Source organism: Cervus elaphus, chromosome 20, assembly GCF_910594005.1.
Source record: "Cervus elaphus chromosome 20, mCerEla1.1, whole genome shotgun sequence".
Lineage (NCBI taxonomy): Eukaryota > Metazoa > Chordata > Mammalia > Artiodactyla > Cervidae > Cervus > Cervus elaphus.
In genome coordinates, this window is record NC_057834.1 from 35,008,679 (window position 1) to 35,065,121 (window position 56,443).

General features: G+C 40.0%; 3 protein-coding genes and 1 pseudogene across 4 annotated transcripts in view; all 4 read right to left on the bottom strand.

The window, feature by feature from the left end:
- LOC122676621 (T-cell surface glycoprotein CD1b-3) overlaps positions 1 to 1,503 on the bottom strand; it is a 3,696-nt gene extending 2,193 nt beyond the window's left edge. The window contains exons 1-3 of the mRNA XM_043876072.1: positions 1,430 to 1,503; positions 934 to 1,200; positions 1 to 273 (exon numbers count right to left, since the gene is read on the bottom strand). The exon at positions 1 to 273 is cut by the window's left edge and continues 6 nt beyond it. Coding sequence (XP_043732007.1) covers positions 1 to 273; positions 934 to 1,200; positions 1,430 to 1,490 — 601 coding nt within the window. The 5' untranslated portion in view covers positions 1,491 to 1,503. The remainder of the gene's footprint in view (positions 274 to 933; positions 1,201 to 1,429) is intronic.
- A 17,783-nt stretch (positions 1,504 to 19,286) lies between these two features.
- LOC122676625 lies at positions 19,287 to 32,193 on the bottom strand (annotated as a pseudogene).
- Positions 24,386 to 27,834, bottom strand: LOC122676623 (T-cell surface glycoprotein CD1b-1). The gene is made up of 6 exons (XM_043876074.1): positions 27,693 to 27,834; positions 27,173 to 27,439; positions 26,330 to 26,608; positions 25,830 to 26,108; positions 25,299 to 25,389; positions 24,386 to 24,669 (listed from the first exon to the last, which is right to left on the bottom strand). The coding sequence occupies exons 1-6, from the start codon at positions 27,751 to 27,753 to the stop codon at positions 24,648 to 24,650; spliced, it is 999 nt and encodes a 332-aa protein (XP_043732009.1). The 5' UTR covers positions 27,754 to 27,834; the 3' UTR covers positions 24,386 to 24,647.
- A 21,644-nt stretch (positions 32,194 to 53,837) lies between the features above and the next one.
- On the bottom strand, positions 53,838 to 54,767 carry LOC122676626 (probable RNA-binding protein 18). Of its 2 annotated transcripts, none has more exons than XM_043876077.1 (2): positions 54,468 to 54,767; positions 53,838 to 54,286 (listed from the first exon to the last, which is right to left on the bottom strand). In XM_043876077.1, exons 1-2 carry the CDS (start codon positions 54,705 to 54,707, stop codon positions 54,041 to 54,043), a joined length of 486 nt encoding a protein of 161 aa, XP_043732012.1. In that variant the 5' UTR covers positions 54,708 to 54,767; the 3' UTR covers positions 53,838 to 54,040. The 2 variants fall into 2 exon arrangements, with proteins under 2 accessions (XP_043732012.1, XP_043732013.1); XM_043876078.1 differs by having other exon boundaries at positions 54,372 to 54,767.
- Positions 54,768 to 56,443: the final 1,676 nt, after the last annotated feature.

Here is a 56,443-nt window from a genome sequence, read left to right on the forward strand (position 1 = left end):
TCTGCAGTTCCGCCTTCCCTGCATCGAGGACACCCAGGAGATATCGGGGGCAGGTTTCTGAGAGGAGCGTGTCTATGATACCCCAGATGCCTTGGTACTGAGTAATGAGTACGCAAAACCACTGCGCCTTGCTGCCTCCCTCTGGCTCAGGCACGCATGAATGATTCTTGATGCTCATGAAATCCAGTCCTTCAAAACCTGCTCTCAAGAAGCTTTGTATGGCCTTCCCAGAATGCAGCTCACAACCTGCTGTACCTTGAATCACAAAGGGGTCTATAAAAAAAGAAAACAGAGACCTATTTATTTTAAAACACACAGGAAAGAAAGAGATGGTTAAAGGACATGGGACTTTGGATTTGGATGGAGAGAAAGGTCAAAGATATGAAATGATGACCCAAAAATCAATTGCTGTACTCAGAGACTTTTCAGAAAGACGAGCATTCCGGAGAGGTATGCATATTGTAAGTGGTGGAGATGGGCTCTTGTAAGGAAGTTGGGTGGGCAAGAGGGGAGAAGAGGAGCAATGTGTGATGGAGTCAGGAGTGCAGCACTCCAGGGAAAAGGGGAGAGTTACACTGAGAGAAGAGATCAGGCAACAGTTGCTTGAGCAATGGATTGGAGAAGTCACACTTTAGTTCACTCAGGCACAAGGTAGGAAAAGGAACCTTTTCCTTGGGATCTGAGAGAAGCCAGCTATGCAGAAACAAACCAGGAGATGGCTACAAAAGAGGGATTTCATCCGTCACAGAAGAGTGCAAGAAACAAGAAGAATCGGGGATACCTGGTGGAGGTATGGAGTCAGGATTGGAGACTACTCTGGAGGGGTATAGGCATGCACTTGGGTAAAAAGGGAAGGAGAAGACATGATCAGAGGGAGAACCAAGAAAGAGAAACGTCATCGTGAATCTCCCCAGTTCAGAGGACTGTACTCACATTCAAACTGGAGTTCACTTGCAATATCCTGCACTTCCCGAGTGAACTCAATGAAGTAGACTCGGAATAGTTCCTCCAGCTCAGCCACCTCCTCATCACTGAAGTTGCCCTTCGACCAGGGCTTCAGGAAGATGGCAGTGCCAGAGTCACTGTCCCAGCCATGAATCTGCAAATCGTCCAACCAGCCTGAGCCTTGATTTTGAGTCCAGGTGCTGTTGGCAAAGGTTGAAATCTGGTTGAGACGGAAGGAGGTTGGCCCCTGTAATGCTGTGGTGATGGAAGGATAAGAAGAGTGAGGACAAAAAGAGAATTAGGATGGAAAAGAACCCAGAGTCTGAATAACAACATAGAGGCTTAAACATTTCTGGCTCCAACCCCAACCTCCAGAATGGGGGAGAGGGCGGGAGACAGGAGAGCCCAGACCCTTATTGCTGGTGCAACATGTTTTTATCCAGAGCCCCTGACCTGGGCTGGGAACAGTGAGAGTTACTCTTACCATGCTCATTGTCACCACCTGGGACAGTAGCTGCTAGAAATAGAAGTGGCAGAAGCAGCATTTCAATGGGAAGTAGAACTTCTGACTCTCAGAATTGGCATTTGATCTCTAATTCAGCAAACTTTCTTCTCGCTACCCTTATAATAACTTCCTCTCTCTTCCAACTGACAAATCTCTGACCTACATTGCACATCACAGAAAAACTTTCCTCCCACGCATTTGGGCTCCCACCCTGCCTCTCATTTCCACTCTAGTCCTTCACTTGGAGATTTTATTTTAATGTCTCTGACTTTCAGCTATTCTCCTTGATCTCAGTTTCCTTCATATTTATTACCTTGGGAAAACTACCACGTGATGTTGAAAGGTTATTTCACCTCCCCAATCCTTTATTTCCACATCTGTGAAATAAGAGGGTAATATTAGACAATTGCTCAGCTTCCACTCTGTTTTAATCTAGAAGAGTTACTTTGGTTTATCCATCCAATTCAACCGCCCTCCCTACAGCCCATCTCCTCTGGCACCTTGTCATTACCTCTTGCAAGTATCTAAATGATCCCTCTTTCTTATCACATCTCTCTTGCCTCATCTAACCTTACACTCTCCTTTGTGTGTTAGTGTGTGTGTTTCTGTGTGTCTGTGTGAATATGTATATGTTTGTGTGTCAACAATCATTTACATGCAGGAAACTCATCTAAAACACTTCTTTTTGCCAGGATTCAAATTCCAGGATTAAATTTGATATATACTGCAGTTGATAATCTAAGCAAAATTGTCTTATACCATAGTAATTTTTGAGATCAAAATTATATTTACTATTAAAACCTAGCAGGACACTGTGATATCCAGTTGAGCACAAAAGCTTTTCTGTCTCTTGTTCCTTGATTATAGGAAATAGGCTTCATGTGGCCTCCTTTCTGTTCCCTGAGTTTCAACAGGTAGATTCAAATAGTTACTAATAAGGGAAAGTAAAAGATGCTTTCTCCTTGAAAGAAAAGGTATGAGAAACCTAGACAGTGTATTAAAAACCAAAGACATCGCTTTGCCGACAAAGGTCCCTATAGTCAAAGCTATGATCTTTCTAGTAGTCATGTACAGATATGAGATTTGGACCATAAAGAAGGCTGAGTGCTGAAGAATTTCTGGTTTTGAATTGTGGTGCTGGAGAAGACTCTTGAGAGTCTCTCGGACTGCAAGGAGATCAAACCAGGTGATTGTAAAGGAAATCAACCTTGAATATACATTGAAAGGACTGATGCTGAAACTAAAGCTTTGGCCACCTGATATGAAGATCCAACACGTTGGGAAAGACCCTGATGCTGAGAAATTTTGAAAGCAAAAGGAGAAGGGGGTAACAGAGAATGAGATGGTTAGATAGCATCACTGACTCAGTGGACATGAATCTGAACAAGCTCTAGGAGATAGTGGAGGATAGAGGAGTCTGGCATGCTGAAGTCCATGGGGTCACAAAGAGTTAGACAAGACTTAGAAACTGAACAACAACATCAATCAGGGAAGGGATGGAATGCAGAAAGAAGAAGCAATCAAGAAACATTAGAGCAGCCTTTGGAAGAGATCCTCTTCAAAGAGGCTACAAAGCAATCTTGGAGTTCATCTTCAGGAAATAAGGCCATCACCACAGATGGAAGATGGTTACTGCAGTCTGAACACAAGATTCTGGAAACACTATCCTGTTACCTCACCCCCAGACAGAGGAAAGTCACACACCCTGACATCCTCCCCCAAAATTTTGCCTATAAAATCTTTTTCCCCAAACCATCATAGAGTTTGACATTTTTGAGTACTAGCCACTGATTCTCTTTGCCTGGCCTTGTTTAAACCTTGCTCTGCTTCAAACTCTTACATTTGTCCTATTTTGCTTCAGACACATGAACTTGTGTTTGGTAACAATCTTGGTGAGCCATCCCGGACTCTGTGCCCATGTATCTCAACGGTCCCTCTTTCTTGTCTCATCCCTCTTGCCTCATCTCTCTAAGCTCACATTTTCCATTCTTTGTGTGAGTGTGTGTGTATTAGTGTGTGTGTGTGTGTGTGTGTGTGTGTGTGTGTGTGTGTTGATAATCATGTGCATGCCGATATTTAAATCACTGCCCTATCTGGCCCAAATCTCAGAATTAAATGTGATAAATATCACAGTTTGTAATATGAGTAAGATTGTCAGAAACCATGTTGAAAATGACATTTACTACTGAAACTGAGCAGGATGTTGATACCCTCCTGGGCACAAAAGCCTTCCTGTCCCCTGTCCCTTCTTTGTAGGAAATACACTTCATTCAGCCTCTTTTACCTTCCTGAGTTCTAAAAGGCAGATTCAAACAGTTGCTAATCAGGGAAGGGAGGGAATGCAGAAAAAAAAAGAAAAAAGCAATCAAGAAACAATAGGGCAGCCTTGGGGGAGGGTCCAGGTTCTTCTTCAAAGAATGGACATAACAAAATCTTTGAGTTCTTCCACAGGAAATTAGGCTACCAACTCAAGTGGAGGATGGCAACTTCAGACTGAGCCTAAGATTCTGGAACATCACCTTGTTACCTCATCACCAAGCAGAAGAAAGTCACACATCCTCCAACCCTGCCCCCAAATTTTGCTTATAAAAACTTTTCCCCAAAACTACCATGGAGTTTGGGATTTCTGAGCATAAGCCACCTGCTCTCCTTGCTCGGCCTTGCAAAAACCTTCCTCTGCTCCAGAGTCTGGTTCAGTTTGTTTGGCCTCACTGTGCCTCAGGCACCTGGACTTATGTGCAGCAACATTTTTGGTGAGGCAGCCAGGAGTCTGTGCCCATGGCAGGTCAACCAGAAGTAGCCCCTTCCCTGAATCCCTAGCAGATGTTGGGGCTCACTTTGCTCAGAAAACTGGAAGAGACTCTCTATGATAGGTACCAGTCACCTCACAACAAAGGCTGTTTGGATTCAAGAAACATCTGAAACTACAGTCCATGTTCAGTGTCACATGAGGTTAAGTTGCTCCAGCTAGCACTGGGAAATCCCTCCACTTCATCTGAGCTACATCCCTTACAGGAGCTGAGCCACTTAGGTCTCCCTGAGAGCCACTCTGGGTATATTCTTTTTCAATAACTGGGCCAATCTATTTGAGCTCTCCATCTGGGCATGGAAGTAGACTTCTGAGACTACATGTCCTCTGATTTTCTGTATGTATGACAGTAGCTTATTTGTTACCATGTTTGCTGTGTGTGTGTGTGTGTGTGTGTGTGTGAGTATTTGCACTGGCCAGCTGAGATGAGTTTGTTTAGTAACGGAGTTCTTTGTTGCATTGGGCTTCACCTGTGTCAGAGCATTGGTTGGGATTTTCCCTTTTGGACTAGCGTTGGTCATACATTCATTCAGCTTTGTCTCTGATGGGGCATTCATTGGGAATATCCCTTTCAGGGACTAGAGAACTGAAACTCTCAGAGACCTTTCTGCATTGCTTTGATTTGTTATTTGGCTGTGAATAATTTAGTGTGGGTGATTAGAGCTCTGTTTCATCTTGTAGGATATTCTTGCAAAAATCAAAGAGATCTTCAGCTATGCTCCCAGGAAAAGGAGTTGGTATTTCTCTCCCTTTGTACCTTGATGTAAATGTTGTACCAGAGCTCTCAGGAACATTTATGCAGACCATCTCTAATTCCTAAGACTCAAGGGAAAAAATGAAAGAGTGCAGGGAGGGTTTTTATAACTCAGGCAGAAAAGCTATGAGATCTCTGGCTTCATGTGAAAATTAACTCATAACCGAGCTCTAGTTAATGAACTTAAAAGTGAGCACTTGCAAATTCAATGCCTCTAAATATTTAGAAAATTGACGAGGATGAATTCAGATCCATGGGCTCTGGGAAGTATTCTGTACTAAATCAGTTCTTGTACAGAAACCTGCTTAAACTTGTTGGTTTGATTAATATAGTCATATCTTTAAAGTCATTGATGTTAAGTATCAGATTAGCCAAAAAGTTCCTTCATTTTTTAAGTAAAACTAAGAGACACATTAGATCTTTATTGAACAACATATTCATTTTGTTCCACTACCATCTGCCATTTTCCAGGCAACTTCATAGTTCCACTTCCTAAAACTTTTATCTTTTTAAATAAAGAACTGTTCTAGGTGCCTTTTACAGTCTTTCACGGAATTGAATTTTTCCATTAGAAGAATTTTGTAAAGATCAAAATAAATGGAAATCTGAAGGTACAGTGTCTGTTGAATAGAGAGGATAAATCAGCACTTCCCAGGCAAGCTGTAACAGGTTTTGCCTGGTCATTAAAGAAACAAGCTGTCTTGTGTTATCCTGATGGGCGATTATGTGTTTCCTGTTAACTAATTCCGGGTGCTTTTTGTAGAGTGTTGCTTTCAATTGATATAACTGGGATTATTACTTGTTGTAATTAATTGTTTGGTTTTCTAGAAGCAGTTCATAGTAGAGGACTCCCTGCCAATCCCACCAGATACACAGCATCACTTACTTTGGATGAAGAACAGCTTTGTTGATGCTGGTGGATCAATACCCTGGTCCCATACACTTTTGTGTTCCACATTATTGTACAGTATTCATTTTTCATCACCCATCACAGTTTGTTTTAAAAACAAAATATTTTCATTGCTGCAACATAGAGAATCACATGCAGAAACACAGTCAAGAATTTTCTTTCACTTAACTGATGTGGAATACAAATGTCAAAGCAATTAACATAGCCAAGCTGACCCAAATGATTTTCAGAGCTTCACTTGGATATTTTGAGTATGCTGGCTATCTCCCAAGTTGAATAGCATTTATTGTCCTAAATTAATGTCTCCATTTGATCACTATCTACTTCAAATGGTCTACCAAACTGTGGAGCATTATCCAATGAAAAATCTCCAACACGAAACTTTGTAAACCACTTTTGACACATTCAGTCAGTCACAGAAACTTATCCATATACTGCACAAATCTTTCTCTTTTTTTCAGTTATATCTTTACCTTTCTTGAAGTAATAAAGCATAATATGACCAAAAAAACATTGCTTTTTTCCCCCATCTTTAATATTCAATGACTACACAAAAATTTACCAATTTTAATAAGATTTTTTAATGTACACTGATATGACTGATTGTGATATACTGTCACATTACAATCTAGCAAAATTGTTTCAAATGAAGTTAAAGATAACTAAGTGCTATCTGAGCCATCTTATTGACAAAAACAAATGACTATTTGGCCAACCCAGTATAATTCTGCTGTTGTACCTAGATTTTTTAGACCTTATATCTGTTGCAAACATATCAGAAAGAAAGATAACCTGTTATGGTGATACTGGCTTCCCTGGTGGCTCAGATGGTAAAGCGTCTGCCTACAATGTGGGAGACCCAGGTTTGATTCCTGGGTCAGGAAGATCCTCTGGGGAAGGAAATGGCAATCCACTCCAGTACTCTTGCCTGCAGAATCCCATGGACAGAGGAGCTTGGTAGGCTATAGTGCATGGAGTTGCAAAGAGTCGGACACGACTGAGCTACTTCACTTTTTTTCTTTCTTTCTATGATGATATCGTGAGTGCATGCTAAGCTGCTTCAGTCATGTCTGACTCGTTATGACCCCATGGACTGGAACCCACCAGGCTCCTCTGTCCACAGGATTCTCCAGGCAAGAATACTGGAGTGGGTTGCCGTGCCCTCCTCCAGGGGATCTTCCCGACCTAGGGAGCAAATCTGCATCTCTTACATCTAGTACCACTAGCACCACCTGAGAAGCTCTATGATGATACTAAATCAATGAAAATGATGCAAGAGCTTCTAGATAAACTCTATAAGAATAATTATGTTTTGGAATGTCTATCTAAAATAACCTCTCCACATATTTTGTAACTTGAAATTTTGGAGTTGTGTGGTAAGGTAAGTATTTTAAGAACTGAGTCTTAGTCATACATGAGCCATGTACCCATGTACCTATGTCATGTTGCATGGGATGCCATGTATCATGGGGATCAGGAAGGACACTCCATCAAAGTTTACCCATTTTTAGCAGGCCAGTCAAAAGAAAATGTTTCAGAGCCCTGGTCAAGAACTTAGATTTGGACAAGAGAGATGATGGTAAATAGGCATGACTTGCTGTATAAAGATGGTTTGGAGCTCAAAGAAGAAAGGCTCTTATTGTTGTTGTAAAAGACAGGTAAGTGGTATGAGGACAGCAAGGAATTTTACTGTCCAGGAGTTTATTAACTAGCTAGATCACTCTCAAATAAAATAAGATACTGAAACATTAATTATCAAAAATTGATTTCTCCTTGAAGAGAAAATAAGGGACTATTGATGTATATGTTTGGTGTCATCCTGAGATATTCTCTATAAGAAAGCACATGTTTCAGAAACTACTGTTGGTATTTATGCTTAGTAATCTACAGACTGTTAATGTGAGAGATCATAATTGCTTACTTCTTAGTACTACTCACTGCAAAGTTGAGGAATCTAATTTAAACATTTATTTTTTTTTTTAATTTAAACATTTAAATAAAGGTATTAAATAAGGGAAACACTTCAGTATGTGAGGAAAGTTTAATTCATGTATTCAATAAAAGAAGGTATGAGGAATGGAATTACATTACATTTGGTTAAAGGGGAAAAGGACAGTTTTGTTATACTGTATGAGGTTATACTGTATAAGTAAATACTATTAACACAGATATTCTAAAAACTACATGAAACTCCTAAAAAATCTGCAGTGTCCTGATAATATGTTACCAGTCATGATTCTGCTTGTTATAGTCAAGTATCTTTATGGATTGCATTGCAATCATGTATTTAATTGTGGCTTTTAAATCTCTCTATCATTTAATGACAATTGCTATACTCTGATGCTTGTTGTCAAAGTGCTTCATCTTCAAGAAGGAAGGAAATTCTACAAGTACATGTTTTGAATAAATTTTAAATTATATTACAAAACTAGGCAAGAAACTAAAGAATCCTGATGGAAAACCTGGTAGCTTTATAAAATGCTAAAGAAAGGATTAGTCTTCCCAGGTGGCACTAGTAGTAAAGGACCTGCCTGCCAATGCAGGAGTAATAAGAGACATGGTTTCAATCCCTGAGACAGGAAGATCCCCTGGAGAAGGGCGTGGCAACCCACTCCAGTATTCATGCCTGGAGAATACCATGGATAGAGGTGTCTGGTGGACTGCAGTCCACAGGGTCACAAAGAGTTTGACACAACTGAAGAGACTTAGCAATGAAAGTATTAGTTATTGAGTGAACTGGTAAATATGGCTACAAGGTTCATGACTTTTTGTCTGAAGTATTAATCATGTTGATCTAAGTGTTCAAGATATAGGGAAGCCCTTCCTCTCAAGCTATTATGACTTACAGCAATTGGGTAAATTACCACTTCTATGGGTAGAATTGAAATGTTATTCTTTTCTCTCCATCTGGTCCCTCCAGAAACTGGACAATTGTGTTCTGAGAAACCTTTTCAAATGAATGGGAAGGACTACTGTGGGCATGTGCAGGAATCCTGCTATTTGGGGAAACTCTAGTAGAGAGAAATCCATCAAGGAATAATCTGATGGCAGGACTTTGGTATGGATTTTCTGACCATGAGAGGTCTTTTGGGGAATTCAGTCTGAGACTCCTGAGGAGTTCCACCACAGCCAGTGTGCAAGAGCTTGTGTGGCTGATAGAAATAGACCAGACTTATTTGAGAAACAAATTAGTGTTGATTTAGTTGTGTTTGATGGAGATGAAGATAATTGGAAGAAAAATATTACGTTTCAATATATATTAAATCCCAGTTCTGTTAAAGTTCTTGTGGTAACCACACTTTTGCCCTAATACTCAGAAGAAAAAGAAAACTACCTAGTAGCTTTATCACAGAGTATTGAAACAGAGCAGGATCCTATGGTCCTCCCCCCACCCCCGCCCCCGCCACCACCACCCATGTCCTCCACATGCCTTTGGTCTGTAGAATGAGTTTAAACAGAGAAGTGATAAAATGCAGAAGCAAAGGGAAACAGTTCAAGGAGACTAAAGAGTGATACACTGGTCATTAAGCATAGTCAGGGACATTTAGTTCTTCTTCATGGGTTATAGATAATATTCTGAGCCATATCCTTTGAGCTGTCTTATGGATACTGAAGTCCTCACTTGGTGGAAGAAGTTAACTACATGATGACCAGACTGTAACTATGACAAAAGTTGCCACAATTTTGAGAATTGACCTCAAGGAAATAGGACAAACCAACACTGGAACTGAAGATTAACTGTAGTTAAAACAATCCAAGTGATGCTGGTCAGACCATCACATGACAAATTTCAAGATGACTTTGAAATCAGAGCTAATCATGCTGTTTCTACATATGGCTCTCACCTTCTGCCTATAAAGCTCTTTCCCACTGAGTTTTCAGTGAGAAGACTGGCTTTTGGACAGAACTCTGCCATGCCCCCAGTTGCTGGCATCTGAAATACAGCAAATTCTTTTTTCCATCAATTGTGCCACTTTCTTGACTTTTGAATGGTGAGCAAGATGGACTCGACTTTCAGTAACAGCATAAATAACTATGTATGACATTGTGGGTTTTTTTTTTTTTTTTAATTCTATTGCTAAAAACACATGTACAATCCTTGTGTAACAAATGCATATAATAGATAAAATTTATAGTTTCAAAAATGTTTACCTATGAACATATCTCTGAGTTTCTTCACAATATCTTATCAGTTTCCTCCTAATGTGAATAACTAGGTAAATATAAAGGAGGCTTAGCACCAAGGAACATGGACTACACCTAAGAAAAAAGGCTGACTCACTCTGGCATTGAAGGATGGATATTTTGATCATCAATGTTTTCAATTGAAAGTCATGCAATTAAAAAAGGACAAGATGGGAAAATCTGTGTATATTAAAGTATGGGGAAATCATTTTGGGTTATTCATGGCTTAATTTAACCTTTATTGACCAAAGCGGCCTGTTTTGTGAACTTTCAGACAGGTATTGTACATCTGCTTTGGTCGCTAAGGAGAGAAATGCATTTGAGGTCAAAATAGAGAAACTGTGGTTCAGACATACAATGTAATATTAGGTGGTCATTTTGGATGTGATTTCAGACATGGTCCTGTATTGCTGAGTTTTCTGAGCTGTGTTGGACTAGGGGTTACCACTAGCCATCCTCAAAGCAGTGTCTGCTGGCAGCTGATAGCTGCTACGCGATGTGCTGAAGATTTCTTCTTGTAACAATTATGCTTTTAAATAATAAGTCTGTAGATCAAATGTAAACAGGAAAAAAAGAAAACATGTGTGGTGGCCAATAATTTCTACTGTGTATATGCTAATACCACATTAAAAGTTAAAATCTACTTAGATAAAAGACTGGTTATGTCTCCCTAAGGTGCTGGATACAGACAAGACTTTGTCTTCTTAAGGTGCTGGCTACGACTAGGTTTTAAATTTATTCTCCTGAATTCCTCTGGGAATGAGATCTGTTTTACTTATTAAAGTTACTTCGAATGGGTCTGTTACACCAAAATGCTGGACAAAGGGATAGATGCTTAGTCATACCAGACTCAGATTCAGGACCTGAAACGTGGGAATATTTCTAACTCAGTGTCCATTCCCCAAATTGAGGCAAGACTATGCCCCATTTTAGCAGGAAGTACCCAGAGTGGCTCTATTCCCAGTTCCCCAAAAGATTTGAGGAAATTTGAAAGACAAGAGAGAACAGAAACCAAGTCTTCCTACACCTGAGTTTTCTGTTGCTTTTATTAGTAACCCCTATACCAATATGACCTGCCTCTTGAGAAACCTGTGTGCAGGTCAGGAAGCAACAGTTAGAACTGGACATGGAACCAACAGACTGGTTCCAAATAGGAAAAGGAGCACGTCAAGGCTGAATATTGTCACCCTGCTTATTTAACTTATATGCAGAGTACATCATGAGAAACACTGGTCTGGAAGAAGCACAGGCTGTAATCAGGATTGCCGGGAGAAATATCAATAACCTCAGATATGCAGATGACACCACCCTTATGGAAGAAAGTGAAGAGGAACTAAAAGCCTCTTGATGAAACTGAAGGAGGACAGTGAAAAGGTTGGCTTAAAGCTTAACATTCAGAAAACTAAGATCATGGCATTTGGTCCCATCACCTCATGGAAAATAGATGGGGAGGCAGTGGAAACAGTGTCAGACTTTATTTTTGGGGGCTCCAAAATCACTGCAGATGGTGACTGCAGCCATGAAATTAAAAGACGCTTACTCCTTGGAAGGGAAGTTATGACCAACTTATATAGCATATTAAAAAGCAGAGACATTACTTTCCCAACAAAGGTCCATCTGGTCATGACTATGGTTTTTCCAGTGGTCATGTATGGATGTGAGAGTTGGACTGTGAAGAAAGCTGAGCACCGAAGAATTGATGCTTTTGAACTGTGGTGTTGGAGAAGACTCTTGAGACCCTTGGACTGCAAGGAGATCCAACCAGTCCTTCCTGAAGGAGATAAGTCCTGGGTGTTCATTGGAAGGACTGATGCTGAGGCTGAAACTCCAATACTTTGGCCACCTCATGAGAAGAGTTGACTCATTGGAAAACACCCTGATGCTGGGAGGGATTGGAGGCAGGAGGAGAAGGGGACGACAGAGGATGAGATGGCTGGATGGCATCACCGACTCGATGGGCATGAGTTTGAGTAAACTCCGGGGGTTGGTGATGGACAGGGAGGCCTGGCGTGCTGCAATTCATGGGGTCACAAAGAGTCGGACACGACTGAGCGACTGAACTGACTGACTGACTGATACCAATATGGTATTTCCTTTCTTGCCCAACACATGGTCTCCTCAACATTGAGAAGGAGGAAAGAAAAGGGGGTATTGAAACTAAGCAGAATTTATGAGGTCATCCTGGGTGTGAAAATCTATCTGTCCCAAAGTCTATCTATCTTTCTTGTCATACTAATTACATTTTTTCAGCTCCTTGACCCTCTCTCAGTTCCAAAAAGTAGATTCAAACAGTTGCTAATTAGGGAAAAGAAAGAATGCAGAAACAGAGGTGCAATTAAGAAACAATAGTACAGACTTAGGGAGGAGTCCTGATTCCTCCTCAAGGAATATACATAACAATATCTTTGAATTCTTCTGAAGGAAATAAGGCCCCACCTAGGTCGTTGTCATCATCGTTCAGTCCCTAAGGTGTGTCCCAATTCTTTTTGATCTCATGAACTGCAGCACGCCAGGCTTCCGTGTTCTTCATTATCTCCTGGAGTTTGCTCAAATTCATGTCCATTGAGTCAGTGATGCCATCCAACCATCTCATCCTCTTCTACTCTCTTCTCCCTTTGCTTTCTGTCTTTCCTAGAATCAGAGTCTTTCCCAATGAGTCAGTGGCCAAGGTACTCGAGTTTCAGCTTTAGCATCAATCCTTCCAATGAGTCTTCAGGGTTGATTCCCTTTAAGTTCACAGGCTTGATATCCTTGCAGTTTCAGTGACTCTCAAGAGTCTTCTCCAGCACCATAATTCGAAAGCATCAATTCTTCAGCGTTCAACCTTCTTTATAGTCCAACTCTCACATCTGTACATGACTACTGAAAAAAACTGTGTCTTTGGCTATACAGACCTTTGTCGGCAAAGGTCTCTGCTTTTAAATATACTGTCTAAGACTGTCATAGTTTTTCTTCCAAGGAGCAAGTGTCTTTAATTTCATGGCTGCAGCCACCATCTACAGTGATTCTGGAGCCCAAAAAAATAAAATCTGCCACTGGAATTTCTTGGTTCACATACTGCTGAAGTCTTGCTTGAAGGATTTTTAACATTACCTTGCTAGCATGTGAAATGAGCTCAATTGTTTGGCATTTTGAGAATTGTTTGGCATTGTCTTTCTTCTCCACCTAGATGGAGAATGTAACTTCAGGTTGAGCACAAAATTCCTAGAAAACTGCCCTTGTTGAAATTGTTTACCTCAGATTGGGACTTGAACCCATATTCTGAGACTGAAACCCAGCCAAAACCCATGGTACCTGATTTCATGACCTAATGAAGCTCAGATTCATCACAGAAAGAATTCAGTGAAAGACAAAGTGATAGGTAAGAAGTGGATTTATTCAGGTTCTGAGAGGAGCACACTGCACAGACAAGTGTGGAGAATCACAGAGGGCAAGTATAGCCGCAAAATGTGCCATGGTTAGTTTTTACAGGCTGGCTAATTTCATTTGCTAATGAATGGGAGGGTTATTCCATCTATTGTGGGGAAGGAGTGGAGATTTCCAGGAATTGGGCAATGGCCGACTCCTTGGTCTTTTGACAGTGCCTTGGAACTGTCATGGCCCCTCTGAGTGTCATTTAGCTTGCTGATTGAGGATCAAGGTGTAGTCTTGTCTGTCACTTTGGTCCCATTTGATTCTAATTGGTTTATGTTGTGTCCTTGGGCGATGTCTTTCTTTCAAAAGTTGTGCCCTGCCACTTTCTCTCCTAGTATAGTACCACCACCACCAACCAATCTGAAGAGAGTCACAGACCCCTCTCCCAATTTTTGCCAATAAAAAATTTCCCCCAAAACTGTGAGCTAGTTTGGGGGTCTTAAGCATGAACCACCTGTTCCTATTGCTTGGCCATGCATAAATCTTTCTCTCCTCCATACTCTGACATTTCTGTTTCTTTGGCCTCCTTGTGCATCAGGCATGGATTTGTGCTCTGTAACACTGCTGGTATATGACTTCTTTTCAGTAGCTCTTGATCTTTCAATCTACAGATCTTGGCACAGAGTTCCTAAAGCCTTGGAATTTCCTAAGTGTTGAAAACAATCAAGATACCTTTTTCTAGTTATTGAAATGACTTTAGAAAGCCCTATATAACCTAAGAACGGGCACTGATTGTTAGTGGACACAATTACATGACGGAAGGGTTGGAACTTTCAGTCTTTCCCTTGACATCCAGGGAGAGAATAGAGACTAAAGTTATATTGAACTTATAGTCAATGATTTTATCAATTTGCCTCTATAATGAAATCTCCATAGAAACCCAAAAGGGTGGTTTAGAGAGCTTTCAGTTTGGTGAACACAGCGAGATATAGGAGAGTAGCATACTTGGAGTGGCATAGAAGGACCAACACATTACCACATGTCTTACCCGATCCATCTGGCTGTTACTATCTTTTATAATAGGTGATCTAATAAGCACGTGTTTCTCTCAGTTTTGTGAGCTACTCTAGAAATTCAGTCAAATCTAAGAGAAGGTCAAAGCTTTGGTTTTTCTAGTAGTCATGTATGGATGTTAGATTTGGACTATAAAGAAAGTTGAGCGTCGAAGAATTGATGTTTTTGAACTGTGGTGTTGGAGAAGACTCTTGAGAGTCCCTTGGACTGCAAGGGGATCCAACCAGTCCATCCTAAAGGAGATCAGTCCTGGGTGTTCATTGGAAGGACTGATGCTGAAGCTGAAACTCCAATACTTTGGCCATCTCATGCAAAGAACTGACTCATTTGAAAAGACCCTGATGCTGGGAAAGATTGAAGGCAAGAGGAAATGGGGACAACAGAGGATGAGATGGTTGGATGGCGTCATCGACATAATGAACATGAGTTTGAATAAGCTCCAGGAGTTGGTGATGGACAGGGAGGCCTGGCATACTGCAGTCCATGGGGTCGCAGAGTCGGACACAACTGAAAGACTGAACTGAACTGAACTGAAGAAGAAGGTCATGGGAACATCCAATCTATTGTGACTGATAAGTTTGATTGCCCCCCACCACAAAACCTGTAGGTCTTGAAATCGAGTGGGATTCTGTAGGAATCATGGGTATGGAGGCCTTTCTGCTCCCCCATTTCCTGAAGGCAAGATTCCAGCCATTATGACTTTCCCTGAGATCCAAAGGGTGGATTTGAACAGTTGCTGGTCAGGGGAGGGGCAGTCAAGAAATCACTGGATACAAGATTAAAGAGACCAGAGAAGCTCATCAAGATCCCTGTTGTTCAGTCATGCACTCCTTTCCTACTCTTTGCAACCCATGTGTTGCAGCCTGGCAGAACACAGACCAGAACCTGCCCCATGACTCAAGGGTGCAGCAAACTTCGCCTTCGTGATTGTCCTAGTAGGCATGCCAAAGGGACATACTTACTGCAGGGCGTGCTCTCTGCTCTGCTTCACTGCCTACCCCTGCATCCATACCCATGGAAACAAAGCAAGATATTCCTGACCAAGAGCAGAGCCTTGGCTAATCAAATTCCCCAGTATCAGTTCAGTTCAGTTCAGTCGCTCAGTTGTGTCCGACTCTTTGCAACCCCATGAATCGCAGCACGCCAGGCCTCCCTGTCCATCACAAACTCCCGGTGTTTACTCAAACTCATGTCCATCCAGACGGTGATGCCATCCAGCCATCTCATCCTCTGTCGTCCCCTTCTCCTCCTGCCTCCAATCCCTCCCAGCATCAGGGTGTTTTCCAATGAGTCAACTCTTTGCATGAGGTGGCCAAAGTATTGGAGTTTCAGCCTCAGCATCAGTCCTTCCAATGAACACCCAGGACTTATCTCCTTCAGGAAGGACTGGTTGGATCTCCTTGCAGTCCAAGGGACTCTCAAGAGTCTTCTCCAACACCACAGTTCAAAAGCATCAATTTTTCGGTACTCAGCTTTCCTCATAGTCCAACTCTCACATCCATACATGACCACTGGAAAAACCATAGCCTTGACTAGACAGACCTTTGTTGGCAAAGTAATGTCTCTGCTTTTTAATATGCTGTCTAGGTTGGTCATAACTTTCCTTCCAAGGAGTAAGCATATTTTCATTTCATGGCTGCAGTCACAATCTGCAGTGATTTTGGAGGCCAAAAACATAAAGTCTGACACTGCTTCCACTGTTTCTCCATCTATTTCCCATGAAGTGATGGGACCAGATGCCATGATCTTAGTTTTCTAAACTCCCCAGTATAGCTATTCCCTAATGATCTCATGTGACTTCTGCCAATAGGAGTCATTTTGTCTTCCTGCCATGGATAGCAGGAAGGCCCCCTGACTCCCTGCTTGCCAAATTATATGTGTCTGCCTTTTCATTACATGCTCACCCCCATTTCAGGTCTTTCTCACCCGCTGTGGTGGGTGTGGCACCCATGGACTACAGGATGTCAGGTTTCCCTGAACTTCAACGTCTCCCTGAGTTTGCTCAAACTCATGTCCATTGAGCCAGTGATGTCATTCAACCATCTCATGCTCTGTCTTTCCCTTCTCCTCAAGTCTTAAACCTTTCCTAGCATCAGGGTTTTTTCTATTGAATCAGTTCTTCACATTAGATGGCCAGAGTATTGGAGCTTCAGCGTCAGCATCCTTTGAATATTAAGGGTTGATTTCCTTTAGGATTAATTGGCTTGATCTCCTTGCAGTCCAAGGGACTCTCAAGAGTCTTCACCAACACCGCAGTTTGAAAGCATCAGTTCTTCAGCACTCAGCTTTCTTTATGGTCCAGCTCTCATATCCATACATGACTACTGGAAAAACCATACCTTTGACTATACAGACCCTTGTCAGCGAAGTAACGTCTCTGCTTTTTAATATGCTGTTTAGGTTTGTCATAGCTTTTCTTCCAAGGAGCAAGCATCTTTTAATTTCATGGCTGCAACAATCATACACAGTGATTTTGGAGACCAAGAAAATAAAGTCTGTCACTGTTTCCATTGTTTCACCATCTATTTGCTATGAAGTGATGGAATTGGACGCCATGATCTTTGTTTTTTGAATGTAGAGTTTTAAGCCAGCTTTCTCACTCTCCTCTTTCACTTTCATCAAGAGGCTCTTTAGATCCTCTTTGCTTTCTGCCATTAATGTGGTGTCATCTGCCTATCTGAGGTTATTGATATTTTTTCTGGCAATCTTGATTACAGCTTGAACTTCATTCAGCCCAGCATTTCACATGATGTACTCTACATACAAGTTAAATAAGCAGGGTGACAATATGCAACCTTGATGCAATCCGTTCCCAATTTGGAACCAGTCTATTTTCTCATGTCCAGTTCTAACTGTTGTTTCTTGACTTGCATACAGGTTTCTCAGGAGGCAGATAAGGTGATCTGGTACCACCATCTCTTGAAAAAATTTTCAGTTTGTTGTGATCCACACAAAGGCTTTAGCATAGTCAGTGAAGCAGAAGTTAGACAGTTTTCTGGAATTCCCTTGCTTTTTCTATGATTCAATGTGTTGACAATTTGATCTATGATTCCTCTACCTTTTCTAAATCTAGTTTGTACACCTGGAAATTCTCAGTTCATGTACTTTTGGAGCCTAGCTTGAAGATTTTTACTATTACCTTGCTAGTATGTGAAATGAGTGCAATTGTGCAGTAGTTTGAACATTCTTTGGCATTGCCTTTCATTGGTATTGGAAAGAAAAATGACCTTTCCCAGTCTTGTGGCCACTGCTGAGTTTTCCAAATTTGCTGGCATATTGAATGCAGCCCTTTCGCAGCATCATGTTTTAGGATTTGAAGTAGCTCAGCTGGAATTCCATCACCTCTACTAGCTTTGTTCATAGTGATGCTTCCTAAGGCCCAGTTAACTTCACACTCCAGGATGTCTGGCTCTAGGTGAGTGATCACACCATCATGATTGTCCAGGTCATTAAGATATTTTTTGTATAGTTCTTCTGTGTATTCTTGCCACCTCTTCTGAATATCTTCTGCTTCTCCTAGTCCCTTACTGCTTCTGTCCTTTATTTTGCCCATCTTTGCATGAAATTGTCCCTTGAAATCTCTAATTTTCTTGAAGAGATCTCTAGTCTTTCCTATTCTATTGCTTTCCTTTATTTCTCTGCATTGTTCACTTAGGAAAGCTTTCTCATCTCTCTTTGCCATCTTTGGAACTCTGTCTTCAGATGGGTATGTCTTTAGGAGGCTGAAAACATGAAACATGAGAAGAGATTAAGGGAGTTTAAGCCATGCTCACACCTTAATCTTCCCAAAGACTCTATGTTTGACACACTGTTATAAAACCCTCTTCAAGGTCTCTGAGTTGAGACACACAGATTCTGAAGACAGAAGCCCAATATGTCTCCCTTTGCCTGGAAAAGCTGTCCTTTTCTATTCACCCAAAGCTCTGTCTTCGAGATTCCTTCACCAGTATATTGAGAAGCTGAGCTTTCAATAACAGTCTGAACACTGAACCTGGGGAATCTGATGTTATCTCCAGATATATGGTGTCAGAATTGGGCTGAGTTATAAGCTGGCCAGAAGTGTTGTTTGTTAGATGTATGGAAAACCCCCTACTTCACACACTGGATCCAGGTGCTCAGAATCCTTGTATCACAATAGAATAAATAGAAAGAGAATAGAAGGAAGGACATGATAAAGAAAATGATATGATCACAGAAAAAAGAAAGTAAAAACTTAGTTTTTGAAAAATTTATAAAATTGATAATCTCCTGTAAATTTCAGAAAGAGAACAGACAGAGAACACCAATTTCTAAGATCCAGTTTTTTAAAAAGCAGGGACATATGTAGTTATGAACCCCATAGACATTAATATGATTTTTAAAAAAGAAGGTATTACGCACAACTCAATAGTAAATTAGAAATCTGAAAAATTGGACAAATTTTGTTAAGTCAAAATTTAGCAAACTTGACACAAAGAGAAACAGACAATTTGAAAAGAGCTATTTTTATTTCTAAAAACTGTTAAATTTAAAACTCCCTCCTCAAAAATAAGAAAATAAAAATTTCCAACATAAACCATCACTGCTTAATTTTACCAAGTACTTATTTTTTTTACTTTATTAAAAAATTTATATTTATACAAATTTATATAAATGTGTATATATATTATATATTTACATATATAATAAATATATATAAATTTATAATATATATAAAGTTATATATTATATATATATTTATATAAATTTAAATTTATATATATTTATTTCACATGTATATTTTTGTCTCCCCGCCATTTCCACCTGTCTGACCACCACTACTACTATTCCTATCATAACATTCCATACATACTTAAAACCAAGCAAAGGGTGGAGTTCCATCTTTAAAAACTAAACAGGCATTTTGGACAACACATTCTTGGCAATGAAACATGGACAACATTTATCAGACACGGTAGGGAAAGTTCTCATTCTGCATTATAAAAAGGACAGCCAAATATCAACTGTGACAGAAATGAAATAAGATGGAAAATTTTTAACAAACTGTTTAAACTATTTTCTTAAAGAGACTTCCTCCACTGCCAGAGATCTTGAATAGCCTCCTGGTCAGTCATCCAGAACCAATTCTTCACATAATTGATAAACTTGGCTTCCACTTTGGGAGGGGACCACCTTTTTCTATACTTGCTTGCATTTTTGCTTTAACGTCTTCTACAGAGCTAGGTCCTCTCAGTGTTTTAGGTGTTTTTTCCTGTTTTTTGAAGGATTCTTGACCTGTTTTTTGAAGGATCTTGGTGTTGATGGTTTTGAGTCTTTTCCATTTTGGTTCGATTTTTGTGCGTTTTTGGCTGGAGTTCTCATACACATTTCTTTACTGGAGCTTTTTCTTCAACTTCCTCATCAAAATCATCATCATCATCGTCTTCATCATCATCATCGTGATCTTCAACATCATCGTCATCTTCATCAGCAGCAAGCTTTACTTTTTTCTGGGGAACCTTGCTACCACTTCCAGGGGCAGAATGCTTTCCAGATATAGAAGGAGTTTCACATCCTCCTCCTCTTCATCTTCTGACTCTGCCTCTTCCTCCACAGCTACTAAGTGCTGTCCACTGATACGCACAGGCCCTGAACCACACTTCAACCGTAAGACCACAGGTGGTGTAATTTCAAAGCCCCCAAGAGGAACCATTGGCTGCATAGACATTTTCAAAGTTGCCAGTGTTACTTTAATTGGACTGCCTTCATAATTCATCGCCTCTGCTTCAACAATGTGTAACTCATCCTTTGCTCCAGCCCCTAAACTGACCGTTCTTAAAGATAACTGGTGCTCATTTTCATTATTATCCACCTTGAAGTGATAATCTCTGTCAGCCTTTAGTTCACAACTGAAAAGATAGTTCTGGGGCCTCAAGGGGCTCATGTCCATGTCCATTGAATCCTCCATGGGTTGGAGGCATGCACTTATGTGGGAGAGAAGCCGGACAGAATTAAACGACTACTGTTCGAACGAGCAGCCGCACAGGATGGAATCACACCAGGGACCAAGTATTTATTTTAAAAATAGATATATCACAGAAACTTTCTCTGAGAATAAAAAGATAGGAAAGATTTCTTGACTATTTTATGAGGCAAAAAACTCTCAATACCAATACTTGACAAAGAAATTTTAAGACTAGAAAAACATTATAAATAAAACATTAGAAAATTGGATCCACATAATACATTATAAGCGAGTTACATAAACAAAATTTTGTTTTACCATTTGACAATTTAAGTGTAACTCAAAACATTAAAAACAGAAAAGATATAAAACATTTTGTCATCTCAAGAAATTCAGAATAAGCTCTTAATGAAATTCAATAGTCATCCATAATAAAAATGATAATTAAAAAGTTAATAACTTTGAAAGAAAGTGTTCTTAATCTGAAAAAAAAATTATCCATGATACACTTAGAGCAATTACCATACCTAATATTGTTGTTTTTCAGTCACTCGGTCGTGTCTGACTCTTTTCGACTGCATGGACTGCAGCACTCCAGGCTTCCCTGTCCTTGACTATTTCCAGGAGTTTGCTCAAACTCATGTCCATTGAATTAGTGATGACATCCAACCATCTCATCCTCTGTCATCCCCTTCTCCTCTTGCCCTCAATCTTTCCAGCATCAGGGTCTTTTCCAAAGAGTTGGCTCTTTACATCAGGTGGCCAAAGTATTGAACTTCAGCTTCAGCATCAGTCCTTTCAATTAATTTCAGGGTTGATACCCAATATTAATTGTTGGAATATTCTTACCCAGTAAAAGTAAAAAGATAGGAATGCCATCTGTCAATTCTATGCACTGGTTCAGAGTCAATGCCATTGGACAAGAAAATGCAATAAAAGGTAGCAAGAAGGCTGAAAAAAATTGAGAATTTTCATATTTAAAGCTATTATGCGAGTATGAATAGAAAATCCAAAAGGATTTACAGATAAAATATTATATTTAATAAGTTAGTTTAACATGCACACTGGAACCTAGGACAAAATATTTTAACATATTTCTATATATTAGCAAAAATCAAGCTAACACATACACATGCACAAAAACTCTCATATAAAAAAGAGTTGAAGAGCTCTTGTATTGTGAGACTTAAGATTTATTTTTGAAAGTGTTTCATCTACAGGTCATAGTTAAAGTCATGAGTAAATTAACATTTTCCAAAGTAAGGAAACTTAGGGGAGAAAACACAAGTCAAAAAAACTATCTTTAAGAGATGATGACTTGATGGAAGGAGGAGAAATAAGAGGAGTGAAGAAAACAGAGAAAAGCCATAAAAAGAATATGAAAAAGCTATTACAAGACATCAGAAAGCAAAATCATACCTGAATTTTTAAGCAAGTAAAAATTCTAGCTCAGCTTTAAAAGGAAAAATGAAATTGTTGTGCTCATATAACTAAAATATCCAGAGGTAGGTCAGTCTCCAGATTTGCTCTTTGGCTCTGTCTATCCTGTTCTATTTTTGAACTTCATTCCTAGTCCAGCTTTAACTACACAACAAAATTCTACAGCAACTTTGAGCTTAGAATGAATTATACCATCCAGATGAAGAGTCCTTCTTTTTTCAACCACTGAATATAAACTATAGACTTCAGTCAGGTTAGAGTACCAATTATTACAACTAAATGATGAAAGGTGAAGTGAAATGCTGTATATTACCTTAGACCTGAGCTCTTATCTGGGGTCCGTTTACTATCCAGGGACATTCGGAAATGTTTGAAGATCTATTTGGTTATTATAACTCAGGGAGAAACTACTGACATCTAGTGACAGAGGCCAGTTCATTTCAGTTCAGTCAATCAGTTGTGTCCAACTCTTTGTTACCCCGTGGACTGCAGCATGCCAGGATTCCCTGTCCATCATCAACTCCTGGAGTTTGCTCAAACTCATGTCCATCAAGTTGGTGATGCCATCCAACCATCTCATCCTCTGTCGTCCCCTTCTCCTCCTGCCTTCAATCTTTCCCAGTATTGGGTCTTTTCCAATGAGTCAGTTCTTCACATCAGGTGGCCAAATTACTGGGGCTTCAGCTTCAGCATCAGTCCTTCCAATGCTGCTAAAATTCCTACAAGTGCATTGAACAACTCTCCACAACAAAGAATTATTCAGCCCCAAGTATTAGTAGTCTAGGGCTTGAAAAATCTTTAGACAGGATGTTCTTAAAATTAAATGTGCATTCAAATAACCTAAAAGGCTTATGAAAACACAGCATTATAGTTCCTATTACAGGATTTTTTTTTTCAATAGGTTTAGTGTTGAGCTTGAAAATTTCTTCTTCTAACAAGCTCACAGGTACTACTGCTACTGCTGGTTCATAATCCACTCCCCCAAGAAACACAGACTAATCAGGGTCCTGGCCTTAGCTGAGGGTGCAGTGAAGCATAAAACAGCTTGCCTACCCTGTAAGATGCTGCTGCTAAGTCACTTCAGTCGTGTCCGACTCTGTGCGATCCCTTAGACGGCAACCCACCAGGCTCCGCCGTCCCTGGGATTCTCCAGGCAAGAATACAGGAATGGGCTGCCATTTCGTTCTCCAATGCATGAAAGTGAAAAGTGAAAGTGAAAGTGAAGTCACTCAGTTGTGTCCGACTCTTTGAGACCCCATGGACTGCAGCCCACCAGGCTCCTCTGCCCATGGGATTTTCCAGGCAAGAGTGCTGGAGTGGGTTGCCATTGCCTTCTCCGACTCTGTAAGATGAGGTAGTGTTTAATGCATGCTGGAGAAATAACCAGATGTACTGATGGATCAGAGAAAAAAAAAAAATATGTCATTTGAAAAGTCATTTCCTACCCTGCCCAAATCATGACATCTGTATTGTCCTAGCATGATGAGGTTGCAGAACTGCTTCCAGTAACCCTGGCTTCTCCAAAACTTCCAGTTGCTCTAACCTCCCTTCCTAAATCTTACAAAAAATGTACTCAGAATCTCTTCTCCCCTTTCCTGTTGTATTTATTAAATAAGCTTAGATTTTTAAAGTGAAGTTTCTAGGAAATTGTAAAATAAGCAAAAGGATGAACAAACATAAGTAAAAGTCAAAAATATGACTCGATATCAAAGATATCACAGATATCAAAAATAGCACAGATATCAAAGTCCCTGAGAGCAATAAAAACCTCTTGACTCTTTGCTTAAATAGTTAACAACCATCTGCACCAATACCCCTCACCCATTCCAACTCACATTGAGAAATATGAACCTTTTCTGACAAATAAATCTTTACGTGTAAACTACACTTATTGTATGGGCACAAGTGATTTTCTCCAGAGGAGTTCAGAGCAGAAACAAGGAAAGCGTGTTATTCTTGGCTATGTGGAAATATTTTAGTAAGAGGAAAATATAGAATATCAACTAAAGAGGGGGAAAAAAAAAGAAGGAAAGGTGACTTGAGGGAAAAGACCCTTATTGAAGCAATTATATCAACTCAGATTATGTTACTAAACAAATACATAAGCAAGTTAAAGATCTTGCCTAGAACCCACCTAGAATAAGCCCCTCTCTAAAGGAACTTATAAGTAGAAGGAAAAGAAAAACAAAAAGAACTGCAGTGTTGTGGATACAGAATACTGTGGACCTGAGCATGATATCAGTCAAGGGAGGGTTATTTCCACTGTATCATTAAAGAAGGCTTCCTGGAGAAAGAAACTTCTTTGCTGACCCTCATGGTTAGAAAATCATGACAGAGACGAAGAAATTATGTTAAAAATGCTCAGCATCTCTGAAAATATAATTATCTTGGCATAATAATAGTTAGCTCACTTTGACAAATGGTATTACAGCAGAAACAGAAAAAAATTTTTCAAGTAAGAAGCGAAAGAGATGTCACCATAAAAGTTGTGTACATCATTTCATTTATTACAAGGTATATCCTTTTCCACATTTCACATCCAAGAAATCTGAGCAGATCCTAATATTAATATTGTCTTATAATATATAAACAACTTTAATTCTGTTTCTGATCTTACAATCTGTAGGAACTCTGATTTGATCAGATGATTATTTGATGAAATATGATGAAATTGACTACTAGGCTGACCACTTGAGTTTCTGGGTTCCTGGGTACTTGTTCCAAATGGAAAAGGAGACGGTGAGGGGCTCACAAGATAGTCTGATATGACCTGTTAAGAGCACAAGCAAAAAATCACTCTGCATAAGAGATATTTCACACCATGTTCATAGCCAGCACTATTCACAAGAGCCAAAAGGTGGAATCAAACCATCTGTCCATAGGAAAATTAATTTATAATCTAAAACGCATTACACAGTCTTAAGAAGGAAAGAAATTCTAATATGTGCCACCACATGAATGAATTATGAAGACATAATGCTAAGTGAAATAAGCCAGTCACAAAAAAACAACACCGATGATTCCACTTTTAAGAGGTTCAAGATTCATACAGAGATTAATATAGAGAGAAACTAGAACAGTGGTAGCCAGAGCATGAGGAGTGTAGTTTAACTGGCATAGGACTTTAAGTTTTTCAAGATTAAAAGAGTTCTATGTTTTGGTTGCACGAAGTGTCAAGGTACTTAATACTACTAAACTGTACATTTAGAAATGACTAATGTGGTAAATTTTATGTCATATATATTTTACCACATTTTTTAAAAAATAGATTTACACAAAGATGGGAGTTGGAAAGAAATGGGAAATGATCTGGTGGAAATATTGAGGCTAAAGTGATAGATAAAATGGAGGGAAAGAGTGAGAGGATGGACAGAAAAGTAAAACTGAATAAAAACTCACCAGCGCCTCCAAAACCACAATGCAAGACATATCAAAAGGATGATTACCACCATTATTACCGCAAGTATCAAGCCAATGGAGGTGGAGTGTCCTGGCAATTGAGAGAGGACACAGGGATATCACTTCAAACCCATTCTCTATTTCTCTTGGCCTTCTTGCCCACTTGAGTGTTAGCACCTCCATTACCCGCTTCTGACACATGGGCATCTCTGATTCCCTCTCTTATATTCCTAGAAGGCTTATACTCACAGGCACATTTTATGTCTCTCTCTTGTCCCATCCCATCTCTAGTCTGCATTCTTCTTTCTTACCTTTTCTATACCTTAGATTAGCTAATTTCATTCCTCTGATACCATTGTCCCAGAAATAAACCTCAACCTGACTCTCTGTCTCTGTCTTAATCTCTCTATTTTCTCTCCCACTCTCTCCCTCCCTCTCTCATTCATTAAATCCCTTACCTTCTGCAGGCCCCCGCTCTGTGCTTGAGGACCACCTCCTCCCATCCCCAGCTGGGCTCCACTTCCTCCTCACCCCAGTACAGGATGATGTCCTGGTCTCCCAGGCTGCTGTGCCTCACTCGGCAGCTCAGGCCAGCCGCCTCCCCAGCCGCCACATCCAGGGTTACCCGGAGATACCACGTCCAGTCTGCGTTGGGCATGACGTCTCCTTGCTGAGTGCCAGGCTCCTCCTGCTCGCCCCTCACCCACGTCACCCGCACGGGTTTTGGGTAGAATCCTGAGACGTGGCAGACCAGCCGCAGGCGGCCAGGCCGGGGAGGGGGGCCACTGGACAGCCAGGCCTCAGGCTTCACTGGGGTAGGAAGGGGTAGTAAGAACGTCAGATTACGACTCTAATCCAGAGCATAGAGACTTGGAAACTCACAAGTTTGGATAGTGACCTCTTCCATTTCTTTGGAAACCAAATAATTTGATAATGAAAACACTCTCCTTTTAGGTACCTCCCACTTTTTGAATTTAAAGAAGGTGATGAAAGGTGAAACAGAAAAGCCTTGGGGAGAGAACAGGACTAACCTTGCCTCTGCAGTTCTGCTTTCCCTGCATCAAGGACACTCAGGAGATACCGAGGGCAGGTTTCTAAGAGGAGCTTGGCTACAGTATCACAGATGGCTTGGTACTGAATGATGAGTGCACAGAAACGCTGGGCCTTGCTGCCGCCCTCTGGGGCAGGCGCACATGAATCATTCTTGATGCTCACGAAATCCAGGCCTCCTAAAGCTCCTTGCAAGAAGCTTCTTGTGGCCTTACCAGTATGCAGCTCACAGCCTGCTATGCCCTGGATCACAAAGGGGTCTGGACAGAAAGAAAACAGAGACAAAGTTATTTTAAAAGCACACAAGAAAGAAAGAAATGGAAAAAGGACATGGGACTTTAGATTTTGATGGAAAGCTCTGAGATGTGAAATGACTCAAAAAAAAAAAAATGCCATATTCAGAGACTTTTCAGAAAAAAGCATTTGGGAGAGTTACACATGTTGTAAATGGTGGAAATGTGCTCTTATAAGGAATAGGTGGTCAAGAGGGGGGTCAGAAGTATAGCTTTCCAGCCTGAAGGGGAGAGTTACACTGAGAGAAAGGATCAGGCACAAGATGCTTGAGGAGACAGATTGGAAGGATTCATTCACTCAGCAACAGGGTAGGTAAAGTGAGGACTTGTTACTTGGGATGTGAGAAAAGCAAGTTATGCACAAACAAACCAGGAAATGTTCACAAAGGAGGAATTTCATCTATGGCAGAAGAGTTCAAAGAATAGGAAAAATCTGGGATACCAGGTAGAGGTTTGGAGTCAGGGTTGGAGACTACTCTAGAGAGGTATATACATGCAGAAAGCGTCCCCAGTTCAGAGGATTGTACTCACATTCCAACTGGAATTCACTGACATGGTCCTGCACTTCTCGAATAAATCCAATGAGGTAGACTCGGAATAGTTCCTCCAGCTCAGCCACCTCCTCATCACTGAAGTTGCCCTTCGACCAGGGCTTCAGGAAAATGGCAGTGCCTGAGTCACTGTCCCAGCCATGAATCTGCAAATCGTCCAACCAGCCTGAGCCGAGATTTTGAGCCCAAGTGCTGTTGGCAAATGTCGAAATCTGGATGACATGGAAGGAGGTTGGCCCCTGGAATGCTGTGGTGGTGGAAGGATAGGAAAAGTGAGGCAAAAGAGAATTAGGATAAAATGAAAAAGAACACAGAGTCTGAACAACATAGAGCCTGAAACAGTTCCCTGCCCCAAGTCTTCTTGCTCCATCCCCAGCCTCCAGAATGGAGCAGAGAGCCAGAGACAGGAAAGCCCAGACACTTAGTGGTAAGTGCAGCATGTTTTTATCCAGAAGCCCTATGTTTCCACCTATGCTAGAAACAGCCAGAGTTACTCTTACCATCCTCATTGTCACCACCTGGGACAATAACTGCTAGCAACAGAAGTGGCAGAAGCAGCATTTCAATGGGAAGTAGAGCTTCTGACGCTCAGAATTGGTATTTGATCTCTAATTTCAGCAAACCTTTTTCTCAGTACTTTATAGTGACTTCCTCTCTCCCTCAACTGACAAATCTCTTCTGCACACACATTGCTCATCACTGAAAAACTGCTTCCCACGGCTCTGGGCTTTCACTCTGTCTCTCATTTCCTCTCCAGCTCATGACTTGTAGATTTCGTTTTCACCTCTGGGGTCCAAATGATCTCCTTGATCTCAGTTTCCTTCATATTTATTACCTTGGAAAAGTCACCATGCAATGTTGAAAGGTTATTTCACCTCCCTGATTCTTTATTTTCACATCTGTTAAAAAGAAACAATAATATTAAACAACTGATCAGCCTCCATTCTGTTTTTTAAATATTTTTTATTTATGGCTGTGCCGAGTTTTCTTTGCTACATGCGGACTTTCTCCACTTGTGGTGAGTGGAGGCTACCCTCTAGTTGCAGTACACAGGCTTCTCACTGCTGTATCTTCTCTTGTTGCTGAGCACAGGCTCTTTGGCTTGTGGGCTTCAGCAGTTGTGCATCAGAGGCTCTAGACCGTGAGCACAGTAGTTGTGATATATATGCTTAGTTGCTCCAGGACGTGTGGGATCTTCCCAGAGCAGGGATGGAACCTGTATCCCCTGCATTGGCAGGCAGATTCTTAACCACTGGACCACCCAGGCAAGTCCCCAGTCTTTTTTAATCTAGAATTCCTTTAGTTTATCCACCCAACCTGAACTCTGTGTCCATGGCCACTCTCCTCTAGCACTTTACCATTACCTCTTCCCAGTGTTCTCAATGGATCCTCTTTTTCATCCCATCCCTATTGCCTCATCTCTCTAATCTCACATTCTCCTTACTATATGTGTGTGTATGTGTTTGTGTATGTGTGTGTGTGCTGACAATCATTTACATGTACGAAAATCATTTAAAACTCTTCTTTATCATGTTTGATTCTGGAACCCATGTCTCAGAATTAAATATGATAAACACAGCAGTCTCAGTCCCTGGTTTGGTAAGATTCCCTAGAGAGGGAAATGGCAACTCACTCCAGTATTCTTGCTTGGAGAATCCCATGGACAGAGGAGGCTGGTGGGCTACAGTAGATAGGATTGCAAAGAGTCAAGCAGAAGTGAAGCCACTGAGCACAAGTACATCAGAAATATACCTAAAAATGGGACAATTGTCAAAAAGCATCTGCTGAACACTACCAGACACTTAAAACAAAAGTCCCCCACAACCAGGTATGATTAAAGAAAGAAAAAAAGAAAAGAGGAACCAAAAAAGGGACCAGCAAGCCTGATGCAATGCTGAATATGAAATCAAGGGAGGTCCCTACACTCAGGGGGAAAAAAAAAAAAAAAAAAAAAGCCCTCAAGGTGGAAAAATCAACTGGGACAGAAAAGGACCCTCCAGGATCAAAGAACACAGCGGATGATCTGTGGAAAGCAGGACAAAATAAGTTAAACCTCACACATGATCTACACCACACTGCTGGACATTCCAGCCTGAATCATGAGTTGTCTGTTGCAAAGACGGACCGGTTGCTAGAAAGTGAGGTTGGGAGTATAGACCCAGGGAGGGGACAGATACTAGCTAAAAAAAGACAGCCTGAAGGGACAGGAGTAAGGAGCTCCACAACTGGGAAAGTCTGTGGACAAAGCCCCAGACACCACAGAAGCACAATATCATTGTTGAGTGGTACACTAGGGATATAACTGCCATTACAACCCCTTCCACCACCTGCCAATCTCTTTGGCATCCATGGGTGCTGAGAGGGGCCTCCTTCTGAGTGGCCCCTGCCCACCCCTCGGGCCAGGGTCTCTAATTGCTGAGAGGGATCCAGAGGTCTGAGAAACCCCATTCCAAAGCCTTCTTGGGAGTCAATCATGGACACTGCCTGAGAAAAGAATCCACTGATACTGTCAGGGACTGAGTGCTAAAGCATGGGGTTGAGAAAACTGATCAAGGGAGAACACTGTTGGCTGTGTGGATACAGCAGAGGTGACAGGAGGATGGGGATGCATGGCTAAGAATCCCCTAGAGGAAGTGAGATCTGCCTGGAAAGAGATGCACCACTGTAGAGGGGCACACACGGAGGACAGTGCTGGCACCATCCCCACATGCCAGCTCCTACCTCCATGGGCACTGGGAGGGACTTCCACCAGAGCAAGCCACCACAAGTGGTTACAATCCTGTCTGAGTGAGTAATTGTGCCCCAAGCAGCTGTTGCTTTCCCTCCCTCTCACCTGGACAGGGAACAAGTGTCTGAGGGCAGCAGACATGCAGAAATGGAGTCAAAACCCATGCTTAGCCACATGGGCAGTGTGACTTAGGAAGAGCAATGGAAATCTTTTGGTACAGTTTCACAAAATCTCTGAGATAAGCTCGGTAAATCCTGTATATGAGGAATACCTGAATAGATGTGAGTATTCTCACAATCGAAACCAGTCTAGCCTTCATAGCAGTGGACTTAGGGAGCAAATACATGCAGGAATTGGGCCAGATCAGAGTCTAAACTGGCCCCACAGTGCCCACAGCCGGTCCAGAGAACTACCTAGAGTCATTGAAAGGATTCCTGGGGAGGCAGGGATTGATTTTGGACCACTGTGGGAGCAAGATCCCTGATAGCTTGAATTCCCAGGAAAACACTCTTATTAGTACTATTCTTTTTTGCATTTGTTTCATTTTGTTCTCTTGTTGCTGTTGTTGCTTTTATTGTTTTTTATCTTTTATTCTAACTTTTTATTTTATTTTACTATGTATATTTTATTATTTTTATTTAACTTTTTTTTATTTTTTACTTTGTTGGTTTTTTCCCTGCTTTTCCTGCCAATATCACAGATGAAAATACAGACAAAAATTCTCAATAAAATACTAGCAAACTCAATTCAGTAACACATTAAAAGTATCAGAAACCATGATCAAGTAAAATTTATGTCAGGGATGCATGGATTTTTCAATACACAAAATCAACCAATGTGATAAACTGTATTAACAAATTGAAGAATAAAAGCCATATGATCCTCTAAACAGATGCATAAAAAAAGTTTCAACAAAATTCAATACCCATTTATGATTTAAAAACAAAAAACTCTCTAGAAAATGAGGGTAAAGGGAAACTACATCAATAATAAAGTCTATATATGACAAATCCACACCAAATATTATTCTCAATGGTGAAAAACCAAAAGCATTTCCTCTAAGATCAGGAATAAGACAAGGGTGTTCACTCTCACCATTATTATTCAACATAGTCATGGAAGTCCTAGCCATGGCAATCAGAGAGGAAAAAGAAATAAAACGAATCTAAATTGGAAAAGATGAAGTAAAAGAGTCATCATTTGTAGATAACAAAATACTGTACATGGAAAAACCTAAATATTCCACCAGAAAACCACTAGGACTAATCAATGAACTTAGTAATGTTGGAGGATACAAAATAAACATACAGAAATTTCTTGCATTCCTATATGCTAATAACAAAGGATCAGGAAAAAAAAAAATCAAGGAAACAATTTCATTCACCACTGCAAAAAAAAAGAAAAAAAAAAAAAGAAGAATGAAAATCCTAGGACTAAACCTACCTAAGGAAGTAAAAGACCTGTATGCTGAAAACTATAATACACTGATGAAAAAAATCAAGACAATAATAAGAGACAGAGAGATATATGATGTGCTTGGATTAGAAGAATCAATATTGTGAAAATGACTATACTACCCAATAGCAATCTACAGATTTAATATAGTCCTTATCAAATTACCAGTGGCATTTTTCAGAGTAGACCAAAATGTTTTCAATTTGTGTGGAAACACAAAAAAAACCCTGAATAGCCAAACAATCTTGAGAAAGAAAAAAAAAAAGGAAACGAAGAATCAGGCTTCCCAACTTCAGGTAATATAAAGTTACAGTAAACAAGACAGTATGGTACTGGCACAAAAACAGAAATATGTATCAATTAAATAGATAGAAAGCCCAGAGATAAACTATGCACCCATGGTCACTTAATCTATGACCAAAAAAGGCAAGACTGCAGTGGAAAAAAGACAGTTTTTTAGTTAAGTGGTGCTGGGAAAACTAAACAACTATATGTAAAAGAATGAAATATAACACTTATTAATACCATACATAAAAATAAACTCAAAATGGAGTAGAGACCTAAATGCAAAACCAGAAACTATACAATTCTTAGAGGAAAACACAGGCAGAACAGCCTCAGACATAAATCACAGCAAGATCTTTGGCCCACCTCCTATAGTAATGGAAATAAAAGCAAAAATAAATAAATAGGACCTAATTAAACGTAAAAGCTTTTGCACAACAAAGGAAACTATAAACAAGATAAAAAGACAGTTCTAAGAATGGGAGAAAATAATTGCAGATGGAGTAACTGACAAAGGATGAATCTTCAAAATATAAAAGCAGTTCTTGCAGCTCAATATCAGAAAAACAAACAACCCAATCAAAAAATGGGCAGAAGGCCTAAACAGACATTTCTCCAAAGAAGATATACTGATGGCCAACAAAAACATGAAAAAAATTCTCAATGTGGCTCATTATTAGAGAAATGCAAATCAGTACTACAATGAGGTATCACCTCAAACTGATCAGGATGGCCATCATCAAAAAAATCTACAGACAATAAATCCTGGAGAGGATGTGGAGAAAAGGGACCCACTTGCACTGTTGGTGGGAATGTAAATTGATACAGCCACTATGGAGTACAGTATGGAGATTCTTTTTTTTTTTTTTTTTTCCCATTTATTTTTATTAGTTGGAGGCTAATTACTTCACAACATTTCAGTGGGTTTTGTCATACATTGATATGAATCAGCCATGGGGTTACATGTATTCCCCATCCCGATCCCCCCTCCCACCTCCCTCCCCACCCGATTCCTCTGGGTCTTCCCAGTGCACCAGGCCCGAGCACTTGTCTCATGCATCCCACCTGGGCTGGTGATCTGTTTCACCATAGATAATATACATGCTGTTCTTTTGAAACATCCCACCCTCTCTTTCTCCCACAGAGTCCAAAAGTCTGTTCTGTACATCTGTGTCTCTTTTTGTTTTGCATATAGGGTTATCATTACCATCTTTCTAAATTCCATATATATGTGTTAGTATGCTGTAATGTTCTTTATCTTTCTGGCTTACTTCACTCTGTATAATGGGCTCCAGTTTCATCCATCTCATTAGAACTGATTCAAATGAATTCTTTTTAACAGCTGAGTAATATTCCACGGTGTATATGTGCCACAGCTTCCTTATCCATGCATCTGCTGATGGGCATCTAGGTTGCTTCCATGTCCTGGCTATTAGAAACAGTGCTGCAATGAACATTGGGGTGCACGTGTCTCTTTCAGATCTGATTTCCTCGGTGTGTATGCCCAGAAGTGGTATTGCTGGGTCATATGGCAGTTCTATTTCCAGTTTTTTAAGAAATCTCAGTATGGAGATTCTTAAAAAAATCTAGGAACTACCATAGGATCCAGCAATTCTACTACTGGGCATATACCCTGAGAAAACCATAATTTAAAAAGACACATGTACCCCACTGTTTATTGCAGCACTATTTACAATAGCCAGGGCATGGAAGTAACCTAAATGCAGTTAAACTGAGTCTGTTATACAGAACAAAGTAAGTCAGAAAAAGAAAAACAAATATCATATATTAACACATATATATATGGATTCTAGAAAAATGATGCACCAATTTGCAGGGCAGGAATAGAGACCCAGACATGGAGAACAGACAGACTTGTGGAAACAGCAGGGGAAGGGCAGTGTGGGATGAATTGAGAGAGTAGGATTGAAGCATATACATATCACCATATGTAAAATAGATAGCTAGTGGAAAGTTGGTGTGCAACACAGGGAGCTCGCCCAGAGCTTTCTGACAACCCTGGGCGGGTGGGAGGGCATATATGTATACTTATGGCTTATTCCTGTTTTTGTACAAAACCAATACAATAGTGTAAGCAATTACCCTCCAATTAAAAATACATTAAGAAAAAGAATGGAAGAAAATGTTTACAAAATAAGCAATTGACTTCCCAGAGCGGTTGATGGTTGAAAGGCGATAATGTGGACCCGAGCTCAGTTCTGGGACAGTCTCTCAAGGGCCGGGCGGGGAAGGCGAGAGAGGTACCCGGGGCCTGTCTCCCCACCTCATCGGAGCCCTGAACCCCCAGCCCTGTCTCCTTTGCTGTGACACTGTGTACCCATCTATGGGACCGGAGACCGCGCCTCGCGTTTGCCAGGCTCCGCGGAGACCGCACGTTTGTGCAGGCCTCTGCCCGAGCTCCGTCGCCAAGGGCCCTGAGGACCGCGGCCTGGGCCTTTTTCGAACATTTGACGTCATGTTTTTGCTGTTGTTTGAGGTCATTTTATCGCGAGGTTTGGAGTTTGACACAACGCCGGAGGTGACCCTGCCCTGGTCTCCCGCCTCTCGGGGCCCCATTCCAGCCACTGTGTCCTGTGGCAGTGGCAGGTGCGGCAGCACTGATGAACCCGGCGCAGGGCTGTGTGACCTTTGAGGATGTGTTCCTGTACTTTTGGGAGAAGTGGGAGCTGCTCGAAGAAGCTCAGAGACTCCTGGACCCTGATGTGATGCTGGAGAACTTTGCACTTGTGTCATCGCCGGGACTTGTGGTTTCCAGGTCTCATGGAGCTACCCATCTGCAGCCGGAGGAGAGCCCGGGGTGTCTGAGGAGGTAGCCACTACTCCAGTCATAGCAGAGAAGACCTGGAGGAGGCCTGACCTGGTCGTTGGCCCGGAGCAGCAGGTGAGCCGGCCACAGATGAGAACTCCCCAGGCTGAGCCTTCCATCCACACGGCTCACCCCTGCGACATGTGTGGTGAAAGACAGTCTTGAAAGACAGTTTGGCCTGGCTGAGCCGCCGGGAACTCCCAGCAGGTGAATCATGGGGAGAGACTTCCGATGTAGTGTAAACCTCGACCGGATGCAGAAGTGGTGGAATGGAGCCTTCAGAAGAGAAAATACAGGCTTCGTTTGTAAAGTGCTGCGGATCATGTGTATCTGAGACGGCCTTCACTTGCAGGGAGAGTGGAAAGAACTTCTGTGCCAGCACCCGGCCAGTCACCATGGGCAAAAGCCACGCGGGCATGTCGGGAGCTTTTTCTCTGCTGTCATGGCTAACAGGTCCTTTTGGGTATTGGGTACCCATTGAGCCAGAAAGCATAACTGAGGCCATCTGCTTCCCAGCAGCCCTTGTCAGAAGGAATGTTGCTCCAGGGTCAGTTGACTCTGGGACTTTGGGTTGGAGCAAACTAGGAATCAGAAATGCAGGAAAAGACCTTGAGCCCAGAGACAATTTCCCACAAGGAGAGTCTCCACAGGAGGATAAACTGTGAACACAGTGATATGAGGACAGGTGACAGTATGCACTCCAGCAATTATTCTCACAATCCTCCAGAAGATACTTTTCATAAACAGAACTCACATGCACCAGGGAAAGCATCCATGATCTACATAGAGAAGAATCTCTGCAAGTGGAAGAAATGTGTGGAAGGCTTCAACAAACATTGATGTGCCTTTCTCATGAGGGTGGGCCCGAGTCAGCACGTGAGGATTTATGCTCAGCAGAACCACATGAGTAGTCAGGCTCATGCAGCAACAGCACATTCACACTGTGAAGTCTTATGAAAGCAAAGAATACGGGAAAGTGTCTTGTGTCTGCTCTGCTTTTGTCCCAAGTAACATTTCCCACTCCAAAGACAGTCATACTTTGAGTGCAAAGTATGTGGGTATACCTTTTGTGACAGCTGTGTTTTCACTCATCATGTGAGGGTTCTCACAGGAGAGGTTCTCACAGGAGTGCATGTGCGGTGTACCTTCACTGCACCAAGTGAATGAAAAGCCTTCACTCACCCTTATTTGTCTGGCCTAATAGGATCCACGCTGGAGAAAAACCCTTTGAGTGTTAAGAATATCAGAGAGCCTTTCATTATAGCTCCTCCCTGATTCCACATGGGAAGGCTCACATGAAGGAGAAACCCCATGAATCCAGTGCATGTGGACAGGCCCTCTGCCTTCATTCATCCCTTACCAAGCCCCAGAGTGTTCATACTGGGGAGAAACTCTGTGAGCATAAGAAATGGGTGAAAGCCTTTTACAAGTGAACTTGTCTCAGGCACTCTCAGAGAACTCATACTGGAGAAAGACCTTTTGAATGTAACTTCTGGGGAAAATCTTCTGAACAGAGGAAGCATCTTACCCTGAGGAATTATACCAAAGAGAAATAAGTGTCCATATGCTGTGAGAAAACCTTCTGAGGCCAGTCATCACTTATTGTCATCAGAAAAAGCATATAGGAAATGGATCCATCCTAGGACATTGCATCTGAGAATTTATAAAGGAGAGAGAACCAGTGACTACTGTGCAATTTTGAAGATCTTCAACCATAGCTCTACCCTTACTAAACACTGAAAAAGCAACCACAAGCATATTTAAAAAATAAAACAAGGGAGAAAGAAAAATATAAGTATATGTAACAGGCAAAGAAATGTATTTATGACTTTTTTTCTGGTTTTCCTGAGAAACCTATGACAGTTTATTGGCTGTTTTTGTTCTTGTTGTTGTTGGGTGGCAGGGGAGGTGCTTGAGAGATAAACACCTGAATTAATATGAACTGTGTGCTATACCACACCAGGAAAGCTGGAAGCTTGAGAACAATTCTTCAAATGTTACTTGTTACAAAACATCGTCTTAGGTGACGCCTTGATTTATGAAGCCTTTTAAACTTAAATTAGGATATAAAATGTTGTCTAAAATTATAATCTAAAAACATAAGGACACACCTATGAATAGGTACATTTTACTTTACTACTTAAAACTGTTTAAGGCTTCATTTTTATTTTATTTATCCATTAATTATTGACATATAATTGACATATAACAGTGTGTACATTTAAGATGTACAACATATTTATCTGATACATTTATACTGTAATATGATTGCCATTGTTGCATTAGTTAGCCTCTGTTGTGCCACAGAATTATCATCTCTTCTAGTGGTGGGAACAAATAAGAATATCATCCCTTGGCAAGTTTAATGTTTGTAATATAGTTTTGTTGTCTGTAATCCCTGTACTTTATATTAGAGCCCTAGGAATTATTTGTCTACGAGTTGTAAGAATATACCCCTGAACATCATCTCTCCCATCCCCTGACCCCATCCCTGGCCTTTGGTACCATCACTGTAATGTTTTCCAGTTCAGTTTTTGGTTTTGTTTTGCATTTTCCACATGTAAGTGATGTTATACAATATTTGACATGTATCACTTAGCATAAGGTCCTCAAGGCCCATCTGCATTGCTGAAAATGGCAGGGTTTCCTTTTTATCAGTGCTGAGTAGTATTCCATTGTTGATATATATAGGTTTTTATTCATTTATCCATTGATGAACATTTTGGTTGTTTCCACATCTTCACTATTGTGAACTATCATAAACATGGAAGTGCTTATTAAAAAAAAAAGAAGCAATTGACAAAGAATTACTCTCCAAAAGATACAAGCAACTCATGCAGCTCAATATAGTAAAAAAACAAACAACACAATTAAAAACTGGACAGAAGACCTAAATAGACATTTCTCCAAAGAAGACATACAGATGGCCAACAAACACATGAAAATATGCTCCACATAAAGGGGTTATTAGAGAAATGCAAATCAAAACTGTGATGAAGTATCACCTCACACTGGTCAATATGGCCATCATCAAAAATTCTACAACAATAAATGCTGGAGAGGTGTAGAGAAAAGTGAACCCTTATGGACTGTTGGTGGGAGTGTAAATTGGTACGGCCACTATGGAAAACAGTATGGAGGGTCCCTAAAAAACTAAAAACAGAACCATGATATGACCCAGCAATCCCACTCCTAGGCATATATCCAGAGAGACCATAACTCAGAAAGATTCATTCACTCTCGGTGTTCATAGCAACACTGTTTACAATAGCCAGGACATGGAGGCAGTTTAAATGTCCATCAAAAGAGGAATGGATTAAGAAGATATGAGGGCTTTCATGGTGGCTCCTGGTAAAGAATCCACCTGTCAATCCAGGACACATGGGTTCAATCTCTGGTCAAGAAAATCCCGCATGCTGCAGAGCAACTAAGCTCATGGGCCACAACTGTTGAGCTTGTGTTCTGGAGCCTGAGAGCTGCAATTACTGAGCCCACATGCTGCAAACACTGAAACCCACACACACTGAGGCCTGTGCTCTGCAACAAGAGAAGCCACTGCAATGAGTAACCCCCGTTACTGCAACTAGAGGAGAGCCCCCACAGCAGTGAAGACCTAACATAGTCAAAAAAATTAATAAATGAAGTAAAACAGAATCAGAAAAATAAATATCATTATGAACACATACATGTGGAAGTTAGAAAAGTGGTAAAGATGAACATGTTTGCAAAGCAGAAATAGAGACACAGATGTAAAGAACAAATGTATGGATAGCAAGGAGGAAAGTGGGTGGGAGCAACTGAGACATTGGGATTCACACATATACACTGTTATTACTGTGTATAAAATAGATAACTAATGAAAACCTACTGTATAGCACAGGGAAATCTAATTAATGCATTGTGGTGACCTGAATGGACAGCAATGTCCTAAAGGGAGGGAATACATGTATATGTATGTTGTTTCATGTTGCTGTGCAATAATGACTAACACAACATTCTATAGCAACCATACTCCAACTTTTAAAAAACAGAAATGGAACAAACTTGGAGATTCCTGGCTTCTCCTCAAGGAATATACATAACGATATCTTTGAGAGCACTAGCAGAAAATAAGACCACCACACCTGATGAGGATGCCAACATAGGCTGAGTAAAAGATTCGGATACATCACCCTGTTACCTCACCACCAAAAAGAAGAAAAGTCTCACACCCTGCAGTCCTCCCCACAAATTTTGCCTATAAAAACATTTCCCTCAAAACCACAAAGAAGTTTGGGATTCTTGAGTACATCACCCATTCTTCTTGCTTGGCGTTGTATAAACCTATCTCTGCTTCAAACTCTGATGTTCAGGATTGTTTGACTTCGTTGTGCCTTAGGCACATGAACTTGTGTTCAGTAACAATTTTGACAAGTCATCCAGAACTCTGTACCTAGAGCAGGTGAGACAGAAGTAGCCCATTTCCTGAGTTCCCAGCAGCTGTTGGGGCTCATTTTGCTCCAGGCATCTGGAGGAATGTCCCTGACAGTGGAAGTAACCCCACAGCACAAGACTGTTTGAAGCCAAGAATTGTCTGGAGCTAGAGTCCACATTCAGTGTAACTTGAGGCTAAGTTGCTTCATCTTGGACAGGCTGGGAAATCCCTCCATTCCATATAGGCAACTTCCCTTGCAGGAACTGAGCCACTCAGGTCTCCCTGAGAGCCACTCTGAGTGTCTTTTCTATTAAAAACTGGGCCAGTCTATTTGGAGGCCTCCATCTGGGAACAAAAGTGGAATTTTTAGATTATATCTCCTCTGATTTTCTATCTATATGACCACAGCTTATTTGTTACCATATTTGTTTGTATGTGTGTGTGTCAGTACTTGCATTGGCCAGTTGGGATGTCTTTGGTGAGTAACAGTTCTCCCTATTACACTGGGCTTCACTTGAGTCAGAGCACTGGTTGGGGGTTTTCCTTTTATGACTAGCCTTGGTCATTCATTCAGCTTCATCTCTGATGGGGCATTTGTTTTTCTGGGGCTAGGAAATGGCAATCCTAGGAAAACTCTCTGCATTGCATTGGTATGCTGTTTGGCTATGAATAATTAAGTGTGAGTGATCAGAGCTCTCTGTTCCAGCTTGTGGTTCCCCAAGGATATCTTTGCAAAAAATGAGGGGATCTACAGCTCCGCTCCCATGAGAAAGAATTGGTATTTCTATCCCCCTATGCCTTGATATAAATGTTCTATCAAGGGTCTCAGGAACACATCTTATCTAGGCTATCTCTAATTCCTAACACTAAAAGTAAAAAAAGAAAGAAGGACAGAATGGGGAGGCTTTTTTAAACTCAAGCAGAAAAGCTGTGAGATCTCTGGTTTTGTCTTCACATGAAAAGTAACTTGCAAATGAGTTCTAGTTAATGGACTAAAAGTAAGTGCATACAAATTAAAAACCTCTACATATTTAGAAAATTGATCAGGATGACTTTTAGGTCGATATGATCTCGGAAATATTCCATACTGAATCAACATCTGGTAGAAAAACTAGCTTAAGTTTGCTGCTTTGATTAATATAGACATGTCTTTAGAGTCATTGCTATTAAATGTAATACTGTTGTTGTACCTAGTTTTATTAGAGATCAAACAAAACTTTATATAATTTGCAAATATATCAGCAAGGAAAATAACCTGATATGATGAAAATGGTTGTGGTTTAGTCACTAAGTCATGTCCAACATTTGTGATCCTATGGACATAGTTCATCAGGATCCTTTGTCCATGGGATTTTCCAGGCAAGACTAGTGAAGTGAGGTGTCATTTCCTTCTCCAGGATCTTCCTGACCCAGGGATCAAACCTACATCTCATGCATTGACAGGCAGATTCTTTACCACTAGTGCCACCTGGGAAGCCCCATGATAAAAATGTTGTTTTTCAGTCACCAAATCATGTCCAGTTCTTTGTGACCCCATGGACTGAAGCACGCCAGGCTTCCCTCTCCCTCATCACCTTCTGCGGCTCACCCAAGTTCATGAAGTTAATGCAAATGAGATTAGAGTGCTTCTAGGTAAACTCCATAGAAATAAATTATGTTTTGGAAATGTCTATCTAAAATAATCTCTCCAGATATTTGATAACTTGAAATTTTAGAATTCGGTAGTAAGGTAAGAATGTTGAGAAGTTATGTCTCAGTCCTAGAAGAACCATGGGATGCCATGTACTATGAATACCAGGGAGGATGCTCTACCAAAGTTAGACCATTTTTGGCAGGCCAGTCAACCCTGAATGCTGCAGGACTCTGATTGGGAACCTAGATATGGACCAGAGAAATGATAATACTAGGCATGACTTGCTATATAAAGAGGGTACAGAAATTTAGAGACAAGGAAGCGATATTGTTGGTGTAAAAGACAACGTAAATGGTATGAGAACAGGAAGGAATTTTACTGTCTGGGTTGCTTCTGGACCCACATAGATTAAATGATGTAAGTTTATTGAATAGATAGAGCACTCAAATAAAATAAGTTACTGAAATATTAACTAACAAATATTGTTTTCCTTTTGAAGAAAAAATAAGGGACTATTAATGAATATGTTTGGTGCCACCTCTATAAGAAAGCATATGTTTTCAGAAATTACTGTTGCATTTACATTTAGCAATCTACAAAATGCTCGCAGGAAAGACAGTTCATAACTGCTTCTTAGTTTTCACTAGGAAGTTCAGGAATCTACTTAAACATGCAATTAAAGGTAGTAAATAGGGGAAACTTTGTAATAGGCCAGGAAAATTAGATTCATGTTTTCAATAAAAGAAGGCACAAGGAATGGAATGACATTTAGTTAAAGGGAAAAAAAGGACAATTTTTTCTTAGAGCTGATTGTTTCTGAATGGAAAAGAGCCAAAGTGATAAGGACCAAAGTGATATGGATAAATCTGTAGAAGGTTTGTGAAAGGAAACACTGAGAAGAGTTGTCCTTGATCAGGATTCGCTAAGATTGGATTGAATTTAGTTGGGTAAATGGATTTTGTTGGGATTGGGCTTAGGCAAGACTGAATTTGGTTTCTCTGTTAAGAGAATAGTTTTCTTGTACTGCTTCTTTTGATGACAGATTGTATGAGTTTTTCTGTCTTTAAATGATTTGTATTTGCCTTTGAAATCCTTTCACTTTAATTAAGTGAATAAGTATAGTTTGACATATGCTAAATTTTGACCTCCAACTAACATTGAGATGCTTCAGAGGAATTCTGAGGCATCTCAGTGAAATACTGTATTAACCAGGAAAATCTGGTAAATTAAATCATATGGGAAGCATGGTCAAGGAATGATGAGCCTTCTTAGATTATACTGCATGGATAAGTATTATTAATACAGATATTCTAAAAATTACATGAAATTTGTAAAAAGTTGTTATGCCCTCATAAAATGTTAACAATCATAATTGATTATTGTAATCAAATATCTTTACCAGTTACATTGTAATTAGGCATTTAACTGTGGACTTAAGTCTTTCTGTCATTTAAAGAAAGATATTGTTGCACTCTGATGCTTTTGTCAAAGTGCTTCATCTTGAAGTAGACTCATAGAAAGGAATTTTGACAGCTACAAGTCTCTGATAAATTTCAGATTATACCACTGAACTAGGTAAAAAATTAAAGAATCCTGGGGAAACCTGGTGGCTGCATAAAAGTTAATAAAAGAATTAGTTACTGAGTGAACTGAAGAATATGATCATAATGTTTATGGGGTATTTTGTCTGGAATATTGTTGCTTTTGATCTGTGTTTTCCAGATAAAAGAAAGCCCTTCCCCTCAAGCTACTATGACTTACAGCAATTAAGTAAACTAGACCTCTATGGGTAGAATTGAAATATTGTTCTTTTCTCTCTGCCTGGTCCCTCCAGAAATTGTAGCGTGTTGGGTTCTGAGCAGTTTATCTGGTGAATGTGGAAGACTATCTTCTGGCCTGTGGGAGACTCTTGCTGTCTTAGGAATTCAGTCTGAGACGCCTGAGGAGTTCCACAACATCCAGTGTGGAGGAGCCTATGTGGTCAATAGACTGGACTAACTTTGGAAATAAATTAGTCTCTATTTGGCCCTGTTTGATGGAGATAAGTGCAATTAGAGACAAAAATATTGTTTCACTACATATTAAATTCTAGTTTTGTTGAAGTTACTATATTAAGCACTCTTTTACCCTAATAGTCAGAAGAAAAAAAAAAAAGTTATCTACTAGAGTTATCACAGAATATAGCTACTCATGATGTATAATATTGCTTGCTTTAAGTCTGTTGCTAAAAGCACATGTATAATGCTTATGTGACAATGGATGTATACAAATGGGTATAATGGTATATATAAAATATATATATATAATATGTATATAAAAACATATATATATAAATATTTCTGAGCTTGTTATCTGATCAGTTTCCAAAATGTGAATAACTAAATATAAAGGAAATCTAGCACAAAGAGACATAATCTACACCTGGGGCAAGTAGTTGAATCACCTCAGCCTCGACAAATGCATATTTTGATCATCAACATTTTCTACTGAAAGACCTGTAATCAAAAGGGAAAATGATGGGGAAATCTGCACAGACTGAAGTAAGGGGAATTAGTCTGTCTTATACAATGCTTAACTTAAACTTTACTGACCAAACTGTCCTGTTTTGTGGCCTTTCAGATATGCATTGTACATTCACTTCGGTCACTGAAGAGAAAAATACATGTGAAAGTCAAAAAGAAAGTAATTAGTTCAGACATCCAAGGTAATACTAGGTGGTCATTGTGGATGTGATTTCAGATATGTTACTGTATTGTTGAGTTTTCTGAACTGTGTCAAACTTTGGATTTCCACTAGCCATTCTCAAAACAGTGTCTGCTGGCAGCTGGTAGCTGCAATTTTATGTCTTCAAGGTTTCTCCTGTATCAAATTTTTAGACAATAAGATTCTATAGATTGCTGCTGGCCAAAATCTTGGCCTTCTCTGCCCACTGAAGGCTGAATAAAAAATAGAGACAGAGTTTGGAGGAAATACAAAGGTGGCTTTAATTTTAAGCTGGCAGAGAGGGGAACACAGTAGGCTGGCTCATGCCTCAAGAGCTGTGCCCACCTCCATGAGGAGCCTAGGGGATTATATAAGATGTGAGTTTGCAGCCAGGAGTCAGTGATGAGGAACAAAGGTCTTAGGATCTTGATTTCTTTCTCTTGTCTCATTTCAAAGACAATCATAGTCTAGCATAAGTAATCCAGTAATTTAGTCTGGCAGTTCAGTGGTTCAGCAGTCTTCTTTCTGATATGTAAAAAAGAACCATAAGAGGAAGAGTGTTGTAAAGGTAAGCACCAATACAGGTATATTTAGTCTAGCTGCTGCTGCTGCTGCTAAGTCACTTCAGTCGTGTCTGACTCTGTGTGACCCCATAGACAGAAGCCCACCAGGCTCCTCCGTCCCTGGGATTCTCCAGGCAAGAATTTAGTCTAGAGTCAAAGGGAAGTAAGTGTGAAGTGTAGCTCCTGCAGAGTTTGACAGCAGAAAAGCAAACAAACTTAGTTACAGACATTCAGAGTTAGGAGCAGTTAAAGTAAAGAAAACTAGGAATGTTCAGCCCTGCTCACTGTTCTCTTTATCTTCTTTGTTCTCAGGAAAGGGAAAGAAAATAACTCATTCCTCTTTTTTTCTTCTTTTTACTGCAATAAGATCAGATGTTAGCAGAGAAAAAAGAGATGTGTAGTGACCAGTAGGTCTTATTCAGTCAGTTTGGTTCAGTATCTCAGTCATGTCCAACTCTTTGTGACCCCACGGACTGCAGCACGTCAGGCTTCCCTGTCCATCACCAACTCCCAGAGCTAACTCAAACTCATGTCCATCGAGTTGGTGATGCCATCCAACCATCTCATCCTCTGTTGTCCCCTTCTCCTCCTGCCTGCAATCTTTCCCAGTATTAGGGTCTTTTCAAATGAGTCAGCTCTTCGCATCAGGTGGCCAAAGTATTGGAGCTTCAGCTTCAGCATCAGTCCTTCCAATGAATATTCAGGACTGATTTCCTTTAGGACTGACTGGTTTGATTTCCTTGCAGTCCAAGGGACTCTCAAGAGTCTTCTCCAACATCACAGTTCAAAAGCATCAATTCTTTGATACTCATTTTTCTTTATGGTCCAGCTCTCACATCCATACATGAACATTGGAAAAACCATAGCTTTGACTATATGGACCTTTGTCGGCAAAGTAATGTCTCTGCTTTTTAATATGCTCTCTAGGTTGGTCATAACTTTTCTCCTAAGGAGCAAGCGTCTTTCAATTTCATGGCTGCAGTCACTAACTGCAGTGATTTTGGAGCCCCCCAAAATAAAGTCTGTCACTGTTTCCATTGTTTCCCCATCTATTTGCCATGAAGTGATGAGACCAGATGTCATGATCTTAGTTCTTTGAACTTTGAGTTTTAAGCCACGTTTTTCACTCCCCTCTTTCACTTTCATCAAGATAGCTCTTATTGTGTATTTATTAATATTAGTACCATATCAGAAATAAAAAGCTACTTATGTAACCAGGAAAGGTTAATTTTTAACTCATGCTGGATCTGCTTCTGTGACTTTAACCCTCATCTTGCTGTTTTTGTTATTGTAGTCATACATAACGGCCTGCCTCAGGGAAATAGCCTGAGTCCACCCACCTGTGAAGGACTGTAAGGAAGTGACACTAACACATCCCCCTGCCTGAAGCTCAGCATTCTAAAGGAGGACATTTACAATTGAATAGTCTTTTTACTTTGTTTTCTCACCTTCCACCCCATTTTTGATCCATAAAAGAACCTGGCATCCAGGCCTCTGACAAGATATTTATTTTGATGTACTAGCTTGCCATCTTCTCAGTCAGCTGGCTCCCAAATAAAATTCCTTCCTTCTCTCAATGCCCTGTCTTAGATTTATTGGCCTATCTGTCTGATGAGCAGAGCGAGCATTGATGGTAGAGCTTAGATAAAAGACTGGCTACAAGTCTCCCCAAGATGCTAGGTCCAGACTAAGTTTCATGTTTATTCTCTTGAATTCCTTACGTAATGACATCTGTTTTCTCTATTAAAGTCAGTTTTAACTGAATCTGTTGCACCAAAATGGCAGGCTAAGGGATAGAGGGGTAATCATATCAGATGCAGATCCAGGACTTGGAACTCATGAATATTTCTAATTTGGTGTCCATTCCCCAAACTGGGGCAGGACTATGTCCCATTTCAGTAGGAAGTACCCAGAGTGGTTCTCCTCTCATTCCCTGAAAGATATAGGGAAGGTTGAAAGACAAGGGGAAATTGAAACCCAGTACCCCTAAACCTGAGATCCTCTGCTGAGTTGATGATTATCCTCTATACTCAATATGTTATTCCTTTTCTTAGCTAGCACCTGTTCTCAAGATTGAGAAATTTAAAAAAAAAAAAAAAAAAAAAATGAGGGAGGGATTGAAACAAAGCAGGATCTTATGAGACCATCCTGGGCATGAAAGCCTTTCTGTCCCCCATTTCTTGTTTGTAGGAATTACTTCTTAAACAGTTGCTAATCAGGGAAAGGAGGGAAAGAAGAAGCAAAGGAGGAGCAATCAAGAAACAACAGGGTGACCTTGGGGAAGGGTCCTGGTTCCTGCTCAAGCAATAATATACTAGTATCTTTGAGTTCTTCCACAGGAAATAAAACCCCCATCCCAGGGGGAGTATAGCAACTTCAGACTAAGCAGATGACTCTTGGAATACCACCCTGTACTTCACCACCAATCAATCAGAATAAAGTCACACCCTGCAGCCCTTACCCCAAATATTGCATATGAAACCTTTTCCTCCAAAATCATCCAGATGTTTGGAATTTTGAGCATGAGACTCCCATTCTGTTTGTTTGGCCCTGCATAAACCTTTCTCTCCTCCAAAATGTGATGTTTCAGCTTGCCTAACCTCACTGTACTTTGGGCACACAAATTTGTGTTCTATAGCACTACTGCTGTATGACCTTCTTTTCAGTAGCGCTTGACCTTTGGAGTGACCACTTCTGGCACAGAGTTCTTCAAACCTTTGGAATTTCCTAAGTGTTGAAAATAATCAAGCTATTGTCTGTTAATTAACCAAGTGACCTTGGAAACCACCTCCATAACCCTACTAAATAACCTTGAATTGAATTCTATAACTGATATTTGCCTATGTAGTGAAGTCTCCATAAACAACCCCTAAGAATGATGTTTGGAGAGCTTTCAATTTGATAAACACGTTGAGATACAGGAGAATAGCAGGCTTAAAGTGGTGCAGAAACGCCACTACCTTACTGCATGTCTTATCTAATGCATCTCTTCCACCTGGCTGTTACTGTCCTTCTATAATAGGTGATCTAATAGGTAAATATTTTTCTGAGTTCCGTGAGATACTCTAAAAAAATAATCAAATCTAAAAAGAAGGTCATGCAAGAATTTCAAGAAGGCTTTGATGGCAGCTGGTGCCTCTCTATGCATCAGCCTTGGGCTTCTCTGCTTGTCCGAGGTTTTAAAAGGGTGGAGGGCAGAAGTTGGTACACCCCTCACAGAGGAAGACTTTGGATAGCAGACACAGCAAAAAGACCCTCTCCACAAGAAGTCTCAGAACTCCAGACTACTTATCTCTTCCTCCGTGGGAAAGATGTGGAATTTCTCAATGACTATCCCTCAGGCTGTCTTCTGGGCTGTGTGGACCTAATTGACTGCTTGTCCCAGAAGCAGTTTAAGGATCAGTATTCAGACATGAGTCAAGAAGAATCTGAATCTCCATTTGTTTTCATCTGCACAAATCCCCAGGAAATGATTGTGAAGTTTCCTACTAAAGGAAATCCAAAAATCTGGAAACTGGATTCCAAAATCCATCAAGGAGCAAAGAAGGGGTTAATGAAGCAGAATAAAGCTGGCTGACCCAGGAAAAAAGGAACTCTACAGCATAGTGGAGTTCTGTGTACTAAAATCGCTGTCCACTGGTCTTTTGAAATTGAAGCAGTAACAAACGAAGGACTTGGCATCAGGGTTTACTCTCTCTCAGAATTTAAACTCATCAAAATATTTTTCTTAATGAGATTCTTACTGTATGTAGTGGGTCAAAAATCTTTGGAAACAGTATTTATAAAAACTTATTTAAAAAAATAAAAATAAAAAGAAGGTCAAGGAAACCTCCAATCTATTTGTGATTGGTAAGTCGGATTGCCCTCCACAGTCTTGTAGGTCTGAATCTTTAACCTGGGGAATCTGACAGTATCTTCAGGTAGATAATGTCAGAATTGAATTGAATTACAGGACCCTTAGCTATTCTGTTGTAGCCATGCGTTCCAAGAAACAAACTCACTCAGAAGGACAATGTAGATAGTGGAGTGCAGTTTATTACACTGGCGAGCCCAAGGCAGAGTCTTCTCTTAGCCAAGGACCCCGACCAGTTTTTGTAAAAGCCTTATATACCCTAAATGTACATGCACAAACCCACCTCCCCAAATCCCCTGACAATCAAAGTTAACCCATGATTCATATGCCCTAAGCCTAAGTAGTTAACAGTGGACAATTATCAATAGGCCTGTGGTCATAATAAGCATAATAGAATGTATGATCTATTCAGTTACACAGAAAATTAGGGTATTCTTTTAGCAAAGGAAGAGCCCTGGGGTTTTCCAGTTGGTATGTCATTCCTATAGATACTGGGCATATAGCTCAAAGTCCACAGTCCAGCCCAAGCTGGAGTCCTACTTTCAAGATAGGGCCTGTTCTGTTTCCTCCTTCAATTCCAAAGTGTTGCTTGTTGGATGTGTGGAGAAACCGTCTCACTCATATACTGGAATTGAGTGATCAGAATCCTTGAATCACAACAGAATAAATGCAAAAAGAGTAGAAGGAAGGAGATAATAAAGAAAATGATATGATCATAGAAATAACCCTCACATTGAGACTCCCCGCATGATCAAGTGGTCAAGAATCCACCTTGAAATGCAGGGGATGTGGGTTAGATCCATGTTGGGGAATAAGATCCCACATTCTGTGGAGTAACTAGGCCTATGTGCTGCAACTACTGAGCCCATGTGCCACATGACACAACTAGCAAATAAATAAAAATACTAAAAAAGGAAAAAAGAAAGAATCAACAAACCAAAATGTAATTATTGAAATAATGTATAAAATTGGTAATCTCAATTATCAAAGAAGAGAGAGAACCAATTTTTAATTTCTGGTTTTAAAAAGGGGGATACAAAATTGTGAATTCTATCCATATTAACATGATAAAAAGAAGATATTATGTGGAAGCCAACAATAAGTTAGAAATTTGAACAACTGAGACAAATCCTTTAAAACCTAAATTACCAAAGAAGACACAAAGAGAAATAGATGATTTGAAAAGAGCTATTTTTATTTTTAAAAATTATCTGTGAAATTACAAACTCCCTCCCCTCTGAAAAATTTCCAACACCTGAGTCTTCACTACTGAATTTTACTGACTACTCATGTAAAAAATAAAAATATAATAGAAACTATCCATGAGAACAAAAACAGGACAGAATTCTTAACATGATTTAGGAGGGAAAAAATCTTCAACTTACCAAAGAAACTATAAGACTTAAAAAAGCATTATGAACAAAATGAAATATAATTTTCCACATAATACATTATGAACAAGACAGATAAGTTGCAAAAACAGAATTTTGTTTTACCAAATAAGAATCAATAAGTGTACTCACGACATCAAAAGGAAAAAAAAAAATGTAAGATGTTTTGTCATTTCATTATAAACCCTAATGAAATTGAACAGTCATCCATAGTAATAATGATAATAAAAAATTTAACAACTTTGAAAGTGATAAATCTGATTTAAAGTATAAATAAACACAGCAATTATCATGGCTAATATTATCTCTTGAATTATTCTTATTCAATACAAGTGGAAAGATAAGGATGCCAGCTGTCAATTCTATGCATCAGTGTACTGGTCTTTATAACAAGTGCCATTGGGCAAGAACATGCAATAAAAGATAGTGTGAGGATTGAAAAGAAACAACTGAAATTTTCACATTTAAACCTGTCATAAGAGTATACATCAAGATTCCAAAGGGACATACAGATTAAGGATTAAACTTATTAAGTTAATTTAATGCAGATACTGGAAACAGGACAAAATATTTTTAACATATTCCCATATATTAGCAAAAATTCACACAAACACATACATAGGCACACAAACTCTCAAATAAAAAGAGTTGAGGAGCCCTTATATTCTGAGACTGAAGATCTGTTACAGAAAGCCAATCATCCAGAGGTCATAAAGTCATGAATAAATTAAAGTTTTCCAAGGTAAGGACACTTAGAGGAAAATCACAAGTCCAAGAAACCACCTTTAAGGAATGTGATTGGCAGAGGGAGGAGAATAAGAAGAATAAGGAAAACAAAGATAAAGAATAAAAAGGACATGAAAAAGCTGTTGCAAGGCATCAGAAAGCAGAGTAATATCAGAATTTTTAAGCAAGTAAATATTCTAACTCAGTCCTTTTAAAAGGAAAATGAAATCTATTGTGCTCATATAACTAAAATATCCAGAGATAGGTTGGTCTCCAGATCTGGTCTTTGACGCTGTCATCATTCTGTTCTATTTGTGAACTTCATTCCTGGGCCAGTTTACCTATGGAACAAAATTCAATAGCAACTTTGAGATTTGAGGAAATCATACCATCCAGATGAAGAGTCCCTTCTCCCTCAACCAGCAAATGTGCTTCTTTTAAATGGGATCACCAATTATTCCAGCTAAGTGATGATGGGGGAGATGAAATTCTGTATATGGTCTCAAACCTTAGTTTTCATCTGGAATCAGTCTTGCACCCTAGGAACATTTGGAAATGTCTTAAGATATATTTGGTTATTATAACTGGGGAGGTGCTACTGGCATCCAGTGAGTAGAGGGCAGGGGTGCTGCTAAAATCCTACTGTTTATTGAACTCCATAACAAAGAATTATCCAGCCCCAAATGTCAATAGCTCAAAGCATAAGACATCTTTAGACAAGAGGTTCTTAAAATTAAATGTGCATTAGAATAACCTAACAGGCTTATTAAAATACAGCATTCTAGTTTTCTTTCCAGGATTTTCTGATTCGCTAGGTCTAGAGTGGGGCCTGAAAATGTTTTTATCTAACAATCTCACAGGTTCTACTGCTGCTTGTGGTCCATACCTCACACTCCAAGAAGTACAGCAATCAGAACCCTGGCCTTAGCTGAGACTGTAGTGAAGCACAGGTAAGTATGCATACCCTATAAGATGATTTGGAGTTTAACGCATCCTAGAGAAATAACAAGCTGTGCTAATTTATAACAGGGGAAAAAAAATATGCTTTCATTCATTTCCTACCATGACCAAATCCTAAAATCTATTTTGTCCTAGCATAATTGGGTGGCAGAACTGCTTCCAATACCTATGGCTCTCAAATTCTCCCCTCCTCCACTTCCCTACTGTTTTAATTAAATGAGTTTTGACATTTTTTAATGAGGCTTCTAGAAAACTATGGAATAAGCAAAACAATCAATAAACATAAACAAAGGTCAATGATATAACTGACTTGTTAAAGCAAAGATATCAAAGTTTCTGAGAGCAAGTAAAGCCCTCTTGACGCTTTGCTTGAATATTCCACAACCCATTTGCACTATTACCCCTCAACCATCCTGCCTCTCACTCATTCTAACTGGAAAATGAGAAACAGGATCCTTTCTTGATTAATCTTTATATGCAAACTGCAGTTTTAGTATGGACAGAGCCAGTTTCCTCCAACGGAGTTCAAGGCAGAAACAAGGAGGCACAGCAATTTTTTCCTATATGTGAATATTTTAGTAGAAAGATTTAGAAGAAAATAGAGAATATGAGCTCAAGAGGAAAAAAAGTAAAGAGATGATTTTGGGGGGAAGAAAAGACTAATAATGTGGCAGTTATAGCAACTCAGATTATTTTACTAAAGAAAAACAAGAGATCTTGCCAGGGATCCACAGAGAGCAAGCTCTTCTCTCAAGGAACTGATACAGAGAAAGAAAAGAAAAACAAAAAGAACTGCCATGTTCTGGATACAGAGTAAAGTGGATCTCTGCAGGATACCAGTTGAGGGAGGGTCTCCTTTCACTGTAGCACTAAGGAAGGCTTTCTGGAGAAACAAGCTACTCAGCTAACCCTCATGGTTAGAAAATCATCCAAACAAAGAGAGTGGAATTATGTTTAAAATGCTCAGCAGCTCTGCAAATACAATTATCTCAGCATAATCATAGTTAGTTCATTTTAACAAATCACATTTTAGCAGAAACAAACAGACAAAAAATTTAAATAAGAAGTCAAAGTGATAGCACCATGAAGTCATGTACATCATTTCATTTATTTCAAGGAATATTCTTTCTTACATATCACATCTACAAAATCTCAATGGATCCTACTATTGATATTGTTTCTAAAAACAATTTTCATTTATGTTTCTGCTAGTGCATAAATTATGATTCATCTTAAAGCTTACAAGAACACTGATTTAATCAAATGTGATGATTATTTGTTGAAATATGATTAAATTGAAACCTAGGATGACAACTTGAGTTTCTGAGTTCCTGGACATTTATTCCAAATGGAAAAGGAGACATGGTCAGGGCTCACGAGATATTCTGACATGACCTGTTAAGAACACAAGCAAAAAATTGCTCTTCTTTTTTTTTTTTTCACTGTCTTGCATTTATTCACACAAAGGAGTAAGAATCGGTACAAATAATAAACATTGCTTTAAATACAAATAAATAGCTCTGGTTTCTAAAGGAAACAACTCTAGATAATCCAAAGTTAGGTATTTTCTAAGTTCCTATTAAAAATAGAAGACTATTTTATTTTGCATTAAGTCCTATTCCACCATAACTCTTCGAGGACCTCAAGGGTAAACGGTGAATTCTATATTCTTAGAGAAGTCACCAGAAAAATGGGAGATAATGCTCCCACCTCCCTGAACTATCCCCCAAACAGAAGGAGAGTTACTTGCATCTTACACTGAGTTCATAAATGCAGGAAGAATAACATTGAAAGATATCTGAAAAGTTTTGCCTTGGGAGAGGTGATAGGAATTTCTCTGAACCACTTCTGTGAATTATAACACTTCGCTATGCTGAAGTTTTGGTTCAAATGTCTTAAATTCATTTCTGCTCATAGGAAGACTTAAACTCCTACAATGAGAGCCTTCTCTTGCTGGGAATAATGACAGTAAACAGTTGCAATCACTAAGAGTGGCACCTTGAGTAACAAAATGATTTACATGCTAAAGAAGCAGTGGTGCTGCCCAGCGAAACAGTCTATCCACCCAGCACCAAAATGACCAACCAACACTGCTGACAGGAACAGACTCTCAGATCGGTTGTTTTTCTTCCTCTGTTGTTATGTTCAAAATGTTCAAAGTGGCAAAAAATATCTGAGGTGAAGTAGGTTCTACAAGTGAAGAATTGTTTAAAAGTCATGCAATCTTTCAAGCCTTTATAAACCACATAAAACATGAGGTCATTACAATCTTGGTGCCAGAGCAGTGTCTGCCCACTGACTTTCCGTGTCCACTGTGTGTCCCCATCGCACCCCACACAAGACAATTTCTTCTACTCAGACCCCTACACAATTATTAATAAAGGTATAAGTTTGATAGAGAATCAATATAGCAATGTTTAAGTTTTCAAAGATATCTGCTTTTCTATTTAGATTGACCATGATATAATTCCAAACAGAACATTCTCATGCTATTAAAAACAATCTCATGCAATAAATGCAACTTTAAAAGTCCCACACTAAAAATGACATTTGGTATTATAGAAGGCAGGATTATTTAGATTTTTTTAAAAAATGATCACGATAGAATACAAGTTGGATTTTCAAACAGGACTTCCGCTGTGGTACAAAATGCTAAATTTTGGTCTACAGTTTTGTCGACGCAAACACTTTTTAAAGATATACACCATGTTTTCCTAATTGGGATTTTGAAACAATAAGCATAATTCTTAAACAGATTACCACAACATTTGCTCAAAGAACCAGCTCTTTTTGCCAAGAACTTTTTCTTTTCAGTCCAGTTGGAGGGATTTCCATAGAAAATTCTGGAACAGCAGTTTCAAGCATGATTCAAAATTTCTTACTTCCCTCCCTTGTTTTTTTTACTTTTTCTTTATGTTGTAAAGACAACTGAGCACAGAAAAATGTGTTTTTTTTTTTTTTTAAAGACAGCTCTTAATAAATTAAGTTTCCTGATTTGAATGATAACGTTCTTTGTGTTTGCCCTTCTTTCTGGCACACTATATAATGTTTCTGGAGTTACAAATCCAAACAAACGAGCCAACTAGAGCATCCCAGCATTCAAGTCACAGTTTTGGATAAAATCCTATTTATTCTGGATGATGCTCAATTCCACACATACTTCAGGGAAGAAACATCCATAAGAAGGACATCCAAAAATGTTATGTTACCAAACGCTAACATGTGACTGTGTTCTGTCGGGCAGTACTGTTCACAGCTACAAGTACAAAGGCAGAGGGTCTCAGGTGTGGAGAGCAGTCATTCAGAACCATCATCTTCGAGATTTCCAAGCTGTTCGAGAATAAGGAGTAGTCCTTTTTTTATCTGGTGGCTTGAAGTAGGAATAAACAGGCGCTGCTGGATACTCTGCATCAGGATTTTCTGCCATCATTTTCAGCTTTGCTTCGATGGCTTTGATCTTTGCAGTGACACTTAGGTTAGACTGCGCAGGCTCAGTGCTTGAGGACGGCTCAAGACTAATTGGAAGGATCTTATCATTCTTGTTATGATCGTATCTCTTTGCAGGCAGGTCTGTTAAGACTACAGTGCAGGAGGAAGAGAATCAACTTTGTGGATTGCTCCAGTGCAAACGCATGCTTCACCTGTGCTGGCTTCACTTGAGCATGTGCCCAGCGCACCACCAGCTTCTTAAACAGGGCCAGCTTGCCATTGAGACACTGGATGGCCTGTTCTGCTTCCTGCTTAGTCTCAAAGTTGACGAAACAGTACCCTCGAGGCTGTCCCTCCAGAGCACCTGACTTGTGGAAGAGGAAGTCGAACTGCTTCACCGTGCCAAACTTCTGCAGCAGCCTGAGGAGATGGTATTCTGTGATTTTGGGGTCCAAGTTGCCAATCCATAACCGGTGCCCTTCCTGTAGGGAGCCCTCTGAAAGGATGGATGCATTCTCCAGGGGAAGAGTTTTGGTTTCTGCTTTCATCAATCCCTATGAAATACTCGCGATCTCGGCGTCGTCCCCTCTGTTCATGCCCCGTAGCAGGTCCCGACTCCGCGGCCCGACGGCCCTCTCAAGGCGTATACGCCTCAACGCCGCCTAAATTGCTCTTCTTGAGAGATATTTGTACACCACGTTCACAGTAGCGTTATACACAATAGCCGAAAGGTGGAATCAACCCTAAAGTCTATTGAGAGAAGAGCTGGTAAACAAAACAGCCATTTATTTTTTTTATTTATTTTTTTTTGGGGGGGGGTTTTGTCATACATTGATATGAATCAGCCATAGATTTACACGTATTCCCCACCCCGATCCCCCCTCCCACCTCCCTCTCTACCCGATTCCTCTGGGTCTTCCCAGTGCACCAGGCCGGAGCACTTGTCTCATGCATCCCACCTGGGCTGGTGATCTGTTTCACCATAGATAGTATACATGCTGTTCTTTTGAAACATCCCACCCTCGCCTTCTCCCACAGAGTTCAAAATTCAAAAGTCTGTTCTGTATTTCTGTGTCTCTTTTTCTGTTTTGCATATAGGGTTATCGTTACCATCTTTCTAAATTCCTTATATATGTGTTAGTATGCTGTAATGTTCTTTATCTTTCTGGCTTACTTCACTCTGTATAAGGGGCTCCAGTTTCATCCATCTCATTAGGACTGATTCAAATGAATTCTTTTTAACGGCTGAGTAATATTCCATGGTGTATATGTACCACAGCTTCCTTATCCATTCATCTGCTGATGGGCATCTAGGTTGCTTCCATGTCCTGGCTATTATAAACAGTGCTGCGATGAACATTGGGGTGCACGTGTCTCTTTCAGATCTAGTTTCCTCAGTGTGTATGCCCAGAAGTGGGATTGCTGGGTCATATGGCAGTTCTATTTCCAGTTTTTTAAGGAATCTCCACACTGTTCTCCATAGCGGCTGTACTAGTTTGCATTCCCACCAACAGTGTAAGAGGGTTCCCTTTTCTCCACACCCTCTCCAGCATTTATTGCTTGTAGACTTTTGGATAGCAGCCATCCTGACTGGCGTGTAATGGTACCTCATTGTGGTTTTGATTTGCATTTCTCTAATAATGAGTGATGTTGAGCACCTTTTCATGTGTTTGTTAGCCATCTGTATGTCTTCTTTGGAGAAATGTCTGTTTAGTTCTTTGGCCCATTTTTTGATTGGGTCATTTATTTTTCTGGAATTGAGCTGCAGGAGTTGCTTGTTTATTTTTGAGATTAATCCTTTGTCTGTTTCTTCATTTGCTATTATTTTCTCCCAATCTGAGGGCTGTCTTTTCACCTTACTTATAGTTTCCTTTGTAGTGCAAAAGTTTAAGTTTCATTAGGTCCCATTTGTTTAGTTTTGCTTTTATTTCCAATATTCTGGGAGGTGGGTCATAGAGGATCTTGCTGTGATTTATGTCGGAGAGTGTTTTGCCTATGTTCTCCTCTAGGAGTTTTATAGTTTCTGGTCTGACATTTAGATCCTTAATCCATTTTGAGTTTATTTTTGTGTATGGTGTTAGAAAGTGTTCTAGTTTCATTCTTTTACAAGTGGTTGACCAGTTTTCCCAGCACCACTTGTGAAAGAGGTTGTCTTTTTTCCATTGTATATCCTTGCCTCCTTTGTCAAAGATAAGGTGTCCATAGGTTCGTGGATTTATCTCTGGGCTTTCTGTTCTGTTCCATTGATCTATATTTCTGTCTTTGTGCCAGTACCATACTGTCT

What these genes read in the sequence shown, in the direction of transcription:
- LOC122676626 (XM_043876078.1), bottom strand. Translation starts at nt 54,707, where the DNA reads ATGAAAGCAGAAACCAAAACTCTTCCCCTGGAGAATGCATCCATCCTT. An exon ending in CTCAAGTGAAGCCAGCACAG is followed by an intron (nt 54,287 to 54,371) that starts GTGAAGCATGCG and finishes CTGCCTGCAAAG; the next exon opens with AGATACGATCATAACAAGAA.
- LOC122676623 (XM_043876074.1), bottom strand. Translation starts at nt 27,753, where the DNA reads ATGCTGCTTCTGCCACTTCTGTTGCTAGCAGTTATTGTCCCAGGTGGT. An exon ending in CAGTGAATTCCAGTTGGAAT is followed by an intron (nt 26,609 to 27,172) that starts GTGAGTACAATC and finishes CTTTCTGTCCAG; the next exon opens with ACCCCTTTGTGATCCAGGGC. An exon ending in GGACATCATCCTGTACTGGG is followed by an intron (nt 25,390 to 25,829) that starts GTGAGGAGGAAG and finishes CTCAATTGCCAG; the next exon opens with GACACTCCACCTCCATTGGC.